The 72,089-nt window shown below is 39.8% G+C and overlaps 1 protein-coding gene and 1 long non-coding RNA gene across 4 annotated transcripts; one reads left to right on the top strand and one right to left on the bottom strand.

Annotated features, from left to right (window-relative positions):
* Window positions 1-12,320: 12,320 nt before the first annotated feature.
* On the bottom strand, window positions 12,321-58,775 carry LOC113611866 (uncharacterized). The gene is made up of 8 exons (XR_003429638.1): window positions 58,669-58,775; window positions 57,891-57,980; window positions 47,909-48,040; window positions 47,123-47,252; window positions 21,494-21,540; window positions 16,944-16,999; window positions 13,900-13,944; window positions 12,321-12,359 (listed from the first exon to the last, which is right to left on the bottom strand). It is a non-coding gene; the product is annotated as an uncharacterized LOC113611866 (long non-coding RNA).
* Window positions 58,776-58,998: 223 nt separating this feature from the next.
* Window positions 58,999-65,812, top strand: NUDT11 (nudix hydrolase 11). Of its 3 annotated transcripts, XR_003429637.1 has the most exons (3): window positions 58,999-59,888; window positions 62,232-62,310; window positions 64,072-65,812. XR_003429637.1 is itself a non-coding variant. In XM_027091271.1 (2 exons), coding segments are annotated over exons 1-2 (495 nt in total). In that variant the 5' UTR covers window positions 59,001-59,394; the 3' UTR covers window positions 64,073-65,812. The 3 variants fall into 3 exon arrangements, 2 of the variants coding, with proteins under 2 accessions (XP_026947073.1, XP_026947072.1); XM_027091271.1 differs by lacking the exon at window positions 62,232-62,310 and having other exon boundaries at window positions 59,001-59,888; XM_027091272.1 differs by lacking the exons at window positions 62,232-62,310; window positions 64,072-65,812 and having other exon boundaries at window positions 59,000-60,803.
* Window positions 65,813-72,089: the final 6,277 nt, after the last annotated feature.

Genomic DNA, 72,089 nt, shown 5'->3' with positions numbered 1-72,089 from the left:
GCTGGGAGAGCAGCAGATAGGACTCTCAGAGGGCATTAAACAGGAACAGATTCTACTAACTACATTACAGACTCCATTAAGAAGTCTGGGTATGAAACACTGGTGAAACCTCACTTGCTGATCTCCCCCCATGAAACACAGGCACCTCCAGCACTCCACATGCCTCACGTACACAATCCCCCACCCTGTGGCCAGCTCCCTGTGTGCACGCCTGAATGTGGCAAGAGCAAGCCTGGCAGATGGCTAGTGAACACATACAGAAAGATGGCCCAAATGTGTGAACCAGGGAGAGACCACAAACTTCAGATTTAGCACTGCCCTTGAGAAAGCAAAGGGAGGATGTCAGCACTCAGCCTGGTATGTTGCAGAATTAAAAGAAAGCATATATGCTCAATATTCTGTGACAGAGGGAGCAAGAAGTGTGGAGCAGGCATATCCATAGAAGGTCTGAGAAAAATTCACAATCACTAGCAGAGCAGACGGAAGGTATTTCTCTCCCAAAGACAGTCAGAAAGACTGGAGGAGGTGACAGCTACTTCCTATGTGAAGACAGAAATGCAAGACTTCAAGGAGCATGAAAAATAAAGGTAACAAGACACCACCAAAGGATCACAATTATCTTCCAGTAACTGACATAAAAGACATGGAGATTTGTGATTTATTTGATAAAGAATTCAAAATAGCTGCTTTATGAGCTACAAGAAAACACAGAGAGACATTTCAATGAAATCAGGAAAACAAAATGAACAAAATGAGAAGTTTAACAGAGATAGAAATAATAAAACAGAACCAAACAGAAATTCTCGAGCTGAATAGTACAATGAATGAAATGAAAAATGCAATAAAGAGAATCAACAGCAGAATGGATCAAATAAGAAAGAATCTGTAAGTTGGAAGACAGGACCTTTGAAATTATCCAGTCAGAGAATAAAGAAAAAACAATGGAAAGAGTAAAGAAACACTATGTGATTGATACAAAATCATTTTTAAAAATCTGTGTATTATTGGAGTCATGGGAGAAAAGAGGGAGAATGGAGTAGAAAGCTTATTTAAAGAAATAACAGCTGAAAACTTCCCAAATCTGGGGAGAGATGTGAACATCCAACTTCATGAAGTTCAACTGTCCCCAAATAAACTCAACTGAAAGAGATCTTCTCCAAGACGTATTATAATAAAACAGTCAAAAATCAAAGACAAAGAGAGAATCTTAAAAGCATCAAGAGAAAATAAGCTTGTAACTTACAAGAAAACCTTCATCAGCCTATCAGAGGATTTCTCAGTAGAACCATACAGGCCAGGAGAGAGTGGAATGATATACTCAAAGGGCTCAGAGGGAAAAAAAAAAAAAAACTGTCAACCACGAATACTCTATCTGGCAAAGTTGTCCTTCCGAAAGGAAGGAGAGTTAAAAGATTTTCCCAGACAAACAAAAGCTGAGGGAATTCATCACCACTAGACCTGCCTTACAAAAAGTGGTGAAAGGAGTTCTTCAAACTGAAATTAAAGGACAATAATCAGTAACATGAAAACATATGCAAATACACAAACATATGCAAATACACAAACATATGCAAATACACAAATACACAAAACATATGCAAATTCACAAATACACAAATACACAAATACACAAAACACAAATACACAAAACATATGCAAATACACAAACATATGCAAATACACAACACAACACAGTGGTAAAGGTAAGTATATGCTCAAATTCAGATACCTTAATGTTTTAATATGACAGTGTGTTAACCACTTAACTCTAGTATAAAGGTTAAAGGACAAAATATTTAAAATAAACTATAGTTATAATAACTTGTTAATGACTACATAATAAAAAAGAGGTAAATTGTGAAAGCAGTAACATAAAAAGGTGGGGAGTAAACCAATAGAGTTTTTGTATGCAATTAAAGTTAAATTTTTATCAGTGTAAAATAACTATTATAAGATGTTTTATGTAAGCCTCATGGTAACAACAAAGTAAAAACCTAAAGCAGATTCACAAAAGATAATGAGAAAGAGTCAAAGCATACCACTACATAAAATTATCAGTTCACAAAGGAAGGTGGCAAGAGAGGAAAAAAGGAACAAGGGAACTACCAAACAGCTAGGAAACAATTAATAGGACAGCAATAGTAAGTCCTTACCTATCAATAATTGCATTAAATGTAAATTGATTAAATTCTTCAATCAAAAGGCAGAGAGTGGCTGGCTGGACAAAAAAACAAGACCCAACTACATGCTACCTACAAGAGACTCAGTTTAGCTTTAAGGACACACATAGGCTCAAAGTGAAGGGATGCAAAAAGATATTCCATGCAAGTGGAAACCAAAAAAGCACAGGAATAGAATACTTATACCAGGCAAAATATACTTTAACTCAAAAGCTGTGACAAGACACAAAGAAGGTCATTATATAATGATAAAGGGGTCAATTCATCAAGGGTATATAATAAGCATACATATATATGCACACAACATTGGAGCACCTAAATATATTAAGCAAATACTAACAGATCTAATAGGAGAAATAGACAAAAATACAGTAATAGTAGGGGACTTCCATACCCCACTTTCAACAATGGATAGATCATACAGATGAAAATCAATAAGGAAACATTGAACTTGACCAAATGAACCTAACAGACATATACAGAATATTCCATCCAAGAGCAGCAGAATAAATATTCTTCTCAAGCACACACTTGAGGATAGATCACATGATAGGTCATAAAACAAGTATTAGCAAATTTGAGAAGGCTGAAATCACACCAAATATCTTTTCCAACCACAATGGTATGAAACTAGAAATCAAGAAGGAAAACGGGAAAATTCACAAATAGGTGGAAATTAAACAACACACCCCTGAACAACCAATTGGTCAAAGAAAACAAAAGAGAAACTTGAAATCTTGAAGAAAATGAAAATGAAAACACAGCATACCAAAACCTGTGGAATGCAGCAAGAGCATTTCTAAGAAGGAAGTTTATAGCAATAAACACATACATTAGGAAGAAAGAAAGATCTCAAACAAACATCCTAACTTTTCACCTCAAGGAACTAGAAAAAGAAAAACAAACTAAACCGAAAGTTAGCAAAAGAAAAGAGATAACAAACATCAGGAAAGAAACAAATGAAATAGAGACCAGAAAAACAATAGAAAAGATCAACATACCTAAGAGTTGTTTTTTGAAAAGATAGTGAAATTTACAAACTTTTAGCTAGACTAAGAAAAAGAGAAGATGCAAATAAGTAAAATGAGAAATGAAAGAGGAGACATTACAATTTATATCACAGAGATACAAAGGATCATAAGAGAATACTATGAATAACTGTATGCCAACAAATTGGATAGCCTAGAAGAAATGGATAAATTCTCAGAAACATACAACATGCCAAGAATGAATCATGAAGGAATACAAACTATAAACAGACCAGTTACAAGTAAGGACATTGAATTGGTAATCAAAAACCTCCCAAAAAGAAAAGCTCAGAACCAGATGATTTCATGGTGAATTTCACCAAACATTTAATATTTCATCCATATTCCTGGATGAATATATTTGTAAAAATTAGCAACAAAATATTAACAAACCTGACCAAAGTCATATTAATCAAAACAGTATGGTACTAGCATGAAAACAGACACATAGACCAATTGAACAGAACTGAGAGCCCAGAGATATGTTCAACAAATATTTGACAAGGGAGCCAAGAATACTCAATGGGAAAAGGGCAGTCTCTTCAATAAATGGTGTTGGGAAAACTGGATAACCACATGCAGAAGAATGAAGTTGGAACCTTATCTTATACCACTCACAAAATTTAACTCAAAATGGATTAAACACTTAAACATAAGACCTGAAACCATAAACCTGCTAGAAAAAAACATAGGGATGAAGCTACTTGATACTGATCTTGGCAAAGAATTTTTGGATACAACACCAAAAGCACAAGCAACAAAAACAAAAATAATTAAGTGGTACTACACCAAGCTAAAAAGCTTCTGCACAGCAAAAGAAACAATCAACCAAATGAAAAGGCAACTTATAGAATGGGAGAATGTCTTTGCAAACCTTATATCTGATTTGGGATTAATATCCAAAATATATAAGGAACTCATATAACTCAATAGCAAAACAAAACCAAACAAATAATGTGATTTTAGAATGAGCAGAGGAACTGAGTAGACATTTTTTCCAAAGAAGACATGCACATGGCCAATAGGTACATGAAAAGATGCTCAACATCACCAATTGTCAAGGAAATGCAAATCAAAACCACAATGAGATATCACCTCACACCTCACAATGGCTATTATCAAAAAGACAAGAGATTACAAGTGTTAGCAAGGATTTGGAGAAAAAGGAACCCTTGTGCACTGTTGGTGGGAATATAAATTGGTACAGCACCATGGAAAACAGCAAGGAGGTTCCTCAAAAAAAGTAAAAATAGAACTACCATATGATCCATCAACCCACTTCTGAGTCTATATCCAAAGAAAACTAAATTAGGATCTTGAAGAGATACCTGCACTCCTATGTTCATTGTAGCATTATGCACAACAGCTAAGATATGGAAGCAACCTAAGTGTCTTGTCTATAGATGAATGGATAAAGAAGATGTGATGTGTGTTTATATATATACATACACAATGGAATGTTATTAGACCATGGGAAAGAAGGAAATCATGCCATTTGTGACAACATGGATGAACCTTGATGTCATTATGCTAAATGAAATAAGTCAGACAGAGAAAGACAAATACCGTATGCTATCACTTATATGTGGAATCTAAAAAAGCTGAACTCAGAAACAAAGAACAGAATGTTGCTTGCCAGAGTTTGGGGGCAGGGGAAAATAGGGAAATGTTGGTCAAATAATATACGGTTCCAGTTATAAGATGAATAAATTCTGGAGAGCTAAATACAGCAGGGTGACTATAGTTCATGATACTATCTTATATACTAGAAAGTTGCTAAGAGAGTAGATCTTAAATGTTCTCACCATAAATAAGAAATGGTAATTATGCAAGGTGATGGATGTGTTCACTAATCCTACTGTGGTAATTATTTTCAATATATAAGTGTATCAAATCATCATGTTGTACACCTTAAACGTACACACCGTTTTATGTCAATACTACCTCAACAGAGCTGGAAAAAATGGTGCTGGGACAACTGGTAATCCACATGCAAAAAGACAAATTTAGACCCTTACTTCATACTGTACAAAAAGTTAACTCATAACAGATCTTAACGCTACATGTAATAGCTAAAACTATATATAATGTTTTTTGGAAAAAAAAAACATTCATATCTTCATATCCTAGGGTTAGGCAATGATCTCTTGAATACAACACTAAAAACCCAATCCACAAAAAGAAAAAAATGATAAGTTGTACTTCATCAACATCAGTAGAGCTGCACTTCAGAAGAGTAAGAAGAAACAAGCCACACACTGGTAAAATATTTGCAAATCATATTTCTGACAAGGGTTTGTATCTTAAATATATAAAGAATTTATATGACTAAATAGCAAAAGGGCAAATAAGCCAACCAAAATTGATCAAACATTTTAATAGTTTTTCACTGATGACAATATATGAATATCCAATAGGCACATAAAAAGAAACTCATCTGGGCTTCCCTGGTGGCGCAGTGGTTGAGAGTCCGCCTGCCGATGCAGGGGACACGGGTTCGTGCCCCGGTCCGGGAAGATCCCACATGCCGCGCAGCGGCTGGGCCCGTGAGCCATGGCTGCTGAGCCTGCGCGTCCGGAGCCTGTGCTCCGCAACGGGAGAGGCCACAACAGTGAGAGGCCCGCGTACCACAAAAAAAAAAAAAAAAAGAAACTCATCTTTACTCATTAGGGAAATACAAATCTACACCACTTCATACCCACTAGAATATGATTATAATCAAAATGACAAACAACAAGAAGTGTTTATGAGGATGTGGAGAAATTGAAACTCTTTTACATTGTAGGTGGAAATGTAAAATGAAGCAGCCATTTTGGAAAAGAGTTTAGCAGTTTATTAAATGGCTAAACATAAATTTACCATATGACTGTACCCCTAGGAATTTACTCAAGATAAATGAAAACATATGTCCTTACAAAGACCTGACGAGTGTCTACAACAGCATTATTCTTAATAACCAAAAGCTGAAAACAGCCCAAATGCCTATCAATCTGTGAATGTTTGCAACCTGAATTATATCCAAGCAAAATGCTGTTCAGCAATAAAAAGATCTCAGGATTGTTAAATGTTACAACATAGATAAATCTCATAAACATTATGCTAGTAAAAAAAAAAAACAGACACAGAAGAATACATATTGTATCATACAATTTATATGAAAGGACCTTAAAAGGCTAAAAGGCAAGACTACAGAGATTGAAAGTAGATTAATGGTTGTCTGGGGCTGGGAATGAGAATGAAGATTGAGTGCAAATGAACACATGGGATTTGGGGGGTGTGTGTGAAGAAATGTTCTAAAATTTGATTTTGGTGATGGTTGCATAACTGTAAATTTATTAAGAACCACTGATTGGACACTTAGAATCAGTGAATTTCATGGTAAGTAAATGATACCTCAAAAGTATTAAAGCAAGAAAACATAAAACTCAAAGAAGGCAAAAGGAAGGAAAAAGAGTAGAAATCATTATCATTGATAACATAATACTAAAAAATCAATAAAACTAAAAGCTGGTTCTCTGATAAGATCAATAAAATTGATAAACCTCTGGCCAGACCAAGAACAAAAGAGAGAACACACGAAATACCAATATCAGGAATAAAAGAGGGGCTATTGCTACAGACTCTATAGGGTTTATGGGATAATAAGTAAATATTGTAATCAACTCTATGCTCAGAAGTAGTATTCAATCCCATTTTTTGTTTGTGTACTCGAGACTTGCATAGCCAGCCCCCATCTTGATTATTGTCCCAACAGTTAGCCTTGATTCCCTTCTCTTTTCTAAGAAATTCCCCAAAGTTTGTAATCTAATTTCCTCTTAAGAGTTTCTACCAGCTCTTTATTTCAGAAACTTCTCAGAATCTCCAGCAACTATCTGGTTAATTTAAACTAGTTTTCAACCTGAACCATATCAGTGTTTTAGTTATATTGTGTCAGGGAAATTTGTTTTGAACTTTTGTGAGAGTGAGAAAGAATTATGTTTCCAGGTGCCTCCTATAAGAAGTAAAGATTCTGAGAAGGATCCCTTGTTGAAGACCTAGTTTGGGAAGTGATTATGCAATATGGGGCTTAGACAGAGACATAAATTGGTCATCTATTAACAGAGATGAGTGAAAAGTCCTGAAGATGCAGTGGATATAGGGAAAAGAATGAAGCTATCAGTGGATGATATTTAATATGTGGAATTAGGTGAGTGAAATCGATACAGGGTTCATCTCTAGTTTTTAGGTTCTTTGCCACAGAATTGAGAAAACAGAAGTTTCTGCTATCACCCAGAGAACAGAAAACTAGCAAACTCCATTAATCCTTTGCATTTCTGAGGCAGATGACTGATAAGGGAAAACAGAAGCCCCTGCAAAACCCATGTTTACCAAAACCAATGTATAAGCCACTGTAGCTGGGGAAAAAATGGCTGCTGCTTCCCCTACACCTTCCAAATCTCATAAGAGGTCATCTTTTTAGCTGAACACATAAAAACATTGACATTCCTGTTGACAAGGAGGTCGAGGTCTAGGAAAAATATATATTTTCCAGGTCTCCAGCCACTGAGATTCAGGGGAGAAAAATAGAAATGACTGGGAATGAATGTTCATTGCAAGGAAAACACAATACCTCTTTCAAAGCATTTTGGGAAATATATTCACATGCAAATATGGGTTCATTTTGACAAGAGCTTACCTTACACTGCGTGCACCTAGTATCTAGCTTATTTGCTTCCTTGTTTTAATATGGACTCTTTAAAATAAGTTTATTACATTGGATATTTAAAATAAGCAGAGTTTTTCTCAATTTTTTGGACATTTGAGATAAGTTAGCTAACACAAGCACAAGTTTTGATGTGTGAAAGGACTGAGTTAAACCCTAGTGTGGCACCTTCCTAGCTGTGTGACTGGGAGAAAGTTATCTTTTTTTGAATCTTAATTTCTTGACATTAGTAAAATTGTAATAAAAACACCTATGTCACAGGGGTTTAGTGATAATTAGCAGTAAGATTGCCTTCTATTCACTACTTTGCTGAGGGAGATATTCCTGCGCTTTGGTGATGGGGATGGCCAAACACATGACACTCAACACTGAACAGATGAAATCAACAGTAGTTTATCAGTCACCTATATTCACAACCTGGGGGAGAAGGACACCTCATGCCATGCAGGGCCACACAGTGGTTGCACTTGGGAGCAGAGTAGACAACTAGTGTTGTGTAAAGCAGGTTTTGTAGTATTAAGAGGCTGAGGTGCCCCTGTTTCCCATGGGAGGATTTGATTGGCTTGTTTGAATAATTCCTTAGGCATTCAGGGAAGTGAAACCTGCTACTCAGGGATAAGCAGGAACTGTGCCTGGTCATCCTGATAAGGCTGTTTGATTAAAGGACCTTATCCATGGTATAACTGGGGAGGGGAACTCATGGTTAGGTCATTCAACACCCTCCTCAGTTCACCACATGTCAAGGTAATACATAATATTGAGCCTACATTTTTGGTCTTACACCACATATCCATAAAGTGTCTGTCATATGATTGGAATTTTTAAATAGGCATCTTGGTCATTGCAAAAACAGACAAATTTTTTTAAGTTGAGGATGATTCCCTCTGAGATGTACGTTGATATTGAAAGCTATCAGATTAAAGCAAAAGAGAAGCTCATAAACTAAACATCTAATTGATATCTCCTACAGAGCATTACTGTAATTTGGTAAAACTAAAATACAGCTACTTATTGGAAAAAATGGTCCTGAAATACACAACCTGAAATAAAATAAAATGAAAGAAAAAGTTGTTTTCCTTCCAGACAGATTCCAAAAAATAATGCCTGAATCAGAGCCTGCAGTCATAACCTCTCTACCACTGGTGCCGGCTAATGAGGCATCACTCCAGAATAGGCTGATTGTACAGAAAGGCACTTAAAAGCTTCTACAAATGAACAGGAAATGCAAGCCATTTTACTTACTGACTGTACATTCTGAGACCAAAAAGATAGTTGTGTGAGCTTTTATTTTTTATTTTTCAATCTCAGGAATCTGTGAGATTTCTGAAGCTGCTTGGTGACCCTGGGAAGTACGTGCATCCTGTGTGGGGACCGGTCCCATGGAGTCTCTGTCTGATAGCATACACTATGCTACTGGTAAGGAAACAATCTTTTCTCCTAGTCTTGTTTGGTGTGTTGACTTAAAAAACTATATCCACAACGTGAGAGTTGCAAGTTAAGTTTTATTTGGGGCAAAATGAGGACTGCATCCCAGGAGACAGCATTTCCAATAGCTCTGAGAAACTGCTCCAAGGAGGCGAGGGAAGGAGCCAGGATGTATAGGAGTTTTGCAACAAAGGACAGGTAGTCGGGAATGTCAAAAGATTATTGTTAATTGAAGAAAACCAGACACCCCAAATTAAGGAATTTAGCGCTTTTCTATGTATGGGAAGATATAAGAGTCTGGGCTCACTGAAATCATTCCTTTGATATGCACCTCAGCTATCTGGGGCCAGTATCCAGACACATCTTGAGTTTCCTCAGGGCTCACCACAGGGAGTGGCTGCAGTCTGATGGTTGCTAGATGGCAGGTATTCTTTTCAGCCCTGAATTTCCTTGGCTCACTGGCTCACATTGGAGGGCTGAAATCGTTGACGACTGTGACATCCTTTGTTTGTTGATATGGCAGGAAATATTCCATTTCTCAGTGTCCCTGGGGGAAAGAAGAACATCCTCCCTAACTTCACGGTGAAAATTACTATATCAGGGAAAGCTTCAGGGTGTGAATTATTATATGAGTCTGCAGGTACCATATATAAGTGCTTGCACTATGTACCAGACTCCGTGCCAGATGTGCCACCAAATTCTTTCACTATCCTACCAGACTTGAAGTGTAACTCATATGATGCCTGTTTAATTAGGAGCTATAACTCAGAAAGGTCAGATAACTAAGAGTTAAGGTGTGCCACACAGAACCCAGTCAGTCTACAGTTTTCTGTGCTACATGTTATAAATTATTGTTCATATGTTAATTTTTAAATTTATCTCTAGGGAAAGGCCCACACAGGAATATTCTGGTAAATATGTTAGTTATTGCTCATAAAGAGTAGATTCAATTCAGGAGTTAGTTAAGAAAAGTGGTAATGATCTTGTTTTATCGTTACAGAGAAAGCAGTTATTTTTGTCACTATTATAGTACCTGTGGGCCAATCCCAGTGTTAGGCACTCTCCCACTGTTATCCCAGTAAGCCTTCAGAGCATTCCTTCAGTGAAGTTATTCTCATTCTCAGTTTACAGTGAGGAAATTATGATGCTGACTGTTTAACTGCCTGACCCATTGTAGTGGTATGCTGGAGCTGGCTCACACTGGCTCTTGAGAGCTGATTGTATGCGTCCTTCCCTTGAAATTGGTTATGGTGGATTATTTCCACCACAGAAATCAGAAAACTCTACAAAATATGTACTCCTAGGCCTCTCCTTCTTCCCTTGACGGTTTTTAAACATTTACCAGCATACCACTGACCACGTTAGGTTCCAATGTTGCAGGAAGGGGGACCCCTTCCAGGGCCTGAGAGTGAGCTCTTGTCTAACATTTGGAAATGAATTGTCTGAGGAGACACACGTGCTGACAAAGCAAGAGACTTTGGAAGGGGCACCCGGGCAGAGGGCAGGAGGGTAAGGGAACCCAGGAGAACTGCCCTGCCACGTGGCTCACAGTCTTGGGTTTTATGATAATGGGGTTAGTTTCCGGGTTGTCTCTAGCCAATCATTCTGACTCAGGGTCCTTCCTGGTGGTGTGCACAGCCACCCAGCCAAGATGGATTCCTGCGAGGAGGATTCTGGGGGGATGGTAGAACAGATGGACTGGTGTCTCCTCTCCTTTTCACCTTTCCCGTATTCTTCTGGTTGGTGGTGGCTTGTTAGTTCCATGTTCCTTACCAGGATCTCCTGTCACACAATTACTCATGCAAATTGTTACTGTCTTTGCCTGGCCAGGGCAGGCAGTTTCAGTCAGTATTTCCCCTAACACCAACTCTAGTTTTTTCAGCTACTAACTATACGACCTTGGATAAGTTGCTTATCCTGAGCTTCACTTTCCTTATATCTAAAATCAGTAATTAATTGTCTGTATTGTCTATGTTGTTTTGTGGATTTAACAGTTTGTATTCCCTTGGATTTGGGGGTAAATTAAGCCAGTTCCTGGAATATAGTTAACATCCTATAAATAATAATGATTTTTCAACTTTCTCTAGAAAAATCTATCATCAAAAAGAGTTTGAGAAAAGACTTTGTGCATTTAGTGGATATGGCATGCTAAAGCCACGAGGAAGAGACTGTATTACAGAGGAGGAGCACCTGAAGCACTCATTTACCAAGTATCTGTCAGAACCACTGTCTTTAAAATGGATATTAATGGTATGCTACCTGCTAATCCCCTCCTTCCTGAGCCAAGGAAGTGCCCTTTTCCACAAAATATTAGAATGACTTGGAGCTGTCTGAATGATGACTGTTGAGTTAGAACAAAACAAAAATCAATTCATATTTTCTTATAGGAACAATTAATAATTTCAGACAAAATACTCCCAAAAGGATAGATCACAGTGTTACCATAGCATTTTGTGCTGTTTTCAGTAGGACTTGGTCTCTGCCATAATTCCAGAAATGTAACTCTGTGGCCTAAGTCTTAATTACGTTATACACTGGACGTTGCTTAAAGTAGCAAAAAATTAAGAATTTTTCCTCTTTTTTGAAATTTTTCTTATTTTCCATAAGTCTTATTTATTCGTTTAAGGATTTGGAAATAAATTTTATTTTTTTGAATAAAAAAATGTATAAGTATTCAGTAGGCATCTCTGATGTATCTAGATATGTTCAAATAGAATAACTAGGATGTATATATGACACATACACACATAAAAACTGACACATAAACTGAACTCTATTAGATGTTTTGCTGGCAAAGGAGTTTTATTAAAACCTTTGTAATGGGGCTTCCCTGGTGGCGCAGTGGTTGAGAGTCCGCCTGCTGATGCAGGGGACACGGGTTCATGCCCCGGTCCGGAAGATCCCACATGCCGCGGAGCGGCTGGGCCCGTGAGACATGGCCGCTGGGCCCGTGAGACATGGCCGCTGAGCCTGCGCTTCCGGAGCCTGTGCTCCGCAACAGGAGAGGCCACAACAGTGAGAGGCCTGCATACCGCAAAAAAAAAAAACACCTTTGTAATGAATGAATTTATTGCAGCATTCATCATAACTATAAAAAACTGAAAACAAAAACTACTTACTGCCTACGAATTACAGACCTTTATATTTTTTAATGTGCAAATACACACATAGTTATATACAAAGTATGCTGGAATTTTTTAAATGTTCCGAAAACCAGAGCTGCTAATATCATGGTCTTAACCTGCTGTGGCAAACTCTTGTCTAATATTATCTCCATTCCCCACAAGATCCTGGCAGTAGATAAGAGCATCCACATTTTACAAAACTGAGCTTCAGAGATGTTCAGTGACATAGTATTCTTAACTGGAAAATAAATGCACAACCTAAAAGCTGAGAATTATGTTTTATTCAGCAGACATGCTGAGGACTTAAGCCTGAGAGACAGTCTCTTAGATAGCTCTGAGGGACTGTTCCAAAGAGGTAAGGGAAGAGCCAGGATATATATAGGAGTTTCTGCAAACCAAAACAAAACAAAACAAGAACAAACAAACAAAAAAAAACCAGGTAGTCGGAACATCAAAGGATTACTGTTAATTAAAGAAAAACCAGATATCTCAAGTTAATGAATTTAGCACTTTTCTATGTTTGGGAAAATGCAAGAGTCTGGGCTCACTGAAATCATTCCTTTGATATGCACCTTAGCTATCTAGGGCCAATATCCTGTTTTCTACATCCTGAATGCCCTCAGGGTGCACCATGGGGAGGGGGGGTACAGTGGCTGATGGCTTAATGGCCACAACATCCTTTGTTTACTGATCTGGCAGGTGACATTCTTTACCCACAGTGTAATCTCACTAAATCCAAAGACTACCCTAGCTGTTCTGACACATAGTCCTGACCCAAGTCAGCCTTTCCCCAAGATCTATGACTCCCCTAGAAGATTCTAGTATGAAGATAATTCTGAAAAGTGATGATTTACTAGTCTTAACTGTCACCCTGCTCTGAGTTTGACTAAAGAATAAGGACACAGCTTCTTTCCATGGTCCACTCACTCAGAGTTTGCTTCAGCTTCACCAGGTTTGGAAGCTGTGGCTTGGACCATGATTACATGAGTCTAAGGAAACTGGACACGTCCTGGGTCAGTCCTGTGGTTGCTCTAGGGTCTGTTCCAGGGAACCACACTGCTGTCTACCAAGCGTGTAGAGACGCCTTTATCAAACACACATTCCTACTCTAGAATCCAGGAGTCCTCATAAACTTTTTCTTTGGGGCACAAACAACTAGAAGTAACACCCTGGGCTCTGACATTTTCAATCTGTGTGACCTTTAACGAGACATTCAATCACTCTGAGCCTATTTCCTCATCTGTTGTGTGGGGGGCAACAACTGCCTTGCAGATTGGCTCTGAAGATTTCGTGGAGTAATATATATTAATTACCTGACATGGTGGAGGAAAGGTGCCAATAAGCAACATAGTTCCCTTCCCTCTTCCTCTTACTACATATTCTATCCCTTGGCTTTAGCTACGAGCTCCAGATTCATTATTCCTTGAATCCCATCTCACCTCAAATCACTGCTGCCTCATTTCCTTGATCTGGCTACTCAGCTTCTGAAACAGAAGAAAGATTTTTGTTAACCCAAAGGCAAAGTTCCTGGTCACAGCTTCAATTTGGAAGGCAATTTCCTGATATGGTTCCCCATTATTTACCACATCTCTCTCTAGTTAAAACTTATGGACATTTACTGGGTACCCACCATGAGCCCTCCCTTGTCTCCTACATTTCCTGCAGATCAGCAGCTCACTCTCCCTTCCTCCCTCCACAGCAGCCTCTAGATCCTCCAGACTCCATCTCCTCCCCCAGTCCTTTGCACAAGGAGGACAATTTCTATCTCTCCTTCAGGCCCCTATCTGCATTCTCACTCCAAGAAACTCAATCACAAAGAGCCCTCTTCAGACGCTCACCCCTTAATAGTTCTCAGGAAGGTGTAGGTAACAATTATTTAATGTTCTCAGAAAGACTTTAAAATATTCATTTTCCTCTGTTCTAGCAAGCCTCAGTGTTGACTGTACAGGCAGTGGGCCACAGGATCTGGGGAGTGGCCTATGGGATGAGGAGCTGCTGAAAGTGTGAAGAGGAGCTGGCCTGAAAACCAGGGAAGTCTGTATCAGTGAGAAAAAGGGGAAAGGATTCAGGGGGAAGTACTTGGGAATAATAAAGTGACAGTGCACTCCATGTGGGCGTTAGCATCTAAAAACCTTGAGTTAGAGTTCAGGTTCTCCCTTATCCTAGCTGTGTGACCCTGGGCTGTTGCCTAACTTCCCTGGGTCTTAATCTCATCTGTGCTTATGGGAAGAACATTTTTCTAGAAGAGCTATTATGAGTATTGAAAAAGAGAAGATATGTAAAGTAGTTAGTATAATGCACATACTAGCTTACTATTACTTGTACAGAATCTTAATTTCATTTTAAGATATTTCATAACATTATTTTGTGTTCTTAATTTTTAGAGTTATGTTTCACTTTAAAAGATACTTTTTTATTTCAAAAAATGAAAACATTTTAATAAAAGTACAGATTGTGCACAGATAAAGCAAAAACCGTACGACTGACACTTGAATGATTGAGATTAAGGAAAAGCTGCAGTAAATCATTACATGTACTATAAATACTAGCTTCTGTGTGGACTACCAAAGATAATGAGTCAGATTTCTTTGCCCTCAAAAACTCAGCTGATTAGAAAGAATAATTTGCTTGGTACCTGTATGCAAGAGCAAAATATGTGGTGCCTACATCAATAATATCTTCTGTACAATGTCCACACTGGGAGAATGATTTTCTTATCAATGTTACTCACAAAAGGATAACTAATTCAAAATTTAGTGGTGCTTAACAGGATTTAGACAGTGAACTGGATGCTGGGTTTACAAAGCCCAACGAAATCTTGCCCTTGCCCTCAAGGATCTCATAATCTAGTGGGAGAAACAAAGACCTTCATTCAATGGATGAATATTTATTGAGTGAATACAAATGTCAGGAACTGTTCTATAATCAGTATCACACAGCTAGCTAGTGGCAAAGTCAATTTTCAATTCTGGGTCTCTTGACTCCAACCTGCAGTATGTTCTCATTTCTGTCTTCCAAAACATGTCCCATGGCTCTTTTGGTTCTACTTAAAATCTGTTGAACTCTCTAAAGAAACTTTTTCTGCTACCTCTCACAGGGGAACCCTGGAGGTGAAAGATCTGCCCAGCTCTGAGTGGCTGAAGGCACTGAGCCAGGCCTTTAACTGCCCCTTTCCAAAATAACAATTGTTTCTTTTTTTTTAACATCTTTATTGGAGTATAATTGCTTTACAATGGTGTGTTAGTTTCTGCTTTATAACAAAGTGAATCCGCTATACACATACACACGTTCCCATATCTCTCCCCTCTTGCATCTCCCTCCCTATCCCACCCCTCTAGGTGGTCACAAAGCACAGAGCCGATCTCCCTGTGCTATGTGGCTGCTTCCCACTAGCTATCGATTTTACGTTTGGTAGTGTATATATGTCCATGCCACTCTCTCACTTTGTCACAGCTTACCCTTCCCCCTCCCCATATCCTCAAGTCCATACTCTAGTAGGTCTGTGTCTTTATTCCCATCCTACCCCTAGGTTCTTCATGACACTTTTCTTTTAGATTCCATATATATGTGCTAGCGTACGGTATTTGTTTTTCTCTTTCTGACTTACTTCACTCTGTGTGACAGACTCTACGTCTATCCACCTCACTACAGATAACTCAATTTCGTTTCTTTTTATGGCTGAGTAATGGGCAGAAGACCCAAATACACATTTCTCCAAAGAAGATATACAGATTGCCAACAAACACATGAAAGAATGCTCAACATCATTAATCATTAGAGAAATGCAAATCAAAACTACAATGAGATATCATCTCACATGGTCAGAATGGCCATCATCAAAAAATCTACAAACAATAAATGCTGGAGAGGGTGTGGAGAAAAGGGAGCCCTCTTGCACTGTTGGTGGGAATGTAAATTGATACAGCCACTATGGAGAACAGTATGGAGGTGCCTTAAAAAACTAAAAAGAGAACTACTATATGACCCAGCAATCCCATTACTGGGCATATACCCTGAGAAAACCATAATTCAAAAATAGTCATGTGGGCTTCCCTGGTGGCGCAGTGGTTGGGAGTCCACCTGCCGATGCAGGGGACACGGGTTCGTGCCCTGGTCCAGGAGGATCCCACATGCCGCAGAGCGGCTGGGCCCATAAGCCATGGCCGCTGAGCCAGCATGTCCGGAGCCTGTGCTCCGCAACGAGAGAGGCCATGACAGTGAGGGGCCCACATAACGCAAAAAAAAAAAAAAAAAAAAATAGTCATGTACCAAAATGTTCATTGCAGCTCTATTTACAATAGCCAGGACATGGAAGCAACCTAAGTGTCCATCAACAGATGAATGGATAAAGAAGATGTGGCACATATATACAATGGAACAATTGTTTCTGAAGAACTGTTCTCTTAGCATTGGACCCCATTGAGATGGCAGAAACAAAGAGGCAACTGTAGCTTCACAGCCCTTTATACTGGGTAAAACCCACCTTCCACAGAAGGGCCCAATATTGTGGCTCTCACTTTCCAAGCTCTCCACTCATTCCTAATGTAAACAAAAAGAACAAAGAGTGTTGCTCATCATCTAGTTATGCAAAGGGTTAAGTTGCAACCCACTGCAGTAGCCCACTGACAGTGTGCCCTAAGGGAACTCGGGATGAGGTGGGGGTGGGGGAAGGATGGAACATTCTGTGCTTTGGATACGTGGGCCCCTAGATAGTTAACATGCATATCTAAGGAAGAATTTCAATGACCCCTGCTCCTTGCATCTTCCTATACATAGAAAAGCACTAGAATCATTAACTTGAAGTATATGTTCTTTGTAGTTAGCAGTCATTTTTTACCAAGATGTATGCTTGACTACATGTATTTCCCAGCCAAAAAAATGTGTATGTATCCTGGCTCCTCCCCTACCTCTTCAGAGAAGTTCCTCAGAGCTCTGAGAGGCTGTCTCCTGGGCTATAGTCCTCAGTAAGTCCCAGAATAAAACTTAATTCACAACTTTTACATTGTGCAATTTTCTTTAAGATGACACTAACACAAAGCACATTTCTTATCTGTGCTCTGACTGAGAGTGATCTGGTTCTTTACAGGGAAGCTAAGCCTTGCTGTATGCCTGGATTTTCCAGACATGAATCCTACTGGGAACAGGATGACTGTCTCATTGGGAATTATACCTGCTACTACATATGAAATAAGTATTGCCATAACGAGTGGAAAGAGGATCAGCTTTAGTGTCAAAATACTTAGTGTAAGTCCCAGCTTTAGCACTATTTAGTTATTTACCCTCTCAGCAACATTGAGAAAACCCCATTGAGAAAAAAAATTATGTATATATTATATATATACATATATAATACATTGTAATTATATATAATAAATATATATATATATATAAATTTGCATGGCACAGAGTAGATCATCAAGAAAGGTTATGATTTATTAATCTGTTTATGTTTCTCCCCCAACTAGACTCTTAACATCTTGATGGAAGGACTTCTATATGATTCATCTCTGCACCTCCATACCTAGCACAGCTCCTAACATACTTGGTGTCAGGGTATTCTAGTTGATCAAGTACATTCTTGGTCTATTCCTCTGCAAGATAATGTGATTCCATTTGAAAGTGTATCCAACACTTCTATGAAAACTACTAACCCACCAAACAGAAAATTCAAATTTTCCTGTATTATGACTTTTAACTTGGTTATTTTTACTTGAGGCTTTGATTTGGATGTTTCTAGATGTGGACCAGATTTGTTTCTTCACATTCTACACTAGGCTGGGTGATAAACACACCCAACAGTTAAGGTACAATAAAGGCAACTCGACAATATCATCGTTACCCAAAATGTCACAGAATCCCTTGTGAAGGTGAAGATTTTTATCAAAATGGTTGTATGGAGTGATGGCAAAGTAGACTATCCTCTTTTCTGAGTGACTACTTGAAGTTTTATGTATGTTGAGGGAACTGAGGCTCCAACTTTTTAAACAGTTTATCCAAGGTTACACAGCTATTAACTGCTGGGAATGTAATTGGAATGCAGATCTGTATTACGATAAAACTCAAGATTATTCATTATATCCTGCAGAAGAAGGAAACATCCAACACAGCCAACACCATCCAGGGAACTAGTGTTTTAAGCAGATGAGGAACTTATCTAAGTTGTAAACTCTATACACCACCAAAACTGAACATAACCAAAAAAACAGTACTCAGTGAAATAATTCTTTAGATTAGTCATGGTGGTGGTGTAAGGAGCACAGGATAGGGAGCACAGGATAGGGAGCCAGAAAAACTTGAATTCAAATCCCAACTCCACTCTAATCTTTGGTCTCCTTTAATATAATTAGCATCAATAGCAAAATGTTATGAGAATTAAACATGAAGTGCTTAGCACAGGACCTGGCACATAGATTGTTCTCAACCAATGTTGGATGACTTAAACCCGTCCCTTTCCTTCTACTTAGGCAATGTTAAGCATTTACCCCCCGATCATAGATTTAATTTCTACTACAAAAGCAAGTTTTGTGTTATTTTTGTCTCTCTCCCTTGTGGTGAAGCTAAAAGATGGGAGTTAAAGTTCAAAGCAGTTAGCAAATAATATTTAAGCAACATTAGCTAATTATTTAATAATTATTGCAAATTCAGACATTGGAACGCCAAGCTTTTGAAAATGATTTTACTCATCTTAAATTATGCATTCTTTCAATGTTATTCTAATAGGTGAATATTAACATGGTTATGCTGAGTTCTGCAAATAAAATTCCATTGACATTTTGATTGGGATTGTATTAAGCCTGTAAGTTATGGCCCTTGCACTCTAGAAATAAAGTTTTGTCTACCATCATCATTAGGGGACCACCTATCCCATAACTCCCCTCCTGTGTTAGCACGCCTTTCTCCTCTTTCCCCTTCCCTTTGACACAGGTCTTTGCAAAGATTGGAAGGGCATAATGCGTTGTGGAAGTGTTGAATTATTCAATTATAATGAATTATACAAAAGGACACATAGATGAGACATGGGAATCCTGCCTAATGATTACAAAGGATCCCTGTGACACGGCTAGAACCTGGGGACTTTATAATCTGAGAGGGGCATTGTGATTGCTTCCTTATCACCCCAGCTACCACCTCAATCATCCCCAGCTCTGCAAAACTGTCTCTCCATTTATCATTCAAACCTTCTTTCAAAACTCTCAATTTTATCATTTCTTTTTAACTAACTGTTGTGAATGCCATCATTTCTCTCATTATGTTTTGTATGTGGTTCCTGCTGATACATGTAAAAGTTATTGATATCTTAAATAGTCACTGCTTATTCTAGCTTTTTATAGAATTCACGTATAGCAAGGCATTTTATGTTGTTTCTAATGTGTTTTCCAAGAATACACTGCTTTCATCTTCAAGCAATGATTATTTTTTCTCTGTCCTGAAAGTTATAGGCTTTTTTTTTTTTTTTTTTTTTTGCGGTATGTAGGCCTCTCACTGTTGTGGCCTCTCCCGTTGCGGAGCACAGCCTCCGGATGCGCAGGCTCAGTGGCCATGGCTCACGGGCCCAGCGGCTCTGCGGCATGTGGGATCCTCCCGGACCGGGGCACGAACCAGTGTCCCCTGCATCGGCAGGCGGACTCTCAACCACTGCGCCACTAGGGAAGCCCCCTTATTTCTTTTTAACATATTTTTATGGTGGAGAGAATTTCTAAAGCAGTATTAGGTAGTAGGGATAATGAGCATATTTGTCTTGGTCCTAATTTTAATGGAATTTCCTCCAGTGGTATAAAATCATTTTGTGTCTTTTTACAGAAAAAAAACCCAAAACTTCACATCAATATAGCCTACTACATATCTACTTTTAAAATATACATTTTTAAAAAATGGGAATAGGTGTTGTATTATTATTGAGTGCATTTGGAAAATCTATTGAGTGTATAAAATAATTTATATCTGTATAATACAGTCTTCAAATCCAGTTGCACAGTAAATATTTCAGCTTGTTCAAATCACCTTTTATTCTCACTCCATTTAATATTTGTCCTCATATAGGACCCATTTCTCTTTTATATTATTCTTAAGGTATTTTGTTTTTATTACCAGTGTCAATAAGTCATTATTTATGGTATATTGGGAAATACCAATCTGGGAGGAGTTGTGCATATAGATGATTTACCAAGCACTTTGACTAAAAGACTTATTTTCACCAATAACTCTCTTTGTTTTTCTAGATATACAATCAAATTGCTTATAAATAAGGAATTATTTGTTTAACCAGTGTTATGCTTGTTAGTGTACATTTTAATTTTGTAGGGGACCCTATACAGACTGTTTACTTTTCCCCCAAATCTCTACTGTTTATGTTTTACTTTAAAAATTATTATGTTTTTAATCAGAAAAATGAACTAAAATACCCAAGACAAAAACTATATATTTCGTATTTGCTAAAAATGTAAAATATAAAAATATTTACCCATATAAATAAACAGAAAAATGACTGAACAGGAAATATGTGAAAATGTTATGAGTGGTTGCTTTCTTTTCCCCCATTTCTAAATACATTAATGACTTTCCATTCTCACAACTAAAAATGCTACTAAAATAATAATACTAAGTCAGTCAAACAAAAAGTATCTTTAGCAACTCAATAATCTGGCAGGCTGCAACAGAAAAAAAGCTAACATGTAATGTTTTAGACTACATGTATTAATCACGCTAACAGACTTTATTTCCAGTGATCTTTGTTTGAAGAGGAATTAGACCTTGGTCCATTCTAGATAGTTATAATGAACCTCCATCAAGCTCCAGCCAGTGAAATTTCAAGCTTTTACTTGTATGAAAAGCGGTATGTGATGAGCAGCAAATGAAATCTGGAACAAGAAAAGGAATGTGACAAAGTCTTTATTTCTATACGTTACCTCCATCCCTCAAAATGGACTTCAGCTGTGATCGTTTTTCTCCGAACCCTGAATATATCACTTGAAATGTGTGATGGAGAAAACACAAAATCTGGAAGAGCATATATGGATTGAAATATGTACTTACCCATTTCTTAAACTCGGAGCAGTGCCTTGCTGCCTCATTTTCTTCATCTGTAAAATGGGGCCAACAATAATTATTAGAGCAACAATGTAATCAGGACCTAGGGAACATGCATGTTTATCAATACTACCCTTGACTATTCTTGAATAGAAGGAAAATATCTAGTAACACAAAACATCCATATTTAGCAAGGACATCATTTTCATACTTACAAATGAACAAGGGAGTATCTGGAAATTCACACATAAAGGACAAACCCATCCATTATTATGATCTCTCAAAGAAATACCTGTAAATAAAACTACCATCTTCTTTTTGCCTGATTGCTCCAATGATACCTTCCCTCTAGAGAGTTAAAAGGTAGAAGAAGTGAGCATACAGAGCACAAGTGGATGGATTTATCTTAGGTGGGAGAAAGAACATCTATTCCACTGTACTTGAAAGGAAGGGAAGATGGATGCTGTGATCAATTTCAAAAAAAAAAATGGAATTCTCTACCCCTCCCTGGGTTACATCCCTTTCCAATGTGACTCTGAAGCTCCTCACATCAAGAGGTGTAGTCTATTTCTCTACAGCTTGAATTGGGGCTAGCCTTGTGACTTGGTTTGACTAATAAAGTGCTGAATAAATGGTATTGTGCTCATTCTGAGTATAGGCCTAAAGAAGACTTGAGTACTTCGGCTCTCACTCTTGGAACTCTGATCAGTTTCCAGGTGAATAATCCTGGGCCAGTTGGCTGAAGGATGAGAGACCACATGCAGCAGAGACAGACAACCCATCCCTTCTGGGGTCATCTTAAAAAATCCAGTTCCTGGTTTATCTGTCAGTTCACCAGAGGAATATGAATGGGTCCAACTGAGACCAGAAGAACTGATTATTTGAGCTAAGCTTTAATTGTTCACCCAGAGTAAGAAGAGCTAAATAAATGGGTATCATTTTAAGCCACTAAGTATAGGGGTTATTTGTTGTACAGCAATAACAAACTGATACAAGAGTGAATGTGGCAAAGTTTTTAGGTTTGGTTGTGAGAAAATGAGAAGAATTCTACCTGATAGAGTGAAAATTCTGGTTATGGTGGCTTGAAGAGTTTGGCTAATCCTCTCTGCAAAAATCAAGTATAAAACTGGAAAAAATTGTCAAAAGTAATGTAGTAAGTTCCAGACAATTAGCTTTGCTGATTGTAATGTAACTGCCTGACATTAAGCTTTTGATTGCTGAGGCATCTATTTCCAACATCCATCTCCAACAAGCACATTGCCCAATACACAACTAGATAAGAAGCTAGGCCACCTCACCCATTTTAGAAATCCCTGGTTGACCTAGATTACTGACAATTTGAGTGATCCTGCTTTTCCCTTCCCATGCTTTAATACCTGCTCTCCTCTTTTAAATTCACCAATAAAGAGTGAACCCCCGAAACCCTAGGTGCCTCACCCTCAACCCCAAATAAAGGCAGAACTTCAGGTTCAGGTTCTTTCTCTCTCTCTGTCTCTCCTCATGACCTCCCTTTGTGGCCCTGGGTATGCCACGTACCCTCCAGGATTTGTAAGTAATAAACCTTGTATTTTTCGAAGTTCCATGATGGTTACTGCTGAGGTGTGTCTTGCTATCATAATAAGCATCACAAGGGCCAGATTGGCTCTGTTTGGGGAAATGTCTGTAGCGGCTCCCCACAAGTAGTAGGGGTCCAGATGAGTGCCCCCAGGCATTTGTAGCTGAGAGCATCACTATTGATAGGCTGAGACCGATACAGAACAAGCAACTATTTTACATCTCTGAAAGTCTACTGAAGGCAAACAACTTACTGAGACACTGCCTTGAAAAACTACTAGAGCTGTGTATAGGAATAGGAGTCTGTGGCCTTGCATGAGGCTATTCCCATACAGCATCTACTTCATTCCCCTTCAGCTATGAAGGTGAAAAGGATAGTTTTACCAAACTATGGGCTGGCCCCCCAAAATTAGCAGCTTTACTCTGAGAGGAAGTAAATTCCATTTGGGTCAGATGGGGAAAAAACAGGTCACCGTTAGCTAACGCTTGTAAACTCATTAGGAAACAAATGGTAAAATCTGTTTATTTGGTTGATGGTGCTTCCCAGAGCAGCTGAGAGTGGAAGCCTTACAACCTCAAGATATTTGAGAACAACCTCTTCCCAAATCATTGCCTGACCACTAAACTATATAGGCACAGGGGTAACCAACAGGAAGACAGAATAAAAAATTAAAATTAAAAACTGAACAGAGATCTCAGTGGCTGCTTACCATGGAATGAGAAATTACAATGCTAAAGCTAGGCAACTCTCCAGAAAAAAAAAAAAACAACAACTCATAAATTTAAAACCAAATCCAGAATTGCTACAATATATTATCTAAAATATCCAGTTTACCACCCAAAGTTTTGAGACAACCAAATCGAAAGTGTGACACATACATAGGAGAAAAAAATAGGCAAAACTTACTCTGAGTTGGCCCAGATGTTATATTTAGCAGACAGATCATTCAAAGCAGTTATTGGGTTGGCCAAAAAGTTCATTCGGGTTTTCCATAACATCTTATGGAAAACTTGAACGAACTTTTTGGCCAACCCAATATAACTACACGCATACAATGGAGATCGGGTTTGGTTCCAGAGCACTGCAGTAAAGCAAATACCACAACAAAGCAAGTCACACAAGTTTTTTGGTTTCCCAGTATATATAAAAGTTGTTTATACTATACCACACTCTGTTAAGTGTGCAATAGGCATTATGTCTAAAAAACTGTACATACCTTAATTAAAAAATAATTTATTGCTAAAAAATTCTAACCCTGACAATGCAGGGTTGCCACAAACTTACAATTTGTAAAAAATGCAGTATCTGCGAAATGCAATAAAGGGGAGCACAATAAAACAAGGTATGCACGTATGCTGAAAGAATTAAAGGAAACAATACTAAAATAATCAATGGAAAATACGATGGCAATGACAAAACAAATAGAGAGTCTCAACAGATAAAGAGAAACTATTAAAAAGGACCAAATGTAAATTCTGGAGTTGAAACGTTCAATAATAAAATTAAACATTCACTACAGGGGTGCAATGGCAGATTTGAGATGTCAGAAGAAAGAGTCAGTGGACTTGACTATATACCAAGAGAGCTACTTAATCTAAAGAGCAGAGAGAATATGATTTAGCAATTCGACTTCTGAGTACTTATCTGAAGGAAATGAAAACATTAACTCAAAAAGAACATTGTAAATCAATTATACTCCAATAAAGATGTTAAAAAAACCAAAAGATACATGCACCCCATGTTCACTGCAGCATTATTTACAATAGTCAAGATACAGAAATAAACAAAATATCTATCAAAATATAAATGGATAAAGAAAATGTGATATATATATAATGGAATATTATTCAGCCATAAATATAATGAAATCTCGAGGGCATTATGCTAAGTGAAATCAGACAAAGACAAGTACCATATGATCTCACTTATATGTGGAATCTACAAAAAAAAAAACAAGCTCAGGAAAACTAAAGAGCTACATGTAAAAGAATGAAATTAGAACACTCTCTAACACCATACACAAAAATAAACTCAAAATGGATTAAAGACCTAAATGTAAGGCCAGACACTATAAAACTCTTAGAGGAAAACATAGGCAGAACACTCTACAACATAAATCACAGCAAGATCCTTTTTGACCCACCTCCTAGAGAAATGGAAATAAAACCAAAAATAAACAAATAGGACCTAATGAAACTTAAAAGCTTTTGCACAGCAAAGGAAACCATAAACAAGACAACCCTCAGAATGGGAGAAAATATTTGCAGATGGAGCAACAGTCAAAGGATTAATCTCCAAAATATACAAGCAGCTCAACATCTAAAAAACTACCCAATCCAAAAATGGGCAGAAGATCTAAATAGACATTTCTCCAAAGAAGATATACAGATTGCCAACAAACACATGAAAGGATGCTCAACATCACTAATCATTAGAGAAATGCAAATCAAAACTACAATGAGGGCTTCCCTGGTGGCACAGTGGTTGAGAGTCCGCCTGCTGATGCAGAGGACGCGGGTTCGTGCCCCAGTCTGGGAGGATCCCATATGCCGCGGAGCGGCTGGGCCCGTGGGCCATGGCCGCTGGGCCTGTGCGTCCGGAGCCTGTGCTCCTTAACGGGAGAGGCCACAGCAGTGAGAGGCCTGCGTACCGCAAAAAAAAAAAACCACAATGAGATATCATCTCACACCAGTCAGAATGGCCATCATCAAAAAATCTACAAACAATAAATGCTGGAGAGGGTGTGGAGAAAAGGGAACCCTCTTCCACCGTTGGTGGGAATGTAAATTGATACAGCCACTATGGAGAACAGTATGGAGGTTCCTTAAAAAACTAAAAATAGAACTACCATACAACCTAGCAATCCCACTACTGGGCATATACCCTGAGAAAACCATAATTCAAAAAGAGTCATGTACCACAATGTTCACTGCAGCACTATTTACAATAGCCAGGACATGGAAGCAACCTAAGTGTCCATCAACAGATGAGTGGATAAAGAAGATGTGGCACATATATACAATGGAATATTACTCAGCCATAAAGAGAAACAAAATTGAGTTATTTGTAGTGAGGTGGATGGACCTAGAGACTGTCATACAGAGTGAAGTAAGTCAGAAAGAGAAAGACAAATACCATATGCTAATACATATATATGGAATCTAAAAAAAAAAAGTTTCTGAAGAACCTAGGGGCAGGACAGGAATAAAGACACAGACATAGAGAATGGACCTGAGGACACAGGGAGGGGGAAGGATAAGCTGGGACGAAGTGAGAGAGTGTCATGGACATATATACACTACCAAATGTAAAATAGATAGCTAGTGGGAAGCAGCCGCATAGCACAGGGAGATCAGCTCAGTGCTTTGTGACCACCTAGAGGGGTGGGATAGGGAGGGTGGGAGGGAGATGCAAGAGGGAGGGGATACGGGATTATATGTATATGTATAGCTGATTGACTTTGTTATAAAGCAGAAACTAACACACCATTGTAAAGCAATTATACTCCAGTAAAGATGTTTAAAAAAAAAAGCTTATAGGTACAGAGAACAGATTGCTGGTTGTTGGGGCATGGCTTGGTTGGTGGCAAAATGAGTGAAGGGAGTCCAGTTATAAAATAAGCCCTGGGGATATAATTTATAGCATGGCAACTGTAGTTAAGAATACTGTATTCTATATTTGAAAGTTGCTAAGAAAGTAGATCTTAAAAGTTCTCATCACAAAGAAAAAAATATTCTGTAACTATATATGGTGACAGATGCTAACTAGATATTGTGGTGATCATTTCACAATATATACAAATATTGAATCATTATGCTATACATCTGAGACTAATACAATGTTGTATGTCAATTATACGTCAATAAAAAATTTAAAATAAGAGCAGAGAGAATAAAAAATGAAGAAAAATTAACAGAGCCTCAGAGAGTTGTGAACCAACATGTTATACACCTAAATATATATTTAATGGGAATGCCAGAAGGGGAGGAGAGAGAAAGGTGGAAAAACATTTGAGGAAATAATGGCCAACATTTTTGAAATTTAATAGAAACAATATATATAGATCTAAGAAGCCCAACCAACCATGAGTAGGATAAACAGAAAGGTATCCCTACCTAGACACATCATAGTCGAAGTTTAAAATACAAGGAGAAAATCTTAAAAGGAACAAGAGAAAAATGACCACTTATAGTGGAATAACAATACAATAATAGCTGACTTCACACCAGAAACCATGGAGGCCAGAAGATAGTACAATGACATGTTCAAAGTACTAAAAGGAAAAAAAAAAGTCAACCAAAATTCTATATCCAGTGAAACTATCCTTTAAAAATAAATGGAAATAATGACATTCCCAGATAAATGAAAACTAAGAGGATTTATTGCTAGCACACCTGCCCTATATGAAATCCTAAGGGGAGTCCTATAAACTGAAAGGAAATTATATCAGGCATTAGCTTGAAAACATAAGATGCAATGAGAAGCACCAGAAATAGTAAATATATGAGTAAATACTATACACAGTATTTATACATATATTATATATTTTTTTTCTTAGTTTCTTTGAAAATATAAGACTGTTTAATGAAAAATTACAATGTTGTATTTTTGGGTTTATAACATAAAGGTAATACATATGAAATAATAGGACAAAAGGGTGCTATACTGGAGCAAACTTTCTATACACTACTGCATTTGGATTAGTATTAATCTGTAGTAGATTGGTTTAATTAAAATGCATATTGTAATCCTCAAAGCAACCACAAAGAAATAACTCAAAATATTTCAACAAGGATGAATCTCAAAATAATTATCTGAGTGAAAGAACCTAGAAAGAAATTGCATGTGTCATTCCATTTATATAAAACTAGGAAATATAAACTAATAAAAAATAATAGAAATCAGATCAATGGTTGCATGGGGATAAGGAGTGGTGGGAGGAGTGAGAAAGAGACATGAATATATTCACTATCTTGATTGTGGTAATTGTTGCAAAAGTATATACATATGTAAAAAGATCAAATTGTATATTTGATTTGTATATGAAAATTATACCACAATAAAGCTGTTAAAAAATAAGTATGAGGGAATTTTATCCATAATGTAAGTGTTTTTGAACTGGATTGTGGGTGGTAATGTTTGTACAACTGTAAACATTTCCTATAAGTTCTCTAAATTTAGAGTTACAACGGGTAAATTTTTTGGTATATTAACTATAATGCAGTAGAACTGTTTAAAAAATTACTAGATTTTTTTCCTCCTTCCTTGATTAAGTAGTCAGGCTTATATGTTACGATTGAGGTGGAGGTGATTAGTGAAAGGAAAGGTCTGATGAGAGGTGAGAAGTTTTGAAAAGCTGTGTGCAGGATGGAAGAGAGTACTTACTACAGAAAAGCAGAAGGCCTTCCAGGCGGCATTTAGGTGAAGCGCATAAGAAGTGCTCCATGAATGCCAACTATAAGGGAAAAGGATGCACAGATTCATTTACACAACAAATACTTACTGAGCACCCAGTATATAACAGGCACTCTGTTAGAGACACTTTAATTTCAGTTACTAATTTCTGCTTCATTCACTTAGTGTACTAGATTGTTCACTTTTGTAAACCCTAAATGGCTGTTCTAGTACTAATTACTGTGTAAAGTGAATATTTCCCTTTATCTAGGTATCTGCCTATATATATACTGCATTAACATATTATATATGTTATATACTACATATAATATATAGGAAATACTTTGAGCATTTTGTTTTGTTAATACATTAATGGTTCAAATATATAATCGCATGTGTGTATTACACACATAAGTATGTTATAATAAAATAACCTAACCAGTCTCTTCCCTAGAAATCCATCATTTTGCATTCCATCAAAATGTCAATCTTTAGCTGCATCTTTTTATCCATTTTTAAATTTTTCCTGGTTGAATAGGAAAAAGATGTTGAATTATTCATATATATGCTAGCACCCACCCTCAACCAATCATTTGGTCCCAGCAGGAATAGAATTCCTCTAAGATCTATGGACCTCACATTCCTGTATAGTGAGGATTTGGGGCTTCTCGGCTGAGAAAGGCAGACATAGACTCTGCTTTTAGGGAATTCACAGTCAGCTGAGGGGAGGCAGACCACAAATAATCTTCAACTGTGATGAGTGCACTTTGTGATGAGCAGAATTCGGTGAGCTCTAGCAGCATATGGCAGGGGACTATAATGCTGCTTAAGGGTATAAGTCTCCCCAAGTGACCAGTAAGTTCAGATTTAAAGGATGAGTAGGAGGTAGCCCAGTGGAGAGTGGGTGGTGAGTTGTCCAGGCAGGGAACAGCATGAATGAGATCCTGGGGGACAGAGAGAGCACTGAAGGAGCAATCTTCTTCACTAGCCCCAGTAGCAGATGACAGAAGATATTGGTGTATGCAGCTGCGCACCCCCCTTCAAAATTATCAGGGCCCCAACTGCTTAATGTGAATAAGTTAAAGAACATGGGTAATGAGCCAGACCACTTGGGTTCAAATTCCAGCTTCAGCCATTGTTGGCAGTGGGACCTTCAGCAAGTGACCTGAGATGCCTCAAGTGCCTCTGCTTCCTCTATTGTGGAATTAGGAAAATTATTGCACATACCATATGTCAGAAAATAGTTCATAATGTTCCCATGAAGATTAAGTTAGGCATCAGGCAAAAACAGAGATTTTTAGCTGTTTTGCCTTGAACGTTTTCTCCTGGTCAATTTTATACTATCCTGAGCAAATTTAGTTTTCAAATTTATAGGTAAGCAAAGCCAAGGAAATGTAGCTAGTATCTGTGCAGTAAAGGAGATGAAATGATTAAAAGAGTATTCATTCTTTAAAAAAATAAGACAAAAACCTGGTTTTTAAAATAGTAGCACTTATGGTAGCTATTAATCCAACTATATCAATAATCATTTGAAATGTCAATGGTTTAAATATACCAATAAAAAGAGTGGATAAAAAACAAGACACAACTATATATTGTCTACAAGAAACCCACTTTAAATATAGAGACACAGGTTAAAAGTAAAGTGGTGGGAAAAGGTCTACCAAACTACAACTAATCAAGAAAGCTTAAGTAGCTATATTAATAGCTATATTAATAGCTATATTAATAGCTATATTAACAGCTATATTAATTTCAAAGGAAGCAGGCTTCAGATCAAGGAAAATTATCAGGGATAAAGAGGGTCATTACATAATGATAAAAGGGTCAATCCTCAAAGAAGACATAACAGTCTTTAATGTGTATGTGCCTAACAACAAAGCATCAAATATGTGAGGCAAAAACTGACAGAATTGTAAGAAGAAATAGATGAATCCACTATTATAGTTGGAGACCATATAACTGACAGATCCAACAGGCAAAAAATTAGTTAGGACTTAGTTAAACTGAACAGCACCATCAATCAACTGGAATGAACTGACATTTATATAATATTTTATCCAAAACCAGAATACAGAATACAAATTCTTTTCAAGTTCACATGGAACATTCACCAAGACAGACCACATTATGTACCCTAAAACACACCTTAACAAATTTTAACAAATAGAAATCATACAAAGACCACAATGGAATTAAACGAAAATGACCACAATGGTATTAAACTAAAAATTAATAACAGAAAGATACCTGGAATATCCCAAAATACTTGGAGATCACTTCTTCTAAACACACTTCTTCAACACACTTCTAAATAAATACTGAGTCAAAGAAGATATATCAAGAGAGATTTTAAATCATTTTGAACTAAATGAAATGAAAATATAACTTATCAAAATTTGTGCGATGCAGTGGAAGCAGTGCTTAGAGAGAAATTCATACTATTGAATGCATATATTAGAAAAGAAGAAAAACCTAAAATCAATAATCTAAGTCTCCACCTTAGGGAATTAGAAAAAGAAGAGCAAATTATATTCAAAATAAAAAGAAAAATAATAAAACTTAGAATAGAAATCAGTGAAATTGAAAACAGGATATCAATACAGAAAATCAACAAAACCAAAATCTGTTATTTGAAAAGGCCAAAATAATTGACCTGGTTAAACCTCTATCCAGGTTAACTAAGAAAAAAAGAGAGAAGACACAAATCGCTAGTATCAGAAATGAAAGAGGGGCCATTACTACTGATCCCATGGACACTAAAAGGAAAATAAAGGAATATTATGAACAACTCTATGCCCACAAATTTGATAACACAGGTGAAATGGACCAATTCTTTGTAAGACACAATCTACCAAAATTCACATAAGGATAATTAGATAAACTGAATAGGCCTACATCTATTAAAGCAATTGAATAAACAATTAAGAGCTTTCCAAAACAGAAAGCACCAAACACAGACTGGTTCACTGGTGAATTTTACCAAGCATTTAAGAAAGAAATTATACCAATTCTCCATAATCTCTCACAGAAAATAGAAGCAAAGTGAATACTCCCTAACTTACTCTATGAGTCCAGCCATTACGTTAACACCAAAACCAAAGATATTATAGGAAATGGAAATACAGGTCAATATCTCTCATGAGCATAGATGCAAAAATCCTCAACAAAATATTACAAAATTGAATCCAACAAGTATAAAGAAATTACACACAACAGCCAAGTGAGACTTATTCCGGGTATGCAAAGCTGGTTCAATATTTACTAATCCGTTAATGTAATCCATCACATCAAGAAGGTAAAGAAGAAAAATAATATTGTCATATCAGTAGATAAAGAAAAAGTATTTGAAACAATCCAATACCCATTCATGATTAAAAACTTCAGCAAACAAGGAAGAGAGTGGAACTTCCTCAACTTGATAAAGAATAACTACAAAATCCTACAGTTAACATCAATGACAAGAAACTAGATGCTTTCCCCCTAAGATAGGATGTCCACTATCACCACTCTTATTCAACTTTATATTGGAAGATCTAGCTAATGGAATAAGACATAAAAGGAAATAAAAGGTATATAGATTGGGACAGAAGAAATAAAACTATCTTTGGTCACAGATGACATGATTGTCTATATAGAAAATTCCAAAGAATCAACAACAACAACAACAAAAACTGGAACTAATAAGTAATTATAACAAAGTTTCAGGACACAATGCTAATTTACAAAATTCAACTGCTTTCTTATGTACAGACAATGAACAATTTGAACTGGAAGTTAAAAACACAGCACCATATACAGTAACATTTCCCTCAAAATGAAGTGCCTAAGTAAAAAATCTAACAAAATAAGCACAAGATCTATATGAGGAAAACTATAAAACTCTGATGAAAGATCAGAAAAGTGCTAAATAAATGGAGAAATATTCCATGTACACGTATAGGAAGACTCAACATTGTCAAGATGTTAGCTATAGATCAATCAAAGTAACAGCAAGTTATTTTGTGGATATTGACAAACTGATTCTAAAGTTTATATGGAAAGACAAAATACCAAAATTGTCAACACAATACTGAAGAAGAACAAAGTTGGTAGCTGACTTTACCCAAGTTCAAGACTTACTATAAACCTACAATAATCAACACCTTGTCATATTGGCAAAATAATAAACAAATAGATCAATGGAACAGAATAGAGAGCCCAAAAACAGACCCATACAAATATAGTCAATTGATCTTTTTTTTTTTTTTTTTTTTTTTTTTTTTGCGGTACGCAGCCCTCTCACTGTTGTGGCCTCTCCCATTGCGGAGCACAGGCTCCGGACGCGCAGGTTCAGCGGCCATGGCTCACGGGCCTAGCCGCTCCGCGGCATGTGGGATCTTCCCAGACCGGGGCACAAACCCGTGTCCCCTGCATCGACAGGCGGACTATTAACCACTGCGCCACCAGGGACGCCCAAGTCAATTGATCTTTGACAAAAAAATCAAAGGCGATTTGATGGACAAAGGAAGTCTTCTCAACAAATGATGCTGGAACAACTGGACATCCACGTGCAAAATAAATGAGTGGAGACACAGACTTTACATCTTTCACAAAAATTAACTCAAAATGGATCACAGATTTAAATGTAAAACATGAAACTATAAAACACCTAGAAGAAACCATAGGAGAAAATCTAGGTGACCTTGGGTTTGGCGATTACATACATACATACATACATTTATTTATTTAGTTAGGCTGTGCTGGGTCTAAGTTGTGGCATGCAGGATCTTCGTTGCCACATGCAGGATCTTTAGTTGTGGCATGTGGGATCTAGTTCCCTGACCAGGGATTGAACCTGGGCCCCCTGCATTGGGAGCATGGAGTCTTAGCCACTGGACCACCAGGGAAGTCCCTGGCGATTACATTTTAGATACAATACCAAATGTATGATCCATGAAAGAAAAAACTGATAACTTAGACTTAATTAAAATTAAAAACTGTGCTCTGCAAAATACACTCTTAAGAGAATGAAAAGATAAGCTGAAGACTGGGAAAAATATCTTTGCAAAACACATAGATCCAATAAAAGGCTGATATCCAAAATATACAAAGAAAAAACTCAACAATAAGAAAACAACCCAATTAAATATGGACAAGAGATATGAACAAATATCTCACCAAACAAGATATGCAAATGGAAAGTAGGCATGTGAAAAGATGCTCAACATCATATTTATTGAGGAAATTGCAAATTAAAACAACGGGAAACCGCTATAAATCTATTCGAATGGCTAAAATCCAAAACACTGCCAAATGCTGGCAAGGATATGGAGCAAAAGGAACTCTCATTCATTGCTGGTGGAAATGAAAAATAGTACAGCCAATCTGGAAGACAGTTTGGCAGTTTCTTACAAAACCCCTTAGTATTTACCCAAATGAATTGAAAATTATATCCACACAAAAATCTGCACACAGATGTTTATACTAGCTTTATTCATAACTGCCAAACCTTGGAAATAACCAAAATATCCTTCAAAGGTGAATGGATAAATTGTGGTACATCTATAAAATGGAATATTATTCAATGATAGAAAAGAGCTATCAAGCCATAAAAAGACATGGAGGATCCCTAATTGCTAAGTTAAAGAAGCCAATCTGAAATGACTGCATATTGTATGATCCCAACTATGTGACACTGTAGAAAAGACAAAATTATGGAGAGAGTAAAAAAATCAGTGGCAGCAAGGGGTTTGGGTTGTAGGGGGGAGGGAGGAAGGGCTAAAACAGGTGGAGCACAGAGGATTTTCAGGCAGTGAAACTACTCTGTATGATGCTGTAATGGTAGAAAAATCTAATACATTTACAAAAACCCAGAGAACGGTATAATGCAAAGAGTGAAACTTTATATAAATTAGAGACTTTAGTTATTAATAGTATATTAATATTGGCTCAACAATTGTTACAAATGTACCACATTAACTCAAGATGCTAATAACAGGGGAAGGGGGTTGTGAGGGGTTATATGGAGACTCTGTAATTTCTGTTCATATTTCATAAACCTAAAACTGCTCTAAAAAGATTATTAGTTTTTTAATATAAAAAGTTACTTCCATACAGTATCCGTCTCTGAAATGTTGGTCAAATACTTTCATGCATTCCACAGATTATGAGTGTCTGCTATCTTCCTGGCACCATTCTCTCTGTTCCTAGGTTTCCCTATCTGAACAATGGGAATGATAATAATAGCAACTATCTAATAAAGAATGAGAAGCAGTTTAGAAATTTTGAATTAGCATCACATTCTCTGTTTTTAATGTCCACTGTGCTTACTTCTGTCATGTTGTCTTGATAATAATCCAGAAATTATCTGTTTCTGTGTTTTTATGTTCATTAATCTGAGAAGTCGCTGAAAAATGGGACTCAGTCCATGTCACACGTGTTCACAGAATTTGGCACATAGCCTGGAAATGTGTCCAGCAGGTGCTCAATAAACATTCGTGGTATAAATGTGGATGACACATGATCTGATAATCACCCAATAAAACATGGCTATTTTTTATGAGCCATTTGTTCATTGGGGAAAATCCATGATAAATTACTGAATACAGGATATCACTGTACTCAGTTTACCCTCACTTAGAGAAAGTTTATGTACTTGATCATTGCTCTGTTTTGAGAAATATCTAGTACCAGCACATTCTGAACTTCTTAACGTATGATTTCACAATGTACTTGGGACAGTCTGTTATTTTCTGACCGTCTGATCTGAACTTACAGTTGGACTTGATTTGGTAATTCTCCAAAAACTTATCAAATATAAACTGATTAATTTTTAACATAGCTTCTCAAGTAGTTTTTACTTTTTGGATGGAGAAACAGTTGAACAAATACGTGTCTGATAATTAAATTATTTAATTTCACATAATAAAGATATATTTCATTCAGGTTTATACAGATAAAAACAAGGACGTGAATTCAATGAAGAAATCAATGGTCATGTAAAGGTGAAGTCTCTGACCTTAACAAGGAAGAGACAGCTCTCCTGCCCTTATCTCCTGCCCTTATTTTGGGATACTCCTTCTCTGCCCATTTCTCCGGTCCACTTTTCCTGTGTCCCTCCTTAGTATTTCCACTGTAGTATGTACAGATTTATATCTCAGAGTCTACAGTTCCTTCTTTTATCATTTGTCTGTCTGTTTCCCACACAAGATGGTGAAATCCATGATTATGATATACCATATTTCATTGGTCTTTGCATATCCAGGGTACAGAACACTTCTGGAAATATGGTGGGAATAACTGAGTATTTGCTGTCATAACAAATTAATATTTTATAGAGACCACAGATTGGAAAGATACCCACTTCCAATAGGGACTTGATACAGTAGATGTTATTTTTGCAGACACTATTTCTACGACTTCTGAGATCAGGTTCCAAGCAGACCACTCTGCAACTGTGAGCCTTTCTGGGAGAATCTCATCAACAAAAAAATTTTAGCAGCCCTACATGGTAGCTAGCAACACCAAAGGCACGATCCATGAAATAAATAACTGATAAGCTAGATTTCATTAAAATAAAAAACTTCTGCTCTGCAAAAGACAATGTCAAGAGAATGAGAACACAAGCCACAGCCTGGGGAAAATATTTGCAAAAGACACATCTGATAAAGAATTGTTATCCAAAATATACAAAGCATTCTTAAAACTCAACAAGAAGAGATCTGTTGTACAACACAGTACCTATAGTTAACAATATAATATTGTGTGCTTTAAAATATGTTAAGAGGATACATCTTATGTTAAGTGTTCTTACCCCACACAAAACAACGATAAAAAATACACAAAAGAGCACAAGGAAATTTTGGGGTGTGATGGATATGTTTAATACCTTGATTGCAGATATGATATCACAGGTGTATACGCATGACCAAACTCATCAAAATATATACACTAAACATGTGCAATTTTTTGTATACAAATTATACCTCAATAAAGCTTAAAAAATAGCCTAATATAAAAAAAAGATATGAAGAGACACCTTACCAAAGAAGATGTACAAATGGTAAATAAGCATATGAAAAGATGTTCAACAACAATGAAATACTATTACACACCTATTAGGATGGCCGAATCGAAATACTGACAACACCAAATGCTGGCGAGGATGTCAAACAACAGGAACTCTCATTCATTACTGGTGGGTACGCAAAACGGTGCAGTCAGTTTGGAAAACAGTTTCGCACTTCTTAAAAAACTAAACATACTCTTACCATATGATCCAGCAATCATGCTCCTTGGTATTTACCCAACTGAATTGAAAACTTATAAACACATAAACATCTGCATACAAATGTTTATAACAACTTAATTCACAATTGTCAAAACCTGGAAGCAATAAATGGTCTTCAGTAGGTGAATGGATAAACTGTGGTCCATCCAGACAATGAAACATTATTCAGAGCTAAAAGGAAATGAACTCTCAAGATATGAAAAGACATGAAAGAATCTTAAATGTACATTATTTCATAACAATAAAATTACTGTTTTTAGATTTCAGCCTTAGACATTTCCATGCATTTTCTCAGATATTCAAATCCCCATTTTCTTGAAAAGAACACTTCATCTCAGGGAAGTTAAGTGACTCACCTTCTTGTGGATTCTGCTTTCCCATTTCCCACCTCAGTCCCCAGTCTACATCTCATTCTACCTCCAGCCATTACAAACTACTCCTACTTCCCTGAACCCAGCAAGCTCTCTCTCACCTCCACATCCACTCTCTCTTCTGCACACACACATGATGGATGATTACCTATTTGATAATCAAGCTATAACTTTTCCACCATATTAAATCTTATCTATCCCTTTCTTCACTGTCTGTCTTTTCACACTACAATGAAATACTGATGAACACAGGGGATCTGACTATTGTGCTCAGAGCTCTGTCCCCCGAGATGGAAAGGCCTATAGTAAGTGATCCATAAATATTTGTTGAATTAAATGCCTGATCCTTGAAGCAGTCTCGGATATGCAATCTGGTGCCTACGGGTCTGCCACCTGACTCTGGGAAACATGGAAACTGGACAAGTTAATCTTTCTGGGAAGGCCCATTGTCCAAAGAGGCCAATACAACTTAAGACTTCAGGCTTCTAGAGTCAGACCAGGATGGAATTCCACCTCTATCTCTTACTAGTTGTATGACCTTGGGGATGCTTCTCTACCTTTTTGAGCCTTAGTTTCCTCCTTTCCTTAGTTATCCTAATGAGATATTTGAAACTGCTCAACACTTCCATTCATTCAGTCGGCAAACATTTGTCGAATGTCTCCTATCGGACAGGTACTGTTTTAGGTGCCGAGAATAAGTCATAAACAAGTTACATCCATCAGCTCACAGTCTAATGAATGAAGCAGACAAACAACTGTTCACAGCACAGTGCTCTTAGGGCCATGATAAGGGAGGTCCTGGGTGCCAGAAGCAGGCTGTAGGACTAGCTGGTGCTCTTCACTTCATGTCCTTTGTTTCTAATACTGAAGTGGTGTCAGTCACCAAGGCCTGAGGCCTGCTTCTGCGATCATTCTTCATGTTTCTGTTTTTGCAAGCTCTGTGATGCTGTTGAGTTGGCCTTGACTTGACAAGGCTACTATTGTAAACCTGAGGGTTTTCCCAGAGGTATCTCTTATTGACAGTCAGAAGTACTTGGTAGTAACAAAAATGATGATGAAAATAGCTACCACTTATTTTCAAATGGACTTATAGATTCTTATTTTATTCACTGGGTGATAAACCATTATTATTATTATTGTTGTTATTCTTTCTGATGCCGAAATTATGCTATTTTTTAAAAACTACCTGTGTGCCAGGCACTGTACTACATGCTTCATTACTGTATCTAAACCTTACAACATACCAATAACAAAACCCCTGTTTTTAGGAATTCCCCGGCGGTCCATTGGTTAGGACTCAGCGCTTTCACTGCTGGGGCCTGGGTTTGACCCCTGGTCAGGGAACTGAGATCCCACAAGCTGCGCAACACGGCCAAAAAAAAAAAAAATTCCTATTTTTATGCCAATTCCACATATTGGGTAATGAAGTTAAGGGAAATGTAGGGGGGTGTAAATTCATACTGCCAGTAAGAGAACAATAGTTAAAAGCACAGACTTGATTCTAAATACCATTCTACACAAAAGAAACCAGAGCTCCTTGGGAAATGGCTGATTCCAGGGCCGGAACAGGGAAAGTACAAGAAGAGCCAGGAATACCTTGCTGTACCAAAAGAAATTTTCAAAGAAAAATAGGGGTACACCTAAAAGGATACAGGAACAAGATTTACGGGGCTTCCATTGTTCCACTGACCAAATCTGGGCAAATTGGAGCATCAAACTGAATCGCGATGGTAGTGGGTTTATATAGCCAGTGAATAAAATATATGTCCATGAGCTCATAGGATATCAATGAAGACATGAATAATTCACAAATGAGGGTCAGAGAAAAGCTCTTCATTGCAGAAGAATCCCAACTAGCAAATGGGGGGGAAATGATGGAGTTGGAAATGCATGATTTTTCAACCACCATTCATTAGTGGGTTTAGGGAAGAATCATCAATGATGGTAGAACAGGATATTTCCATAGTCTCCAAGTATCCCCCCACAATATATTTAAGTGGACAAAGGGAAAATAATCACTTTAGTTTGGGGTAACCTGGTGAATACAACCTTAACCAAGTGATCAACTTTAACCTCACCAGTACAGAATAAATAAATAGCACGTGCCGACTGATATAATGCACTGAGAAGGATATACTATCACTTTTGTCGTTTCCCTGGCAAAGATACACAAGCTGAATCTAGTCATGAGAATCGAAAATCAGGCAAACCCAAATTGAGAGGCATGGTTCATACTTTCAAAACTTTTATGGTCGTTCAAGACAGCAAGTCTGAGGACTTGTCCCAGACTGAAGAAGACTAAAGTGAAACAACAAATACATACAAGCGTCATTCTAGACTGGAGAGGAGAAAAGAAAATTATAAAACTTTCTATAAATGACATTGTTGAGATAATTGCCACATTTGAATAAGGTCTGTGATGAGATACATAATAGTACTGTATCAATGTTAGCTTCCTGACTTTGATAATTGTACAGTGCTTACCCCAAAAGATGCCCTAGTTCTCAGGAAGTAACACTGCAGTATTTAGGGGTCAAAGGACATGTCTGCAGCTTACTCTCAAACGATTTAGAAAAAGTTTGTACGTATGTGCGCCTGTGTGTGGTGTGTGTATCGACAGGAAAACAAGACAGTGAGACAGACAGAAAGAGAAAGGTGGAGGAGAGAGAGAACAAATATGGGAACTATTACCTATTGTGGAATTTGGGTGAAGTAGAAATGGGAGTTCCTTGCACTATTTTTGAAACTTTTCTCTAAGTTTGAAATTATTTCCCCCAAAAAGTATCTCCCTCACAAAAAGTAATGTGGGTTCTAGATACCGACTGGGATCATTTCCTGTGTCCTTCATTATTAACTGTGTGATCACAGAAAAGGTACTTAATCTCTGAATTCAAGGTTTTTGACTGGTAAATAGGGGTAATCACTGAGCATACCTACCTCCTCAGGCCATGGTAAGGATTAAATGAGATGGTGCATATAATATGTTTTGAGCAATAGATTGGATGCAGGGAATACTCAACAGAACTTAAGCCTCTCTAACGTTTTTGATTCTTTAAAAAGTAAAGTACATCATTAACCTAGACGCTTCTAGTCTCAGTACTCAGATCTTACTGTGTCACTGAGGTGCCCGCTACGAGGCACACTCCCTGTGCCTGTGGGGGCTTACAGTGCACAATACAAGTTAGCTTTCACCATGAATATCATCATTAAGCCCGATATTTCTGATCTTAATGTCCAGCCTCCTACCACTCCACTTAGCTGCCTTGGTGTGTTCCTGGGGCCACAGAAATCCTCACATTAACACCTAGTAGGTACTAAAGTCACTAGGCTCGTATGTATGCCGTGTAGACTGTTCAGGGAGAACCGAAATATTGTTCACCCTTCCTTCGGAGCAGTGCAGTGGGTTACAGCAGAGAGCTACAAACTTCCACACATGGCAACCCTGGGGAGCAGGTTTTAAATCTCTCTTTAAGAAGTAAGTACACAGGCTCAGAGAGGTAGAGAGCCTCGCCCCAAATCACAAACTAGGGAGAGGCGGCACAGAGAATATCTCACCCATGGCCTTGCTGCTAACCTGAGCTGTCTTCAGCTCTGCCAGTGCACAGCGTCGGTAAGCACCATCTTCCTACCTAGACTGTAGACTCACTGGAGGTAGAGAACACCGTTTAGCTCTCATGTATACCCTGGCATTGAATTCACCCCCAAGCACATATTTGGGAAGAGGGTTTGTCCCTTTAACCTGGGAAGAGGGATTTCTTTATACATTTCAAGGAGCCTCTAGACACAAGTTACATGAGGTGGTTTTCTGAGTGTACACTAAAAACTCAAAGCAGACATGGGATGCCTGATGCTATAAGGGCTTTTTGTTTTTGTTCTTTAATGAAACTAGATAGTTTAGTGTAGTTTACATAGGTGGTAGGTGAAGCTACAATGAGCAACAAGAAGAGATACTGGGGACTTCCCTGGTGGTGCAGTGGTTAAGAATCTGCCTGTCAAGGCAGGGGACACGGGTTTGAGCCCTGTTCCGGGAAGATCTCACACGCCGCGGAGCAACTAAGCCCGCATGCCACAACTACGGAGCCTCCGCTCTAGAGCCCGTGAGCCACAACTACTGAGCCCGCGTGCCACAATTACTGAAGCCCGTGGGCCCAGAGCCCGTGCTCCGCAACAAGAGAAGCCACCGCAATGAGAGGCCCGCGCACCGCAACGAAGAGTGGCCCCCGCTCGCCGCAACTAGAGAAAGCGCGCACGCAGCAACGAAGACCCAACGCAGCCCAAAATGAATGAATGAATGAATGAATTAAAAGAAAAGAGATACTGAACAACGATTAGGATGGCAGATTTCTCTACTGAGGAGATACACGGTTGTGGTCAGGGAGGGAAGCCTCAAGGGCTCTGGGGTTTTAATACTATCTGACTCATTGTCCTGGGTGGTGGTCACATAGGTTTTCACATTATAATTGCTCATTATAAATCTCTGTATATATGTTTTACGCTTCTCTTGTATGCACGTATATATTATTTCAAAACTGAACCCAACAAAAGAGAATAGGAAGGTCCCAAGACAGGGAAGCCTTGAGATTTGAATAAAGGTATTAACATGGCTACGTGAAGATGTTATCAGTCAGAAGGGGTTGGTTACTCATCCATGAAATAAAACACTTTTAATGCCTATCTAAACACTGTGTGGGTAAAAGTGTCTCTACCAACTTGACTGTGAGCATTTCTGGTGCCTCTGTCAAAGCATTACCTAGTATGAGATGGACATATCAGATGATGTTAGCCTCATGCCATTAACAGACCAGGAGTTTGTACGCAAGACATCAACTTTCCCCCATCTTCTGCCTCCTGAATTACCATAATTTGTTTCTTTACAATCTGAAACCACTGAGTACCAGAATTCCGCCCCCTATCAAGTACACACACACAACCTCTCTCTCTCTCTCTCCTCTCTCTCTCTCCCCGCCCCGCCCCCAACCTCGCTCTCATCTTATCACACCAGTGCACAGATGTGTTTCAGGGAACACTGTGATAAACTCCTCATCATCTCATGTTCATCTAAGCCGGTCACGATGCATCCAATATCCTTGACAATCTCTGATTTTAGGTTGGTCATGTGACCAGATTCAGTCTCATATGTTTGGGTCGATGCGGGTGGATATCTTCTGGAAAGTATCATGTCAGTTTTCTTTCTCTTTGAAAAGGAACACTGGAAGATATTTTCCCTTTTTGCCTAAATATTACCATGCCTAGATACGAGCCCTGAACTGCTACAGACATCTGGGGACCAGAATGATGAGGACACTGAGGTGGCTGAGAAAAAGAGAGGGAAAGTATCTGAACCCTTGATGACATCCCTGAGCTAGACTTCGCCATGTCTAGAACCCACCCTACTTTGCACTTCCAGTCTATTTGGGAAATGGACCAAACGGTAGTGACTGCCAGCTAACTGCCAGGCACTCCTGTTGACCCTGAAGATACTGTAGTCAACAAAACAGACATCTGTCTCTGCCCTCATAGAACTCATATTTTGGGGTAACTGTATAAACAATAAATAAAATAAATGATTAAATTATACTGTACGTAGGAAGATTACACTGTTATGAAAAGCAAACTAGGTCTGGAATGCTGAGAAACTGGAAATTTTGTGAAGCGGTCAGGATAGGCCTTCCTCAGAAAGTGATATTTGAGTAAGGTCTTGAAGGAGTTGACGGGGCGAGCTGTTAAATATGTGGAGGAAGAACCTTTGCAACACAGAGAACAGCCAGTGCAAGAGGCTTCAGTTAAAGTGTAACTACTAGGGTTAAGGTAGGTGTGGAGGGATCTAGTGGTAGTGTAGTTGGATTTCAGAGAAGTAACACAAGAGCAAATCTTGTAGAAAATGGTAGACCACGTAAATACTTCAAAGGTGTTGCAAGTTGTTGTTGTTCTAAGGCAATAAAGTGTAGTGGCTTAGAATCAAGCGGTAGCACGGGAGGAGGCATTAGACCATGGAAGCAACAGGATTTCTGGATGGATATAATGGCAAGACTAACCCCAATCTTTCTAAGTGAGCATCTAGAAGGATAACGTGTTTTTCTGTTTGCTTGTTTTGTTGCTGTTGCTTGTTCTCAACATCTTTATAGGAGTATAATTGCTTTACGATGGTGTGTTAGTTTCTGCTGTATAACAAAGTGAATCGGCTATACATAATACATCTATCCCCATATCTCCTCCCTCTTCCGTCTCCCTCCCATCCTCCCTATCCATCCCCTCTAGGTGGTCACAAAACACCGAGCTGATCTCCCTGCGCTATGCGGCTGCTTCCCACTAGCTATCTATTTTACATGTGGTAGTGTGCATATGTCAGTGCTACTCTCTCACTTCGTCCCAGCTTCCCCTTCCCTGTGTCCTCAAGTCCATGCTCTACGTCTGTGTCTTTATTCCTTTCTGGCCCATAGGTTCTTCGGAACCACTTCTTTTTTTTTTTTTTTGGAGATTCCATATATATGTGTTAGCCTACGGTATTTTTTTTTTCTCTTTCTGACTTACTTCACTCTGTATGACAGTCTCTAGGTCCATGCACCTCACTACAAATAACTCAGTTTCGCTTCTTTTTATGGCTAATATTCCATTGTATATATGTGCCACATCTTCTTTATCCATTCATCTGTCGATGGACACTTAGGCTGCTTCCATGTCCTGGCTATTGTAAATAGAGCTGCAATGAACATTGTGGGCCATGACTCTTTTTGAATTATGGTTTTCTCAGGGTATACGCCCAGGAGTGGGATTGCTAGGTCGTATGGTAGTTCTATTTTTAGTTTTTTAAGGAACCTCCATACTGTTCTCCATAGTGGCTGTATCAGTTTACATTCCCACCAACAGTGCAAGAGGGTTCCCTTTTCTCCACACCCTTTCCAGCATTTATTTTTTGTAAATTTTTTTTTTTTTTTTTTGCGGTACACGGGCCTGTCACTTTTGTGGCCTCTCCCGTTGCGGAGCACAGGCTCCGGACGCACAGGCTCAGCGGCCATGGCTCACGGGCCCAGCCGCTCCATGGCATGTGGGATCTTCCCGGACCGGGGCACGAACCCGTGTCCCCAGCATTGGCAGGCGGACTCTCAACCACTGCGCCACCAGGGAAGCCCGTTTGTAGATATTTTGATGATGGCCATTCTGACTGGTGTGAGGTGATACCTCATTGTAGTTTTCACTCACATTTCTCTAACGATTAGTGATGCTGAGCATCCTTTCATGTGTTTGTTGGCAATCTGTATGTCTTCTTTGGAGAAATGTCTATTTAGGTCTTCCTCCCATTTTTTGGATTGGGTTGTTTGTTTTTTTTGATATTGAGCTGCATGAGCTGCTTGTATGTTTTAGAGATTAATCCTTTGTCCGTTGCTTCGTTTGCAAATATTTTCTCCTATTCTGAGGGTTGTCTTTTCGTCTTGTTTATGGTTTCCTTTGCCGTGCAAAAGCTTTTAAGTTTCGTTAGGTCCCATGTGTTTATTTTTGTTTTCATTTCCATTCCTCTAGGAGGTGGGTCAAAAAGGATCCTGCTGTGATTGATGTCATAGAGTGTTCTGCCTAGGCTTTCCTCTAAGAGTTTTATAGTGTCTGGCCTTACATTTAGGTCTTCAATCCATTTTGAGTTTATTTTTGTGTATGGTCTTAGGGAGTGTTCTAATTTCATTCTTTTCCATGTAGCTGTCCAGTTTTCCCAGGACCACTTATTGAAGAGGCTGTCGTTAGAAGGATAATGTTAACTGAGATGACAAAGAACAGAAGTCGACTGTTTGAAATAAGTTCAGTTTTTACAGGGCTAAAATCTAATGTCTATTAGACATCCACGTGGACTTCCAAGTGGACAGTGGCAACAGACGCTGGAGTCTAAGTTGGATATCTAAACTGGGGAAAGAAGAGGGTCCAGATGGCATAGAAAGCCACAGTACTGGATGAGATCACGAAAGGAATGAGTGTAGGTAGAGAGGAGAAGAGGACAAGGATTCAGTTCTGAGGTTTGTCGGTATCAAGAGGTCACAGGAACAGGAGGAGAAACAGCCAAGAAGACTGAGGAGCTACAGCTGCATGACATCAGAGAACAACCAGGAAAGTACTGTCCTGGAACGCAGGTGTGTATGTGTCAACTTGACTGGATAACGGGGTGTCCAAATATTTGGCTAAACGTCATCTCTGGGTATGTCCGTAAGGCTCTTTCCAGGTGAAACTAACATTTGAATCTGTGGACTCAGGAAAGCAGTGTGCCCTTCCCAGCACGCGTGGACATCAAACAATCCCTCGAGGCCTGAACAGAACCAAAACGTGGAGGAAGGAAAAACTGAGTCTTTCCTGCCTGACTGAATGAACTGGGACATTGATCTTCTTCTGTCCTCGGCACTACAGTTTCTCAGGTCTTCAGACCCCGACTGGAATCTACATCGTTGGTTCTCTTGGTCCTCGGGCCACTGTCAAACTGAATTAGGCCACCAGCTCTTCTGGGTCTCCAGCTTGCAGGCACCAGACTGGGAGACTTCTCAGCCTCCACAACTGCGTGAGACAATTCCTTTTAATAAATCACTTCCCGTATACATATCCTATTGTTTCCACGTCTCTAGAGAATGCTGAATAATACATCAGAGGAGAAAGTAGTTCCAGGTGGAGGGAGGGATCAACTGGGTCCAAAATTATGGACGGGTCACTTAAGGAGGGGACTGTGACACAGCCATTGACTTAGAAATATCAATGTCATTCTTACGTTGACCGCAACAGTTGCAGTTTAGGTGAAGGTGTACTTGTTCGATCAGAGTGAGATTAAGACAGAATGGGAGGAGGGGAACTGGAGACAGCGAGTGTAGACGCTCCTTATGGGAGGTCTGCTACCAAGGGGAGGAGAAAAGGCCCCATAGGAGGTAAGAGGGAGTGAGGCAAAAAGAACGTCGTTTTGTGTTTGTTTTTTAATAATAATAATAATAAAAATAACAACACCAGTTTGTATGCTGACAGGAATAATCGAGCAGAGGGAGGAAAAGTGATGCTGATGTTGCAAATACTCTGAGATCACGAACTTCCTTTTGAATTGAGCCAATCTAGGAAAGAATTTTCTGCTACTTGCAACCCAAAGAATGTTCACTAACAGAGTGAGCAGTGTCTTCATACGTGTAAGTCTTTCCTGTTTTATGCCCACTGAGGTATAATTTTTAATAGTGCTCTCATGCTGGTGTGGATGACAAATTATATGGTCACACTAATTAGTTAGGGACATTGGTTCTGAAGCCATAGATTCCAATCCTGGGCCTGCCACTTACCAGCTGTCATCTTGGACAAATTACTTAACTTCTGTGCTTCAGTTTCTTCATACGGAAAGGGGACTAACAATGGCATGTATCTCATGGTGTTTTGCTGAACAAATGAGGTAAAGCATTTAAAGAGCTTACAAAAGGACTTGCTAAATATGGCAAATATTTCATAAATATTAGGTATTATTAAATCTGCATGCCACATGATGCAGAATTCTCCTATACGGTAAAGAATGTAAGCTGCTTCCTGATCCGTTTTTCCCTTTCACACATATAACCTTAAAGGTAATTAGTTTAAATGCAACGAACAAAGTGAAATTATTCACAACTCCGTCTTATAGGCGACGAAGCTGGGAAACCGAACAGTTAACTGAGATAGAATAGGAATTTTTAAATAAATGTTAAATTATGGACTGTGTCAAGGTGCCTGGAGTGATGTGTGATATTATGTCGACGTGACTGGCCCACGGAGGATGCCCAGATATTAGGTCGACCATTATTGTGAGTGTGTCTGTGAGGGAGTTTTAGATGAGATCACCATTTGGATAGGTAGACTGAGTAAAGCAGGTGGCCCTCTAGTGGGAGTGTCCCATGGCAATCACTCGAAAGCCTGAATAGGACAAAAAAAGCTGACCTTCCCTCAAGCAGGAGGGACTCAAGCCTGACTGCTTGAGGGGGGACACTGGTCTTTCCCTGCCTGCGGACTTGAACTGAAAAAGCGCATCTTCTTGAGACGATGCCAGCAACTTCGGGACTGGAACTTACACCACTGGCTCTCCTGGTTCTCAGGCCTTTGGACTCGGACTGGAACTACACCATCAGCTCTCCTGGGTCTCCACCTTGCCACGTGCAGGTCTTGGGTCTTGTCAGCCTCCACAAACATGGGAGCCAATTCCTAATAAAAAAAATCTCTCTCTCTCTCTCTCTCTCTCTAAATATCCTATTGGTCCTGTTCCTCTGGAACCCTGACCAATACACTTGGGAAGGCACAAGCACCTGGTGCAAGTAAAACTACATGATGACATGATGGAACTCAGTAAAGAGTGGGCAGTATGATCACAGGAATTACAGATACCCCATCAGGGTCGCAAAACAGGGTTTTAACAAATAATCATCTGATGGTTAGTAAAGGCTGTGGTAGGCAGAATTCTAAAACTGGTCTCCCAACATATCCCACCATAATCCCAGGTATTGCGAATTAGAGGAGGAATCACGTGCACATTTGCACTATGCTGCATGGCTAACAGGATTTTGCAGTTGTAATTGAGGTTATTAAACCCCTGACCTTAAAATAAGGAGATTATCCTGGATTATCCAAAAGGGCCTAATCTAACCACAGGAGCCCTTTAAAAGCAGACCGTTCTCTCTGGCTTGCAGCAGAGGGAAGCAACAGAGATCTGAAGCCCAAGGAGGATCTGACACACCACTGTTTGCTTAAAGATGGAGGGAACCACACACAGGCAGCCTCTAGGATCTGAGAGCAGCCCCGACGACATCCTGCAAGGACATAGTTCAGTCCTGCCACCACAGGAGCTGGATTCTGCCACTCACCTGGATGAATGAGCTTGGCAGCTGCTTTTTCCCCGGAGCCTCCAGGTAAGGTCCCAGGCCCACTGACACCTTGATTTCAGCCTTGTGAGACCCTAACCAGAGAACTCACTTGATGCATGCCACACGTGTTACCTGTGGAAACCGTGAAATAATAAATACGTGCTGGTTTAAGCTGCCAAATTTGCGGCAATTTGTTACGCAGCACTAGGAAGCTGACACACCGGTATTCAGGTCATTAGCATATTGAATCTGTTGTGCGTAAGGTAATTCTCTGTAGTATCCAACCTACTGGGGAGGGTGAGGAATCATTTCTGGCCCAGCCATAACCACATGAACCTCTAAGGTGCAAATTAAAATAAGCGCCACCAAAGTCGCAGGGCAGAGAATTCTAACGCTAGTGTAGTGGAAGATTAACTGCAATACAGAGGCAAGAACAGACAGCCTGCAGTGTGACAGCAACATGAGGGCACGTCCTGGTAAGATAGGGCCATACTCAGTGTGAAGGGCTTGGACACTGGAGCTGCCCACTCAGTCCCTGCACTTCAGATAAAGCAGAACACTCAGTTCCCAGGCTCCCTACAGGGCAACAGCAGGCAAGCACAGTCAGGGGAACTGCAGGTAGTGGCTCTGAATTAAATGGAAATAAAGTTTTATGAAAAAGGGTTTGGTGCCATAGACATTCTTTGAGGCTTTAGAGGTAGACAGACTGGCTCCAACACTCTGTGATCCTAGCTGTGTTTCAGAATTCTAAGTTATTAACTGTGTGTGAGTGTGTGTATGTGTGTGCACGCGTGTGTGCGCAGGTGAGACGCCTCCTCGATAATCCTGACAAATCTTTACAGACCACTGGGTTTAAGATCTGCCTGCGTGATTTTCTGTACGAAGACAGCTGGATCAGCTTGCCTGATCCCTCTAACCCCAGAGCCTACCACGGCACGTGGAACATACGCATTTTCTGACTTTTACACCAGCTCCCTGTATTCAGCAGCTTCTAGTACCAGTGCACTGCTGACTTCCTGGCTTCGTGATCAGTGTTGGCCTTTCTAACAATCTCTCAGTTTCTGAAATGTCCTCACGGTGGGAGCCTTTTTAAAGCCCCTAGGCTTTGCAAGTGAAAAGTGACTGAAGCATAAAAATCATTTAAAGAAATTTAACTGCAGAAATTAATTAGTGAATATAAGACTGGTAATTTGATTATTTGTTTTGCTGAAAATCACAAATATTCGGGATTAAGGAATCACATCCATGAGCCCCCAAACAGTCGAATTTTCAGATAGAGGCCTTCATGTTCACAGTCACAAGGTCTCAGTTCCCCTGATCTGACTCCTGATCCTACTGCCTCTATTTTTTTTTTATCACCCCAGTCTGTGTCTCCTCTTCCTCTTTTCCTCTCTTGCACTGTAAATGTACTCCGTGGATACTTCTAATTCAGAAATTACATTCTTTTTTATGTTTGTTTTCCTGTGAGATCCTTAAGGGCTGGTACCATATTTTCTTTGCTCTTTGCTTATCCTGTACGACGTACACTGCATGAAACATGGTAGGCATTGCTGAAGGTTTGCTGAAGGCATTTCTTTCATACTGAAACTCTGACAGCAAAAGCATCCACTTGCAATCTGGGAGTAGGACAGTAGATGCATTCTATATAGGTAGCATGTGTGTGGTCTTTGAGTATCATGCAAACTCTTCTAGAACCTAGGAGGTGTTGGAGGACGAGATCTGGTTCATTTGTCCATGTGCCTCTACACAGCACGTGGCACGGTCTTTAGCCCACAATATGGCTAAAAGCAACAATTCCCAGAACTTAGCCATGTGTAAGCCTTTCCATGTCTGCCACCCCCAACTCTAATGTTATAAGCTTAATGTTTTCTGTAAAGGAAGGTACTATTTGTCATGAGAAAAACTCGAAAAATAAATAGAATGATGACATAGCAACGGTGTGGAATTTTAAAATTTACATTGGTGACTCTCAAGAACACAGGAATTTTTTTCAAAAACTTTTAAAAAATGTGGAGATATGCAGACAATGGATTGTGACAGCAGTTCTCCTAAATCCCAGCTCTGCCACTTCCTAGCTCTGTGATGAGCAAGGTATCTACCCTCCTGGGCCTTGGTTTCCTCATTTGTGAAACTGGAATAATGGTACTTATGCCACAGGGATTTTATGAAAATTGTCAGTGAGATATGTAAATACCTGACACATGGTAGGCCCTCAAAGAGATTTTATCATCTCTTCTGATATGTAGTTAGGAAAAAGCAACAACAGAAAAACAGGATTCCTTTACAAGAATTTTGGGAATTACACACAGCAGAAAGTTCATCCGAAGCAACAAATCAAGGATACCTCCTTTGAGACGTAGGCTGGTACTAAAAGCTATCTGATCAAAGTTAAAGCGAAGCTCAGAAACTAAGAGTCTAATTGGTGTCCTCTCCTAGGAGATCTCGTATTTGGGGAAAACTGCTAAGAAAACCACCGATTTTCCAATGTGCCCTGAAATAATAAACACCCGAGGAGAAGATGGGGGGAAAAGAGTAAAGGAAAAGCCGTTTTCCTACTAATCTCGAATTCCAGAGGATGATGCCCGGCTCAGAACCCCTGGTCAGAGCCACCCTACCATGCTGCTCACTAATGGTGCACCCTCCCAGAACAGGTGGATTTTACTGGGGGTACCGGGAGAATGTGGCCGTTTTCCTGATCCCAATTTTGATTCTATACCTCGCTTGTGGTCTTCATCAAAGGAGCCTGCGAAATGTGCAGAACAGCTTGGTAACCCTGAGAAATCTGTAGTATTGCTTCTGAGGGAACTGGTCTCACGGTGCCTGGGCCTGTGGGTGCACAGCAGCATTGATCAGTAAACTCCTGATCTTCCCTCCTGGGCCAGTTGGATGTCTTTGTGGAAGAAAAGGGCATCCTGCCAAGAACAGGATTCTCACACAAGGAAACTAGCTCTGCAACAAAGGACCCTCCCCAGGATCCACAATCATCAAAAGTCATGAAGGAGTGTAAACAACAATTACTTTGTTCCTTCACAAGGACTCAGAATAGTCACCTTCCATCTGCCGCAGCAGGAATCAGTGTTGAATATACCAACATTTGGCCAAAGCAGCTGGGGCGAGATCTCTGGGATGAAGAGCTTCTGCAAGTGTTAGGAGATGGGATGAAAGCTTTGGAGAGCTGGATCAGTGAAAAAAGGAAGGGAACCGGACAGGACTGCTGGGAGCAAATTAAGCGGGGGTCTGCCTATGCTGCACTCTTTCTGGGATGTTATCATCGGTGAGCCCCGAGTTTCCCTCTCATTTGGGCTATCTACTGCCAGATCGTGGGCAACTTACAGAATGTCCGTCATCTCAACAGTCTCCCTTACGAAGTGGGAATGACAATATTTCCTCTGAAGGAATTCAACTACAAATCCTGTAGTCCTAGGATTCAACTACAGAAGATCAATGAAGAGCCTAGCTTGGTGCCCATCGCTGCATGTACTATTACTTCACATTAATCTCAACTTTCATTTCAACTAGCTCATTACATTCTTTTGCGTTCACCACGTTTAACTGTATGATTACCTTTTATTCTCAAAGATAAACACTTTTATTTGAAGAAAATATATTATGTAAATTAGTAGATGTTCTGCGCAGATAAAGCAAAGTCTATTTAGGTGACGAAGGCCTGAGGTCTGGAAACGCCACCCTAAGTCATGCTGTGTAGTAAGCACAGGGCTGGCCTAGGAGGGATCCACGGAAAATGAGTCAGACATCTGGCCGCGCCGACCAGCAGAGTTTGCATGGCAGCTGATACAGACATGGTGCTCACACAGATGGCACCTACTGGAATAACTGCAGTTTGTAAACAGAATGTTTTCCCTGTTAGTATCGCTTTCACAAATTAATTAATTAACGGATTGATTAATTCAATGAATATTCCGTAGTGCCTTCCCAGTTGTATCAGAAAGTGTCCTGGATCATGGACTGACAAAGACCAATGAAACATGGCCCTTGCCCTCAAGGGTATCACAATGTACCAAGGGAGGCAGACACACTCATTACATCAACAGATATCCTCTGCATGACTACAATGTGTGCTCAGCAAAGTTCTGGGCTGCTGGAGATTGACCAGTGAGCAAGAGACAAAGATCCCTAAGACCAAGGACCTCACAGCTGGGAGCTCTGGGGGAGGACAGAGATAAGCAACAAACATAACAAAGAAGTAAATAACAGAGTCTGTTAGTTGATAAGTGTTATAACAAAAGGACAATTTAGGCCAAGGCAAAGGGGATCAGGGATAGGGTGGAGGGTGGGAAAGACGGGTGCACTTGGCAATATGCTGTTCTGTGGCCTGGTTAGCCCTCACTGAGAAGGCGAGAACTGAGCAAGGCCTCCAGGGAAATGAGGAAGTCAGCCAGGCAGATGTGGGTGAGGAGCATCCGGGCAAAGGGAAGAGCTAGAGCAAAGACCCTGAGGAGGGAGCCTGGCTGACAAGATCCAGAAACTGCAGAGTCCTGGACCTGAGTGACTGAAGGGAGGCTGGTGGGGTAAAGTCAGAGAGGAAATGGGGCCAGATCTTGTAGGGCCTCGTACACCTTTCTGAGGGTTTCGCATTTGACTCTGAGCCATGAACGGAACAGCGCTAGGAAGGGTTTAGTTGCTGAATTAGAGGTCTGTACAGAGGACAGTATCAGTGAAGAGCAGGGATACAGCAGTCAGGGGACCAGAGGGAGTGATCAAAGAAGCAGGAGAAATCAAGGAGTGCTGCCTCTTTGCGAGAGAGTGGAAACACTCACCTGGACTTGACCTCCATTGACCGTTGGGCTCACGCCCGTGACTGTGCACACGTGTGCCGTTACTCACAAAATCACAAACTTACAAGTCCTGTATTCATCCCCATGGTTCATCCATTAAGCAAAGAAAAAAAAATGGGGAGGTATTTTTTTGTTCCAATCCCTTTGTATTTGAGAAGTTTCTACTGAACTACCTACTGTAGCCCCACTCTGAAGCCCTTGCTGTGTTTCAAGGAAAAACAGATTATCCAAGGAACATGATGAAGCCTCCCTTTTCACACACGTGAAAAGCTATGTGTGGAGTTGCCTCTCTTCACTCGTCTTTCATTTTATATTTGTAATAAACAATTATTAGGTACAATGAGAACCATCCTTTATGATCCATGTAGGCTCTGTCACACTCTTTCAGTCAATCAATGTATTTTGAATCCCTGCTGGATGCCGAGCTCAGGTCACTGTGCTGACTCAGGGGGAACAGGTATGTATCAGGCTGGACCCTAGCCTTTCAATTTCTTACAAACATACAGACAGATCATCACAGCGCTCGATCCTTGATTAGAGCCATGACAGAATTAAAGTCAAGGGAGCCCGGTAAAATGGAGGAGGGTCATTTAATCGCAGTGTAAGGGGTGGGTGAGTACACATGGTCAGGAAAGCCTTTGGGGGAGGGTTGAAGTTAATGAGTTAGGTACTTTTACTATCCCCATTTTACAGATGAGAACTATCAAGGTCCAAGATATTCACTTGCTTAAGGCTGCACAGCTACTGAGAGAGCCAGACTTAAGTTCTAGGGCATTTGGTTTACAAAACACCAATTTTTTTCCCACTCACTGACTACTACTAAAATCACATTTCCCGACTCTGCTTCCCTTTAGTACGTCTAGAAATCCTCTCAGGTATGTGTGGTCACTCTCCTGAAAGCTGGGTGCAGCTGTGACGACCACAAGGCTCTCAGAAGGTCTGTAACGTTCTCCATCTGCGGTGACAGCTGTTCTGGAGAGCTCCTCCCTCTTAGAATTGCATTCCACTTAAAATTAATCACAAAAGAGGCAGCTCTAGGTTCCATGCCCATCTCACCAAGAAAGGCACCCAACTTCCCAGGACCATGCTTCTAATGTTGCTGTCACTTTCCAATCTGCCTGCTCTTTCCTAAATCAGAAAACATGTGGAAATATGTATCCCAGACTAGTTGCGCTCAGAGCAGATCCTCTCAGTTTTAGAACATTACATAGAAGCTGTGTTCTCCTGGCTGCCCAGATCTCCCAGGCAGAAAAAAATGAGAGCGGAGGAAGTCTGCGCCACAAGGAATGACATGCACTGTGTGTGTATCTCAGCAACTCTCAACACGTGCGAAATCTGTCATAGTGAAGGGAAGATTACCTTTGGTGTCAGGCAGACCAGCGTGTGACTCAGCTCCATCACTTGCTGCCTCACCTCCTTAAACCCATCTCAGCCTGTCTCTTAATCTGTTGAAAGGAGATTTTGATACTCATTTTTCAATTTTGCTGGTAAATAAATATTACATGCATAAAGCGGACCCTCGACAAATCAAAATCAATGCCCAGGATGATGACAAAATAGAACGTCTTCTTCTCTGTAACACTAATTCCATTTTATGCTTGCAGGGGAAATTGAACTTCAAGTTGTTAAGTAACGTGTCAAGGTGACATCCTTCATTGGTGGGAGTGAGATGGGCCCTCAGGTGGGCTTTTCACTATATTTCTCAGGAGAAGAACATCCAGAGCGGAAATAGCTTCCTTTGAACTCAGTGACCCTTAGCAAATGAACACCTTACCTAAGAAGTCAACTCTGAACGTCATCCAAAAATGCCACAACAGAATGTAAACTGGTGGAGCCACTGTGGAAAACGGTATGGAGGTTCCTCAAAAAAACTAAAAACAGAGTTGCCATATGATCCTGCAATCCCACTCCCAGGCATATATCTGGAGAAAAACATAACTTGAAAAGATACATGCACCCCAGTGTTCACTGCAGCACTCTTCACAACAGCCAAGACATGGAAACAACCTAAATGTCCATCGACAGAGGAATGGATAAAGATGATGTGGTTCCTATATACAATGGAACACTACTCAGCCACAAAAGAGAATGAAATAATGCCACTTGCCGCAACATGGATGGGCCTAGAGATTATCATACTAAGTGAAGGAAGTCAGACAGAGAAAGGCAAATACCATGTGATATCACTTATATGTGAAATCTAAAATATGACGCGAATGAACCTATCTACGAAACAAAAAAGGACTCACAGACATAGAGAGCAGCCTCGTGGTTGCCAAGGGGGAGGAGGCTGGGAGAGGGATGGATTGGGAGTTTGGGATTAGCAGATGCAAAGTATTATATATAGAATGGATAAACAGCAAGGTTCTACTGTACAGCGCAGGGATCTATACTCAATATCCTGTGATAAACCATAATGGAAAAGAACATGAAAAAGAATGTATACATATGTATAACTGAATCACTTTGCTATACAGTAGAAATGAATACAACGTTGTAAATCAACTACACTTCAATAAAATAAATTTTTTTAAATGCCACAACAAACCGTAGCTCTTGATAAAAAGAATCCTTTTGACAAGACATGGTGACTTTGTGAGAGCACAGCTATAGAGACATGAAGACTTGAATTCAAATACTAACTCCACTCTAAGCCTTCTCTTCTATGAAACGGAAATAATAACTGTCTCCTTAGGATTTAATGGGCTGTCAGTTAAACAGGATACAGGGCTCAACACAGGGTCTGGCACAAAGACTGACACGTACAAATATTACATGTCTTAACTTCATCCCTCTCCTTCTGACTCCAGGGAAAGTTCAATGGCAACCTCTTCAAGAAGAGGTGGAATTTCTACTGGGAAACATACTTTCTTTATTTTTGGTTGGATTTTGATGGATGGCAGTTAATGGTGGTGTCAGCTAGCTCTTGATGTATAAGAAACCACCCCAAATTTTAGTGGCTTTAAACAACAACTGATTCTTTTGCTCATAATTCTGCAGCCCAACGACTTCAGCTGGGCTCGGGTGACTGGTCCTTCTGCTCTTCTCAGAGGGCTTACTTACGCATCCGTGGTCAGTGCTCTATCGGCTAACTGGCTCTGCTGCGGGCTGTATGGTCTAGGATGGTCTCACCTACATTTCTGGCAAAGGATCCACTGTAAGGTGGGGTGAAGGCGATGCATGGACTGTGGATCTCTCATCATTCACCTAGCCCAGGCTTCTTCACATTGTTGTCATCTTGTTTCAAGAGCAGCAAGAGAGGGCAAACCCCAGTGCACAGGCACTTTTCAATTCTCTGCTTGCTTCACACTTGCTATGGTCCCATGGCACAAAGCAAGCTCCGTGCCAAGGCCAAGGACAATGTGGGAGGCATGCACGTATCACAGCTGTTGCTGTAACAGTCTGCTACCACAGTGGCTCATGAAACAACCCTGTTCATCAGTGGAGAAACAATGAACTATAGATAAACCAGACAGCAGAGTGCTAGTCTCCCAAAAAAGATTTCTACTCTTCTTTAGAAAAAGTTAAAACTGTCTTGCCCTATTGTTTTAACAGGTGGAAAATAAAATTATTTTATGAAATTTGGAAAAAAACTAATTTGGAAACTTCCTTGGCATTGCACTAAACCTACAACCTGTGGATCTCTTTATCCAGGAACATGTTATGACTTTGCCAGTAGGAATTCAGTCTCTACCTCCTTCCATATTATAATGTTGCTTCTCCTCCCCCTTCCAATAAATATGCCCCACCCCCAGCACAGACATATTGCATAGGCATAATCTGATGTGGGAGTGATGCAGCAGACTATAAAACGGCACCTCTGGTGAGACAAGGACATACTACCTGGTAACTGTGAAGCAGACTGGTGATGTGGCTGGGGCCTGTTTGGTCCACACCTCCCTGCAGACACCAGTCCAATCTCCCAGCTTTGCTAAAGTTCCTCTTGATTAATTCAAATATCTTTTAGAGTTGAGTACAAGTTTTATCATTTTCTACTACAATGCCCTAACCATATTTTTTAGGATCCCTCGGTATTTTGTTTACTTTGTAGTGGTTGATATTGCTACTGTGATGTCATCGTTTCCACATTATATTTTCTACAGGGTTATTGCTGGCATACATGAAAGCTCTTGGGATTTTAAATGTTAATGTTTATTAACGTCTACCATTTAAAGAAATTTATTTTTTATTTATTTTTATTTATTTATTTTTGCCGTACACGGGCCTCTCACCATTGTGGCCCCTCCCGCTGCGGAGCACAGGCTCCGGACGCGCAGTCTCAGCGGCCATGGCCCACGGGCCCAGCCGCTCCGCGGCATGTGGGATCCTCCCGGACCGGGTCACGAACCCGTGTCCCCTGCATCGGCAGGCGGATTCCCAACCACTGCGCCACCAGGGAAGCCCTAAAGAAATTTATTTTTACATCGTTTCTTAGGTGTTTCCCAAGAATATATTCCTACCATCTGCTAAGAATGACAATTTTGTCTTATTTATCAAAATGGTAGGCTTTTTTCTCTTTACAATCTCATTGCACGGGAAAGAAAATCTAAAATGATATGTAATAATATGGGTGATAATTGGTATATTTGCCTAGATCCTGACTATAATGGATTTTGTTTCTAGTTGTTTAACATCATTTATTTGTGAGTATGGGCACACTGAGGTATACAGCCTGTGCTGACATCTATTTTCCTAGTGTTTGGGGGGTTTTTTTGTTGTGTTTTGTTTGTTTGTTTGTTTTGTCCACACCTCGCGGCGTGAGGCAGTTCCCCAGCCAGGGATCCAACCCGTGCCCCCTGCATTGAAGCGCAGAGTCTTAACCACTGGGCCACCAGGGAAGTCCTCCTAGTTTGTTTTTAATCACGGTATGTTGCCTTCCTCCAAATGTTCCTTGATCATCCATATATTGGTAAAATATGGTCATTAGCACTAGTATCGCTATTGGTTGAGGTCATTCTCTTCATTTCTCCATTTTACCATTTTCTTCATACAGTTTTATTATATTATGCCCATATATTTTTGTCTTATTATACTTCTAGATATTGAGGGTAGTCTTGCCACCAGGAACAGAATCAATTTTATGAGCTATTTGGATACACACGGCGTGGAACAAGCTGAACTGGCAAGCTGAACTAACTTGTTATTTAAAAACCGGACTGTATGTTTCGTAACCATTTTCCACATACCTTTCCGATTCAATTTCTCCTTGATGAATGGATTATTTCACTGGAAAAGTGAGGTGTTGTGATCCTGCTTGCCTGATGCCAGCAGACGGTCTGTGGGTAAGAGAGAGACAAAGATGTCTAAGTTGCAATAAGGCAAAAGGGAGGGGATATCAGAGGTCTTCTCCACAGGTTACTGTGAGAGCAGGGAAACAATAAGAAAAAATACGAAGGAGGGGGAAGGCTTTAGGCTGTTACATCTGGGGCTGTGGGAGGGCCACTTCTTGGCCAAGGGGACAGGATGACCAGACAGAGGGGAGAGAGCACCAAGTGGCCTTGCTGGAGTCCCTGGCCAGGAGGCTTCTAAAAATCAACATGCAAAATATGAAGGGATTGCCAGAGGCATGTTTCCCAAAGCCTCAACCAGTACTTCTCAATGAGAAAGAGAGACAAGGGTGGAGTGTGTGGAGGGGAGAGATTCCTGGGATTTAATAAAACACTGCTTTGGGTGGTTCTCCAGCTGTTGGGTGAACGTGACCCGAAGTGCAAAGGTCTGAACCAAGTAGGTGAGGAGTTTACTGCTGAGCAAACCGAGGACCAGAGGTTGGGTAAGATGTCAATAGGGGTTCAAGAAAGGTGTTCACTTATGGGCTGTGCCAAGATGCCTGGCAAGGTGAAGAACCTGCTGAAGAAACAAAACTGCATGATATGACTCAGCAAAGATTAGGTACTGTTTTGTCAAGAATACCGAGGATCGTCTTGACAAAACCGGGGCCTTCCTGTAAGTAAGCCGGCACTCTACCTTATGGGTGATGACGAGGACCACACGCACTTGACCGTCCGTCCTGTGTGTAAAACGATTGCGTGTGTGTTTCCTGCAACCTGGTGGGGAGGGTGAGGAGAAACGTCCGGCCGCGCCACAGCCACGTCTGGCTCGAAGGCACACGTGGAAGCAAGCTTGGCCCAGGTCACAAGGCGGTGCATTTCACCCCGGGGGCTGCAGATTCCCAGCCCGGAGGTGCGGGGCGCCTGCGCAGTGCGCCCCAGGCGCCGCGCGCTGCGGGAGCCACGAGACCCCCGCCCCCCGCCCTCCGACGGGAACGCGCACGTGCCCGGGGACGCGGACGCGCCCGCGAATGCGCCTCACCTCGCTCAACCCCGGCCCCGTCGGCTGAGGAGGGAGGGACGCGGACGCGCACCGGAGACGCGGGTGGGCTCCGCGCAGAGTGGCGGGCTCCGGGGCGGAGGCGGGGATGGGGGCGGGGGCGGTGGCGCCTCCTCCACTCAGGCGTCTGCGCCCGGGACCCCCCGGCCGCGCGGGGGGACGGACCGACTGACGTACCTCGCGCGCCCCCGCCTCCGTCCCCGCCCCCGCCTCATCTTCCCCGAGCGCCCGGGGCTCGCGGGCTGAGGCGCTTCTCTCTCTCGCCGCCTCTCGCCGCGGCCCTTTCTCTCGGCAGCACCTCGGAGTCCCTCGTCCCGGTGGCGGCGGCAGCGGGGACCCGAGCAGCGGCGAGCGGCCTCGAGGATGAAGTGCAAGCCGAACCAGACGCGGACCTACGACCCGGAGGGGTTCAAGAAGCGGGCGGCGTGCCTGTGCTTCCGGAGCGAGCGCGAAGACGAGGTGCTGTTAGTGAGTAGCAGTCGGTACCCGGACCGCTGGATCGTGCCGGGCGGGGGCATGGAGCCCGAGGAGGAGCCGGGCGGTGCTGCAGTCCGCGAGGTGTACGAAGAGGCGGGAGTCAAGGGGAAGTTGGGCCGGCTCCTGGGCATTTTCGAGCAGAACCAAGATCGCAAGCACAGAACGTACGTGTATGTACTGACTGTCACTGAGATTCTGGAGGATTGGGAAGATTCGGTTAGCATTGGGAGGAAGCGAGAGTGGTTCAAAGTCGAAGATGCGATCAAGGTTCTCCAGTGCCACAAGCCCGTGCATGCCGAATATCTGCAAAAACTAAAGCTGGGCGGTTCCCCAACCAGTGGAAACTCCATGGCCCCGTCCCCGCCAGAGAGCGATCCCTAGTATGTACCGCTCCTGCACAGACTCTTGCTTTCCACCTACCTGACAGTAAATAGTGCCCGGAGCGCCCCTGGTGCCGTGTGAGGTCTCACCGGGAGGAGGGAGGCTTCTTTTGTTTCCTTGGCAGACCTCTGAATCACGCTTGCAAACTGTCTCAGTTGCCAGGCACTGTTTTCAGACATTTTGCACGTTTTCAGATGCTTTCAGAATCGCTTCTTGGTAGCACTGTAACACATTTCGGAAAGCCAAAGCCACATGGGATTTTTTGGTTTGTTTGTTTGTTTGTTTGTTTTTTATAAAGGTGCCTTAACTGCTGACCCAGTCTTTGGGGGGCGGGTGTGTGTGTGTGTGTGTGTACACGTGTATACGTGTTGTGGTTTTGTTTTTTCTTTACAGTTCACACGTGTGTGTGTGTCCGTATGTGTCTGCGTGTGTCTGTGTGCGTATGTGCACTTTTGGTACCAGTCTTGTGGGTTTTTTGTAGTGAAGGCCTTTAAAATCTGATCACCTTGGTTGTATGGCAACTTCATTAATTTTTTCTCTTAAGTTGTTTTCTCATTCACAGCATTAGCCCTTGTCAGCAAGCCCTTCTGTGATGGGGATTGGTTTGAAGGACCAGTGTTGAATTTCAAAGAACTATTTAAGGAATTTTACATCATGTGCTCTTTCCACACTGAACAATAATTTTATCTTCAGATATGTGATCTAATTTGCCTTTTTCAGAAATTGCTTAATTCATATGTTGATAATTCAATTTTCAGAACATTTTCACAACTGGTAGTTTTTTACTTCTTACTTGAAATGGCCATTTTCCATTGAGCCTGAATGTAGCTTAGCAAAATATTATTTTATAGAATAAAGACCCTCTCGGGAAGGTATTGTTATGTACATATCCTGATATGTACATATTATGAAAACTGTATTCTGAGTGTGATTTAGCGTGCTCAACTTTCAACTGCCATTGCTCCTTTCTCAGTGCCCTAGAACAACATGGTTCTCTCATTATAAACTAGTCTTTGAAAGAAAGTTCACATATTTGAATTCATGATAGTCCACTTAAACTTGTCGGAATACCAGTAGCCAAAAGAATGGAATATTATATGGTAATTACATCCCAGTTCAGTGAGTTAGCCTTCTTGATATTCAGCTGCTACAGAATCCTCAAACTGTCAGGACGCCTGAAAAATCTCTCGTGAAGATTTAGGATAAAGGTTTTGTGTCACATGACTGACTTAAAAGCTACCAAATTAAAAGCTCTTACATTTGCATCAGTACTTGTTTGAAATCAGGGATCCTATCTAAGGTGCATAGGTCTGTCTTCTGGAACTACCTTTATTCCTCTAGCCATGTCGGGAGTTAGGTAGTGGGAAAATCTACTTTCTGAAGAGGACATCAGGGTGGAAAGGTCATTGCTTATATAACGCTTAAGCATTTTTAAAACATCCTTCTAGTAAATAAATAAGGTAGAAAATAATGGTTGTTTAAAACATTTTGTTAGTCCTCAAAGTAACCTGTTTTTAAACACAATTACTGCTGAAGATTTAATGGAAGTTACCTTTCTTAAATTAATTCATAGCTTACTGTTGTGCAGCATACATACAGAACAGTTGACAAATCTTTACAGCTTAATGAATCTTTATATAGTGAGCACATACATGTAACCAGAGTTCAGATCCAGAAATTAATATTACCTGTAACTCAAAAGCCCATTGCATTCCTCTTCCTAATCAGTACTACCCCTCCTATCTTTTAAGTTCTGCTTTTGAACTTTATATTGAATTTTAGAACACATACTCTTTTGTGCTGCCCCCTTGTGTGCTATATGTATTTTGTTCCTCAAAATACTCATATTTTTCTCTATTTGGTTGCATTTTAATTCTACAAATTGGTAACATGCTTATATGATTGCTTCTAAAAAGTGGGTTCTGTTCCACTTTCTAAAGAAATTCAGTACCACTCTTTTGAAAACAAATCGTATTACACATTCAAGCACAGATAAACAATGTACAAGTTTCAGTTCACAAAACATTTTCGGTACTAATGGCTATCAAAGTAAACTAAAAAATGAGTGGGTTTTTAAAACCAATGACAGTTTTATTATCTGTATTATATCATTTGATTAATTATGGTTATTGTGTATTTTTCTGTTTTTCTCTGCAAAAGTGATATATATCGAATATATATTTGAGTACGTATTTTTAATTCTAAACAATCTGACTTTTACTATTCATTCAATCTCAAATAGACCCAAAGATATTTTCCCCCAATAACCTAGTTATTCAAGAAGATTCTTAAATTCTACATTAACATTAACACAGCAGATATACTGGGTTCTTATTTTACAGATATTTTTGCAGATAAAAACCCCTTCCACCTGAAATGCTGTCACAAATACTTTGGAGCCATAACTTGTTATTCTTAGAGGTAATAATGCATCATCTTATTTGGTTCTTAAATTAAGTATCTGACAAAGGCAAAAATGTACAATATTCATATTAACCCGTTATAAAGAATTTAGCCTATAAATATGTTGTGGGTTTGTTTTTTTGGTTGTTTTTTTTTTTTTGTCGTTGTTTTTTGCCAGAAACATTTAGAATATATCATGCTATTTTTTTTTTTTTTTGCGGTACGTGGGCCTCTCACTCTTGTGGCCTCTCCCGTTGTGGAGCACAGGCACCAGACGCGCAGGCTCAGCGGCCATGGCTCACGGGCCCAGCCGCTCCGCAGCATGTGGGATCTTCCCAGACCGGGGCAAGAGCCTGTGTCCCCTGCATCGGCAGGCGGACTCTCAACCACTGCGCCACCAGGGAAGCCCTGTCATGCTATTTTTAAGGATTGACCGTTAGGTTCATTTAAGTAGTTTTTGTGAAATATTCTCTGGAACCTAGCCTAAAATAGTTTAAAGCTCCAAGGAGATTTCGTTTTTTCTCTTTAAGACCAAGTGTTTCAGGCTAAACAGGTGAGCAGAGGTCATATACAGAAAATTTCTACCACCTCAGTGCTCCAAAGATTGATGTACAGTTGGGATTCTTTTTCCTTGTAAGAGTATTAAAAAGTCACTTATATGTTGTTTGTTTGGTTTTTCAGCCCTCCCCTTGGTAAAAACGGAGAAAGGGTACTCTCCATAGATAATTGAAGTTTGCAGAAATGAATCAGATTTATTTTCTGCATGTTTAATAAACAGCATATATTTTCAGCTGCTCAAATACTTTATTATTTTAATGTATAGAGAGAAAACATTAAAGATTAATGTAGATACATAGAAACACTAGAAATAATTATTGCTATGTCTATAAAGTATAAATTTTTTTCAAGAAATTGTGTCTGTATATGTACACACACACAAATAATGTATATTTGGGGGGCAGAGCTTTTACTTCCAGGCGTCCCATATGGGGAAGCCACCAGGCACTACCACAGTTTCATCAGTATTTTCCTGGTAGTTGTCTCCTGACAAACTGTTACACTGTATTTAACAGATTTTATGGGCAAACAGCATTATGAGAAATGGAAAAGTCACTATGGTGACTGAAATAAAACTTGACATTTTTATGAGAGTTTGATGTGATACATCAAACTACATTGGGCTTTGAAGTCAAACAGACCTAGGGTTGAAAACTGCTTCCAGTTTTTGTTAATTCTGTAACTTCAGCCAAGTTATCTAACTATCTCATGCTCAGGGTTTTTTAATATAAAATTGAAGATAATAAAAATAGTTACTTCATAAACTTCTACGAGAAGCCTTTTCTGACCACCTGGGTCAACGTACCCTCTTCTGTGTGTGTCATGGTTCTCACAATTTATTGTACTTCTCTATTTGCATGGCTGTGTGGCCAGTAGACAACAAACTTTTTGATGGATAGGAACCAGCCTGAATAATTGCCATAAGCTTAGAGTCCAGAACATGGAATTTAGGACTTTTTTATGTCTTAGATGACCACTCCCCCTTTGCAAAACTTCTGGTATCACTGCTTTCCTGACTTCTTTGTTTTGTAACATATACTGACCTGTAACTCCCTCAGCTGCTGATCCAGACTCACATTGCATCTGCATTAGATAATTCTGTGAAGGCTTTCCAAATGCAAAGTGAGTGATACAGATAATAAACCTTTTGTAAATTTATCAATTGGAAGAATTGTTAAATTAGTATGAGCCTGCTAATTGTATGTTGGTTTGTTTCTCCAGATGAACAGCAAAGATATCCAGGATTGCTTTGAAAGAGTCATTGATGTGAACCACTGATGAATGGAATTGGCAAGTATAGGTGAGCACTTCCATGCTTCCAAGGAGACAGCTCATCTGGTTTTCCTCCTACATCTTGGGACACTCCTTCCCTGTCTATTCCACTGACTCCTCTTGCCCTGGTGATTGTACTATTCTATGTGAACAGACTCTTATTCAGCACCCGTAGCCTTTTATTGTGCTTTTTTGATATGTCTGCCTTCTCCATTAGACTATGATATCCTTGAGAGCAAGGACCACACTTCCTTACTCTTTGCATATTCTGCATCTTAGACACTACTTGAAATATGGTTGGCATCACTGAAGGTTCTTTGATTCAACTCATATTTTATAATCACTACATGGCAAAACGTTCCCCTTCCAATCTGGTGCTAGTAGAGTATATGCTGTCCAGGCACCACGTGTGTGGCTTTTCTGTATCAGGTGTTTCAGAAACTTTTCAAGGCAGTTGTAAGATATTCAAGGACAAGAATTATTACTCATATTTCTAAGGCATACCACACAGTGGCTAGCACAGTTTTAAGATTACCCATCACTTAAGGCAACATTCTGTAGAATCAGTCCTTTATGTAACAACTTCAGTGTTTTTGTACTGTTGTTAATTTGCTTAAAATTTTATTCAAAAATATCACTTGCTATAAAAGTAACTATAAAAATAAATACAATGAACATAAGATAATGTGCTTTTTATAAAATTTTAAAATGATATACAAATAACAAATTTAATGTTTTTGCACTGCCCTAACCACCTCTTCCATGTAATCTTAACATCTCTTTGAAGAAAAGATGGTTTTTCTTATTTTTCAGATTCAGTATACTGTATTATTTGATGCCAGAGGCAAAAAGACTGCTATAGGCAGTTTCCAAAGTTAATCATGCCTCTTAGCTTGCCTAGGTTTCTTTTGCATCTCTTAGTGATTCAGTTAGCCACAGTTTTCCTCCCCTTTTCCAATACATCAGCTAGCTCCTCATCCCCCCTGGTTTCTGCATGTGAGAATGCAGAGGACTGAAAGACAACTAAATTGTTGTCACTTGGCAAAGGCATTGGGGGGAAAAAAAACTTCTGTTGGTGGGGGGGACCGAAAATGAAAGATTTAGAGAGGACTTGGGTCAGCTACCTCCAGGAGATCAACTTTAAGAAAATGACAAAGGTGTTTAGAGGAAGTTTTATGGAGTTCTGCCATGGGGTTTGTGATGTCAGCACTCTTCCCCAGCTCCCTACAAAGGCCCTAAAGTGGCTTTAATATGGTAGTTTTCTTTCTTTTGCATTGTAAAGCAATTACATCAGGAAAAAAATGGGCTCCATTTGAGTGTTACACCCTTCCTCATGTTAACAGTGAAATATATTTATTTATTAATTGTTCCCCCAACCTTTACAGAATTTGAAATAAAAACACACCTCCCCAACATATTGGGGTTTTTTAGGTGTGATATGGTACTGTGGTTATGTTTTTTTTTATTCTTATCTTTTAGAGAAATGTACTGTAAGTTTGACACATGAAGTGATATGCTACTGATACTTGCTTCAAAATAATCTGAGGGTGGAGTAAGTGAGCATATAGTTGAAATTGGTGATAAATTGATAATTATTGAAGCTGCGTGATGGATATTTGGGAGTTCATTATTCTATTCTCTATACTTTTGTATATGTTTGAAATTTTCCATAATAAAAATTGAAAAAAAATTCTTCAGAGTTTACTTTTAGGACCCCCTCTATCCCTAAGACTTAAGTAGAGAAGTTTGGTTGGAACATTAATCTACAGCCCAGTTGCCAGACTCTCTCCTCCCCTCCAAAAACCTAGGTTTTGTTCCCGAGCTGACATGTTGGCAGACTTGCTCTTCCCTTAGTGTGAATTCTTTCCTTGGAGGTCTCCCAGTTCTACATGTAAAAAGACTTTTAGTCGCATCAGTATGTCAGACATGACCAGAAAGTGTGGAACCCCAGTGGTGGACATAAGCTTAGGTTCCACTCCCCATTCTACAATTTACCTTAAAAAAAATTGAATTGTTTTCCTGATTACAAAATTAATTCATCTTAATTTCAGAAAATTTGTAAAATTCCCCCCAAAATAAATGAATCAAAAATCACATGACCCCCTACACAGAATAACCAAGTTCAAAAAATATGTGTGTGTGTGTGTGTGTGTGTATTCCAGCCTTTTTTCTTTTCAAATATAAACATATGTAACCCAGACACAGATGGCACAGGTGAGCCCCTTCCTCCAGAATATTTCCCAAAATCCATGACCCCTTTTGTTAAGCACACACCACACAGGCACCTTGCTGTTCCTCAGTTTTTTAGGCTAATGCTCAGGGCCATCATGGAATTTGTGCTACTTCTTTCCTGCACAAGTGCGGCAAGCATGGCACAAAACTTGGGTGTCAAATCCAGATCAAGCTCTCTACCAAGTCCTGATGTAGGGAAGAATAGGCTTGGTTTGGTTTGGTTTGGTTTTTCTTCTAATTCCCACACAAACTTCCTACTCACCAAGCACTGAGGCTGGCAGGGGAGGGGGAAGTATCAATTCAGAGGGAGTGCCCCTTTGTTAAATCACACATTGCAATGTATTGGCTAAAAGTAGGCCTGCTACTACCTTGTTTTCCAGAAAGTTCCCTCTGTCTTTTCTGAATCCTCAGCAAGCTACCATGTCTGTAGCCTCTGACCCTCATGTGCTCTTCTGGGGACAGTGATTTTCAACTGGTAAACAAGGACACCACCACTCTGGACTCAGGAAATGGAACCCCGTTCTCACCCTTCTACCTTTTTACCCCAGAATGTGCCCTCATCCATCCCTAATTTCCTACAGTACTCCAGAGACAAGGCCGTCACTTTTGATGAGATTTTATTGAAGATTACCAGATTATGTGAGGCAAAGAACACAATTTACACCTACTGCACAGTTCATATCTTTTCTAGGTTCCATTGCTAGACCAATTCCCTAATGCAGGTTGACTCCAAATGGCCTAGGAAAGTCCCTCAATCCCCCACTCCCCATCACTACCAAAAACCTGAGAGTTTGCAGTTTCAAATCATGGATAAACTCATCCTCACCATGGAGAAGGGAAAGCTGCTCCCACAACTCAATCTCTAAAAAGTACTCAAAGTGTCTCAAATTTACCTGAAATCAATGGAATGGATCAAAGGGCTAGAATGTGATGGGTTGGGTATAGAAATTCAGTCTCCTATTACTCCAAAGATCATGATTCACGTTAAGATGAAGAAGAACAGGGCTGACAATATCTTACAGTGAACTCAGTGCTCCACCTCTTCCCAGGATAGTAAACATAGGGAACCAAAATGTCCATCCATGGTCCAAGAAGACTTAACACCCTGCCCCTGTGTAATCCTACACAGCAGTGTGAAAAAGCAGGCAGGACCTCTAGAAGTTTAGAATTCTTTGGGGCCAGTGCTGAGGGCATAGAGGACTTGGAACAGAGTTGGTATCAATTCTCTCTTTTCCTTTTGTCTATGCACTCAAACTTAGACCTCATTTCTTGGGTGTTACAAAAGATAAATGGACTGCAAAATCATTCTTAGTAGGTGGTATCAGCGATGGCATCACAATCCCTAGTGGGCATTTTAGGAATTAACCCAGTCCTGGATGCATTCTGTTTAGAGCAAGGAAACCCATCCCAGGAATATCAATACTTTGCTGCCCAAGAGCACTTGCTGTCCAAGTCTATTTACATGTTTTTTCATAATCCTGAATTAAATCTTAATATGTTATATATGAAGAAAGACCCTCTATCATGTCCCAATCAATAAAATTTTGAGTCTTTAAGCTGTGTTCTTTCATCTATCTTTAACCTGGTATATAAATAGGAAAGTATTTGCATTTATCTAGTACCTCAGTCCTTACAATTGGAGCTCTCAGTGTACTGGGGATACAGATGATAAAACAAATCTCAGCAAAATGTACAGTTTTTATGATAGTAGGGATTCAGTGGGCTCTGGCAGCACATAGTAAACTAACCTAGTTTAGCGGGGATGAGAGATTCTCAGAGAAAGTGCCTTCACCTGAAGGGTGAATAGAGCTTAGCCAGGAGAAGTCGTGGGAGGGTATTCCTCCAGAAGGAGGGAAGAGCAGGTGTGAGGTTCTAGAAGACAGATAAAGTATGATGCTTTTAGGAACAGGAACTTGTTCATTATGTCTGGAACATAGTTTGAGCATGTAGAGAAGAAGAAAGGATCTAGTGATGAAGTCAATGGGGTAAGAAAAAGATTATAGAGGGTCTGATGTGACTTGTTCAGGGATTTGAGGAGAGGAGACATGACATCAATTTATCTGAAGAATGGAAAACTATTTGTAAAGGGAAAGAAGACTGTGGTAGTAGTTCAGGTAAGAAATGATGCTGACCTTAACTAGGGTAATTGAGTATATTTATAGGCATGAACACATTTTAGAAATTTGTAGGGTTTAAAGGGGTATGAGTTGATTAATTAGATGTAGGAGATTAGAGAGAGGTAGATATAGATATATTTAAAGATATCTGGCTAGAGCAACTGAGTTGATGGTACCATTCCCTTAGGTGGAATCTAATAGAGGGAAAGCATTAGTTACAGAGGACTGAGAAGATGAGATTAGTTTTATAACTGTTAGTTTCTGGTACCCAAGAGACATTAACTTGTACATGTCCAAAAGGCCAGAGATACATAGTCAAGCAGCTTAGGAATGAGCTGGAAGTGTAGATTCTGGAATCATCAGTAGATGGATAATAGGTGAAGAGGTGGGTCAAGGTCATCCAGGAGAGGGTGTACAGAGAGGACAGTGAAAATCTCCCTGAGGAATATCAACATTTAAGGGTGGGTGCAGGACTTCCAGAATAGTTGTGTGAGGATCTTGGTGGATCCACTCCCCAGTAAAACACCATTTAATTGGTGACAAATATGTATATACAGACACACATACCACACACACACACACACACACACACACATGTTTAAAGTCCCTAGAAATTGTCATAAGGGCATACAGCAAATGGATAAACATTTGTTCAAAAAGATCTACTAAATCTCTGTAAAAATAGAATCTAGCATTTGAGCTATAACCTGTTCCATCTCCCACAGCTCTATGTGACAAGCTTTACTCCAGATATGGATGTGCCCAAGAAGACGAGGGCTCCCTATCCCCTCAGTTCCTAGTCTAGGGCTATACTTTCATCCCAGGAGGTGGTCACCAGTGTCTTTTATTCCACCACAGTTGACAAGGCACTATTCCAGGCAAGCCTGAGCTAGAGGACTAACTCCCAATTATAGGGTGAGGGCTTGTCCTCAGGCATGAGAGGCCAGTAAAAGTAGGATCCCAATCTCCTCTGCCCAAGTTCATTTATAGGGTGAAGTTTCTACATGGAGCCAGGCAAGCTGAAATAACCAGGTGTTACTATCTCCCCTGAATGCCCAATGGGGTGTTACTGCAGGAGAAGTGTCCTGCTATATCCACCCCCAGTTCAGGTATAGTTGTCTGAAGTTTCTCCCTGGGTGCAGAAGCAGGCCGTAAGAACTAAGCACAGCAGCTTTGCCTGAAGGGAATGAATTTATTTGGAAAAGAACCTGGAAATATTTATGCCTAAGGGCATTTTTGGAAAAAACAATGGGGATCTTAATGGTGAGCAATTAAGAGGGGCCTGGTAGCTCCAGGATACTAGTAGCAACAGGGGAACAACACTATAAAACGACTAGACTAATATACATCTAATGACTACTCCACCAAAAAACAACAAAATGTACATTCCACTCAAGAACATGGATCCTTCTCCAAAAAAGACTGTATGCTAGGCCATAAACATGCCTCAAAAGATTTAAAGGATTGAAATCATACAAATTATGTTCTCTAACCAAAATGGAATTAAATTAGAAATCAACAAGAGAGAGGTATATGGGAAACTAACAAATATGTGTATATTAAACAATACATTCCTAAATAACCAATGGGTTAAAGAAGAAATCATGATGGAAATTAGAAAATACTTTGAGATGGATACAATCAAAACACCAAAACTTGAGATGCAGCTAAAGCAGTACTTTAAAGGATAATTCATAATTATTAATTCCTATGAAAAGAATAGCAAAGTAAACACAAAACAAGCAAAAAGAAAGTAATACAAAAGAATAGAATGAAAATAAATTAAACAATAGAAAAACAATAGTGAGAATCAACAACACTAAAAGTTGGCTCTTTGAAATGATCAACAATCTGTATTATATCCAGAATATTAAGAATATGTATAAGTCAATAATAAAACAAATAATGCAATTAAAAATGGGCAAAGGATTTGAATAGACTTCTCCAAAGAAATACACATGTGGACCATAAGTACATGAAACATTATTAGCTATTAGGGAAATGCAAATCAAAACCACAATGAGATACTACTCACCCACTAGAATGACTATAATGAAAAAGACTAAAAGTAACAAGTGCTATTGAGGATGTGGAGAAATTGGAGCCCTCATATGTGTAAAATATTACTACCACTTTGGAAAATAGTTTGGCAGTTCTTTAAAATGTTAAATAGAGTTACCACATAACCCAACAATTCTACTACTAGATATATACCCAAGAGAAATAAAAGCATATTCCATAAAAAAGATTTGTTCATGAATATTTATAGCAGCATTATTCATAATAGCCAAAAAATAGAAACAACCCAAATGTCCATCAATTGATGAATGTATAAACAAAATGTAGTACATTCATACAACAGGATATATTATCCAGCAGTAAAAAGGAATGAAGTACTATGCTATTCATGGATGAACAAGAGGCCAGACATCATACATCACATATTGTACAATTTCACTTAATGTCTAGTATGGGCAAACATATAGAATCAAAAAAATAGATTAATGGTTGCCTGTGCCTGAAGGAAAGGGGAATAGGGATTGACCTCTAATGGGTACAAGGTTTTTCTTTGAAATGATGAAGATATTTGAAAATTAGATTATGATGATGGTTGCCCAACTCTATAAATGCACTAACAACCATTGACTTATACACTAAATGGGTGAAGATTATGATATGTAATTTACATCTTAATAAAACCGTTAACAAAAGTTTCTGGGTTGGGCAGAGAGAGAACTGCATACAAAACGATCATCAAAAAAAGGAGTAGTTATCAAAATAAGAGGGAAATGGGGAGAAAGTAATGACAGAGTTGAGGGCATACAACATTTTAAGGAGGGAGTTTAAGGCATATGGGGTGTTACAGTGACAATGACAGTAGAAAAAATGATTAATAGGAACTGCCTCAATAAAATAGAAGGGTGGGAAGACAGATGACAGTGGGCTAAGGAATGAGTGGGAGATAAGGAATTAGATTCAGTGAGTCTAAATAATTCATTCAAGCAGTTTAATTATGAAAGAGGAGAGAAATGGAATGGTAGCTCAAAGTTGATGTCACATTGAAGGACAGCTTTAATGTTTTCAAGGTGGCAGACACTTGACCACCTTTACTTATTGATGAGGAGGAGCCAGCAAAGAGGGAAAGCCTGAAAACACAGGAAGATGTGGTAACCAATGGAACAAGAGGGTAGAACGAATTGTGTGTGAAGCACAGTGAAGGAATTTATCTTAGATGGGGGGAAGGCTACCTCTTCCACCATACCTGGAGGGAAGGAAGAAAGGCTGGATTATGTATAAGGAAGGTTGTACATTTGTGCTGTAAAACTGAGGTATGTTACACTTGAGAGATTCATTTCCCTTGGGGAGGTAAGAGTCAAATCATCTACTGTGTGAGGAGAGAATGTGTAATATAAGAGGTTAGGAGAAAGAAGAGCAGAATTGATGTATTGAATAACTCTGTGGAGAACAGAAAAGAGAACGAAGAAAATAGAGCAAGATTTCTAGGCAGCAGTGAGAGGTGAGGTCGGAAAACACCTGTGTGGTGACAAGTGGCTATAGACCCACAGAAACTATTTAATGTGACCCTGTTTCTTTACAGTTAAATGACAGACTAAATAA

The sequence above is a fragment of the Aethalodelphis obliquidens genome, unplaced genomic scaffold (assembly GCF_003676395.1).
Source record: "Aethalodelphis obliquidens isolate GAN/ISIS:26980383/991018 unplaced genomic scaffold, ASM367639v1 scaffold71, whole genome shotgun sequence".
In the NCBI taxonomy this organism is placed as follows: domain Eukaryota; kingdom Metazoa; phylum Chordata; class Mammalia; order Artiodactyla; family Delphinidae; genus Aethalodelphis; species Aethalodelphis obliquidens.
This window is presented reverse-complemented; position numbering and strand designations above follow the sequence as displayed.

Bases quoted from the DNA above. Each gene is read 5' to 3' on its own strand.
- NUDT11 (XM_027091271.1), top strand. From the start codon at position 59,395: ATGAAGTGCAAGCCGAACCAGACGCGGACCTACGACCCGGAGGGGTTC.